This window comes from Lepisosteus oculatus, chromosome 14 (assembly GCF_040954835.1).
Source record: "Lepisosteus oculatus isolate fLepOcu1 chromosome 14, fLepOcu1.hap2, whole genome shotgun sequence".
Lineage (NCBI taxonomy): Eukaryota > Metazoa > Chordata > Actinopteri > Semionotiformes > Lepisosteidae > Lepisosteus > Lepisosteus oculatus.
In genome coordinates, this window is record NC_090709.1 from 48808041 (window position 1) to 48873431 (window position 65391).

At 49.1% G+C, this 65391-nt stretch overlaps 4 protein-coding genes across 9 annotated transcripts; 2 read left to right on the forward strand and 2 right to left on the reverse strand.

The window, feature by feature from the left end:
* Positions 1–9437: 9437 nt before the first annotated feature.
* Positions 9438–15246, reverse strand: LOC138243165 (uncharacterized). Of its 4 annotated transcripts, none has more exons than XM_069198683.1 (7): positions 15003–15246; positions 13764–13800; positions 12848–13041; positions 12250–12404; positions 11319–11707; positions 10721–10929; positions 9438–9982 (listed from the first exon to the last, which is right to left on the reverse strand). In XM_069198683.1, the coding sequence occupies exons 2-7, from the start codon at positions 13777–13779 to the stop codon at positions 9770–9772; spliced, it is 1176 nt and encodes a 391-aa protein (XP_069054784.1). In that variant the 5' UTR covers positions 13780–13800; positions 15003–15246; the 3' UTR covers positions 9438–9769. The 4 variants fall into 4 exon arrangements, with proteins under 4 accessions (XP_069054784.1, XP_069054782.1, XP_069054783.1 ...); XM_069198681.1 differs by having other exon boundaries at positions 13764–13803; XM_069198682.1 differs by having other exon boundaries at positions 13764–13803; positions 14886–15246.
* A 6030-nt stretch (positions 15247–21276) lies between these two features.
* On the forward strand, positions 21277–28291 carry LOC138243197 (uncharacterized). 2 transcript variants are annotated; one of them, XM_069198716.1, is made up of 6 exons: positions 21277–21873; positions 22186–22385; positions 23325–23478; positions 25017–25480; positions 26271–26479; positions 27934–28291. In XM_069198716.1, the coding sequence occupies exons 4-6, from the start codon at positions 25300–25302 to the stop codon at positions 28156–28158; spliced, it is 615 nt and encodes a 204-aa protein (XP_069054817.1). In that variant the 5' UTR covers positions 21277–21873; positions 22186–22385; positions 23325–23478; positions 25017–25299; the 3' UTR covers positions 28159–28291. The 2 variants fall into 2 exon arrangements, with proteins under 2 accessions (XP_069054817.1, XP_069054818.1); XM_069198717.1 differs by lacking the exons at positions 21277–21873; positions 22186–22385; positions 23325–23478 and having other exon boundaries at positions 24593–25480.
* Positions 28292–39687: 11396 nt separating this feature from the next.
* Positions 39688–47621, forward strand: LOC138242649 (E3 ubiquitin-protein ligase TRIM39-like). Its single transcript, XM_069198202.1, has 6 exons — positions 39688–39760; positions 42400–42440; positions 43093–43141; positions 43962–43988; positions 44781–44807; positions 46825–47621. Exons 1-6 carry the CDS (start codon positions 39688–39690, stop codon positions 47367–47369), a joined length of 762 nt encoding a protein of 253 aa, XP_069054303.1. The 3' UTR covers positions 47370–47621.
* A 1052-nt stretch (positions 47622–48673) lies between these two features.
* On the reverse strand, positions 48674–55289 carry LOC138242711 (carbonic anhydrase 4-like). Of its 2 annotated transcripts, XM_069198269.1 has the most exons (9): positions 54971–55287; positions 54239–54293; positions 53216–53257; positions 52873–53043; positions 50810–50958; positions 50527–50616; positions 49958–50030; positions 49703–49866; positions 48674–49235 (listed from the first exon to the last, which is right to left on the reverse strand). In XM_069198269.1, the coding sequence occupies exons 2-9, from the start codon at positions 54291–54293 to the stop codon at positions 49056–49058; spliced, it is 924 nt and encodes a 307-aa protein (XP_069054370.1). In that variant the 5' UTR covers positions 54971–55287; the 3' UTR covers positions 48674–49055. The 2 variants fall into 2 exon arrangements, with proteins under 2 accessions (XP_069054370.1, XP_069054371.1); XM_069198270.1 differs by lacking the exon at positions 53216–53257 and having other exon boundaries at positions 54971–55289.
* Positions 55290–65391: the final 10102 nt, after the last annotated feature.

Here is a 65391-nt window from a genome sequence, read left to right on the forward strand (position 1 = left end):
TTAGATGTTAGTGAAACGATTTTGTCATTTAATCTGTATCTCTACTGTGCATATGGAATATTAATGTGGAATTTACAATTTAAGGGAAATTTTGGTGGATGAAAATAAAAAGTATAACATAATATATACCTAATGTAATGCAAATTTCAGCAACAAGTAATCAGGAAACAATTTAACTTTACATTTTTATTATAAAAATCAATTTCACACATACTGTACTGTAGTGGCTCTAAAGCCATACAGTCTCATATGTAATATATAGACAGCATGGTGGACTGTGACGACATAGACAACATGGTGGACTGTGTCACTGACTACGACACAGACAGCATGGTGGACTGTGTCACTGACTACATTAACTTCTGCGTAGACAACACCATCCCCACCAAAGACGTACACTGCTTTTCCAATACCAAACCCTGGATCACCAGCAACCTGAAGGCTCTTCTGAATGACAAGAAGAGAGCCTTTAGGAGGTGGCGTCAAGGAAAAGGTCAAGCGTGTACAGAGGGAACTAAAGCAGAAGTTAAGAGAGAGCAAGGATGCCTACAGGAAGAAGGTGGAGGACAAGCTGCAAAGGAACAGGGTGAGAGATGTATGGAGCAGCATGAGAGAGATCACTGGCTTCAAACAGGCTGGCGGTGCAATGGAGGGGAACCTGGAGATGGCCAACAAGCCCTCTGTGGCTCAACACCCATCCCCCCACAGCCACACGCTCCCTAACCCTTCACAGCTGCGACTGCCCAACACCTCCTCCATCCCCCCACAATCATGGCCGCTTACAGCTACGACCCCCAACAGCTACTCACCCCCCAATCCCCCACAGCTGCCATTCCCCAACACCTCCACCATTAACACCTGCAGCACTGACAGTGCTATGAGCACCATCCCCCAGGCCAGGCTGACCATCACAGCTGACCAGGTAAAGAAGGAGCTGAAGAGGCTGCACCAGGGTAAGGCCACAGGACCAGACGACATCTGTCCCAGAGTTCTGAGGGCCTGTGCTGATTAGCTCAGCGGAGTGCTCCAGCGACTGTTCAACCTGAGCCTGCACTTGGAGAGAGTCCCTGTGCTCTGGAAGACATCATGCCTGGTCCCGGTACCAAAGAAAGGGCGCCCCTCTGTCCTCCACGACTACAGACCAGTTGCACTGACTTCTCACGTCATGAAGACACTGGAGAGGCTGGTCTTATCCCACCTGAGACCCCTGGTCAGCTCATCACTGGACACCCTACAGTTTGCCTACCAGCCCAGTGTTGGTGTGGAGGATGCGATCATCTACATGCTGCAAAGGGCCTACTCACACCTGGACAGGGCTGGCAACACTGGTGGTAGATTTCAGGAGGAAAAAGGTCAAACCTACTCCTGTCTACATCCATGGGAGTGGCGTGGAGATGGTGAACTCATACAAGTACCTGGGAGTGCACATCGACGATAGACTGGAATGGTCTAAGAACATCAAGGCCATCTATAAGAAGGGACAGAGCCTACTTTACTTCTTGAGGAGGCTCAGGTCCTTCAATGTGTGTAGTAAGATGCTACACATGTTCTATCAGTCAGTGGTAGCGAGTGCCATTTTCTACGCAGTGGTGTGCTGGGGCTCTGGGATTAGAGCAGTGGATTCTAAAAGGCTGAACAAGCTCAACAGGAGAGCAAGCTCTGTCATTGGGTCTGACCTGGACCACTTGGAGGTAGTGGCTGAGAGGAGAATGATGTCCAAACTAGAGGCCATCATGGACAACTTCTCCCATCCCCTCTATGACAGGCTTGCAGGAATGAAGAGCACGCTCAGCAATAGACTGATTCATCCACGGTGCGACAGGAAGCGCTACAGGAGGTCATTCTTGCCTTCTGCCATAAGACTGTACAACGCATCCACCTTGCGTCTTGGCAGAGGCAACATCGACAGTGACCTGTTTCTGGACTAAACGCATCTACACATCTACTGCTACATCTGTTCTCTTTCTTTTTCTTTTTCTTTTTCCCGTTTACAACCATTTTTTGTGCAATATATGCCAGGGACCTGTGCAATACATTTATATGTATATCTATATTTACATCTATATTTATATTCATATGTGTGATACGATTTTTCTGTGTACTGTTCTGTTCTAGTTTGTTTTTCTGTGTCCGGACTGTGAGTAACTCTTGTATTGTATTGTATGTATTGTACTATTATTATATAATTCGTTACACTGTGGCTGTGTTGTGTGTGTTAAGCTGCTGTTGCACTGCAATTTCCCTCACGGGATCAATAAAGTATCTATCTTTGTCTCATTACTTGCCCGGAGGAAGCCGGGTGGGTTTTGCTGTTGTCGCCCGACTTAGTGGCGTTATGACTGTGGAACCGACTGCACCTGCTTTTTCTGAGATGCTTCCCCTCTCATAGCGAGATCTCGACTTCTTTAACACCTCTGGATAAAGATCTTCTGTGGAGCAGGTTTCAGACCTCTGCGTACAGCACCCTTGATGTCATTTTATTTTTACAGCAGCCACATCCGGAAAATTGTGTCTTTTACGTTTTATTTGAACAACAAAACTACATACAATACAAACAAGCACATAAACCTTATCAAGAAAATCGTCAGGGGTTCATGCTATAATATTGTACTGTTTTCAGGTTCCCTCAGGAAAAGGACAAGTGGCGACGTGATAGTAAACCAAGCGACAGCTTTATTCTTTTATCGAAACCACACAAAACCAAACACAGGACATACAGACACATGAGGAGACTGATGGAACACGTTCACTTCGTTAGGGTGGTAATTACTTAACAACAGGCTATACACTTATAAGGCTACACAGGACATTAAATCTACTATAACACTATTAACATATGCAGGGTTAGCTGCTGGTCATCGAGCTGACCCTCAAACTCTCCCCGGCTACAACTCCCAGCCTGCTCCGTGGTACCATGAGTGCCTGGGTGCGCTTCCTCCTCACCACCGGGCCAGGGGGGTTACACTGTCCCCACCTGAAGCGTCTGGCGTCCCACTGACATCGAACGCCCCCCTCAGGCTATACTCATACTAGGCTAAAGGCTGTGGAACTCTGCGTGAGCAGCTGTTATGAAGCGGTGGTGGCCGGCGGCCCGCGGTCACCCCATTGTCGGCCGGCTCTGGCCCTGGCTGCTCCTCCGGAGCCTCCCCGCGGGGCTCCTCCCCCCGGTCCCGGTAGGGGGCCAGGCGGTCTCGGTGCAGAACCATCACTCTCCCCCGGTAGCAGACCTTGCCTACCACCCCGAGGACCTCAGTGGCCCCCTCCCACAAAGGCACCAGCTTAGGGCTGAGGCCTTTGCGGCGGCGCGGGCTGTACACCCAAACCAACTCCCAGGGCTGGAAGGCAGGCCCCCTGCAGCGCAGGTCGTAGTTCTGCCGGACTCCCGCCTGAGTCAGATGGGTCTGGGTAAAGCTGTGCACCCGCCGCATCCACTGCTGCAGGTCCTACTCGTAGTCCGGTCCAGCTGGTGGTGCCGACTCGTCTCTGGGCGGCGGGCCGAAGACCAGGTCCACCAGGGTTCGCATTTCCCGGCCCAGCATGAGTGAGGCCAGGGTACACCCGGTAGATTCCTGGACTGTGGTCAGAGCTCGAGGGGGAGGTGGTGGTCCCAATCCCGTTGGTGCCAGGACACCAGGGTTGGCCAGCTGGGTGGCGAGCATCCAATTAAACCGCTTCACAGACCCGTCGCTCTGGGGATGCAGCGGGGTGGTCTGAATCTTAGAGATCCCCAGGCGCTGGCACACTCTGGCGAAGACCTGGGACTCGAAGTTACACCCCTGGTCACTGTGTAACTCCTTCGGCACCCCCAGCCTGGCAAACATCCCCTCCAGTAGTGCATCGGCCACCGTGGGGGCACTCTGGTCCGGGAGGGCATAGGCCTCTGGCCACTTCATGAAATAGTCCATTGCTACCAGGACATAGCGGTTTCTGGCCTCGGCCCAAAACGTCCACCCACACCCGCCCCATAGGAGCCCCTACCTGGTGTTGTTGGAGAGGGGACCTTTCTGCGCCATGCACACCGCATGATGCTCAGCCTTATTCAAAGCCCGACTGTAGTAGGCAACTACCCGCTCCCCATCTGGCCCCTCCTGTGCCAACACCGCGCCCACCTCTGAGACACTCACGTTGGTATCTAGGATATACTGTAACCACGGATCGGGGTAGTCTAGCACGGGGGCCCCCACCAGAGCTTCACGTAACCGACCGAAAGCCGTCTCGCAGTCCGAGTCAAAACGGCGGCCCTTGTCGGTGAGGCAGTGCAGCGGGGGAGAGATGCTGGCAAAATCCCGGACGAACCTCCGATAATACAACGCCAACCCCAGAATGCAGCTCTGCGACGGTGCGGGGAGTCGGCCATCCCCTCACTGCAGCAACCTTACCTGGGTCTGTAGCCACCCCTCGCGGTCCAACAACATGTCCCAGGAAGGTCCCCTCCCGCAGCAGGAGCTCTCACTTGTGGGCGTTGAGCCTCAGGACAGCACAGCAGATGCAGGCCAGCACCGCCTGGAGGTTCGTCGAGGCCTGGAACCAGCAGGTCGTCCAGATACAGCACACACTGGTTCCGCGGGACCAATGCCAGCACCCTCTCCATCAGCCTCTCGAAAGTCGCCAGGGCATTGCACAGGCCAAAGGGCATGACAGTAAACTGCCAGAGGCCCTGGCCGATGGAAAAGGCCGTCTTCGGTCGAGCATCGGGAGCGAGCGGTACCTGCCAGTAGCTGCAGCGGAGGTCAAAGGAGCTGAAGCAGGTCGACCCTGTGATGTAGTCCAAGGCGTCGTCTATCCTCGGCAGGGAGTAGGAATCTTTCCAGGTGACCTCATTCAGCTTGCGGTAGTTCACGCAGAACCTCCATGAGCCGTCTTTTTTTCGGAGCAGTATAGCTGGCGCCGACCACAGGCTCGCGGAGGGCTCAATCACTCCCACTGCGGGCATCTCTCTGATTTTTTCCTCAGCGGGAGTATGCTTGGCATGAGCCATGAGTCCCGGTTGGATGCAGATGGGCCTAGCGTCGCCAGTGTTGATGTCGTGTTGGACCAGGGCGGCGCGGGTGCAGTCCTCATCCCTTGCCGCAAAGAGGTCCTCTTTTTGGGCGAGTAGTTCCTGGAGCCGCTGCCGGTGGTCCCAATCGAGGCCCTCGCAGCTTCACTGGTAGAGGTCCTCAATGGCGCGCCTCGCTTCCACGCAATGCTCGGCCCCCGCCACCGCCACGGCCGCCTTGTCAGACCCCCCGGGTGATTCAGGGGCAGGATCCGGCACACTCGCTCCCCGGCTCGCAGGCCCGGTCCGCCCCGGCGACTGCCACCGCCACTGCCTCTTTTTCCCCCGGCTCCGGCAAGCCAGCGTCCCTCGGCCTTCGCCGGGCCTGCCCTCCACCAGGTGAAGTCGCTCTCCCTGCCACACCAACTCCTGCCGGCCCAAGTCCAATCCGGTCCCCACTCCCTGCAGCAGGTCCAGCCCCAGGATGCAGTCCTCCTGGATGGGTGCAAGGTAGCAGGCGCACCGTCGCTGTACCCAGACGGAAGGCAAGCACCTGTTTCCCTGTTTCGGCACGGCTCCTCGGGTAAGAGGGCCTTGAGAAAGGCCTGAAGAGCCATCTCCCGCTGCGCCTCCCGGGGGAAAACCGGGTATCCTCAGCGGGCGAGGAACATGACATCAGTGGCGACCAGGCCCAGCCGGAGAGCTGCTGCCAGCGCCGCGTATTCACCTTAGTCCTCCTCTGGGACATCCAGGAGAACCTGGCAGGCCACTCCTTCCAGCGCCGCTGCCAGGTGGCCGGCCACCTCTGCCCGGTTCCAGCCATTTGTCCGGGCCGCGAGCTGGAACTGCGCCTCGTAGGTTTCCCATGCGCTTCCCCGTCGTAGCGACTGGGTAGCACCCGCGCTGGCGGGTGTGGGAATAGCTGGCCGACTCCGGCAGGGAGGGCATCTTCTCTCTTGGGCATCCACTGGGCAGGAGTAGTGGGCAGTCGCCCCAATTCTACTAGCGGGACCACTACTGGGTAGCCCTGGTAAGGGCTGTGGCCACCTGTCGCACCCAGGAGTTGCTCAGGCTCTGTATGTGCGCTGCCGGTGGGTTCAGTCTCTTTTAGGGTTAGCCGGCGCTTGACAAAATCAGTGAATGTCTGCCATGGTCTGTCCATCCTGCCCGCTTCTGACACCAATGTAACATTTTTCAGGTTCCCTCAGGACAAAGGACAAGTGGAGACATGATCGTAAACCAAGCGACGGCTTTATTCTCCAAACAAAACCACACAAAAACCAAACACAGGCTATACACACATGAGGAGACCGACAGAACACTTACACATGTTTAGGGTGGTAACTCGTTAACTTCGGGCTATACACTTATAGAGCTATACAGGACACTAAAACTACTATCACAATATTTACGTATGCAGAGACATATCATCGTGCTGACCCTCAGACTCCCCCCGGGTACAACTCCCAGCCTGCTTTGCGGTACTATGAGCGCCTAGGTGCGCTTCCTCCTCACCACTGGGCGAGGGCGTTAAGGTATTATGCTATTGGCTTGTTTGTTTATTACCAAATAGATTCACCGCTGTAAAAGTAAACTTTATAGTTGTGTTCAGAGGCTATTGGGAATCTTTTGCGTTTGCAACGTTTTTTAGGAACACGTATTTTGTTTGTGGCAATGTACACTTTGTAGTGTTAAACGGGGATTGCTGCCCCAGTGTCTCCAACCAGTTATTAAATCTCCGTCTCAGAAGAAATTATTGAGGGTACTGCAAAATGTGAGAAATTCCGAGACCTTCACGAATTCGTGAACGTTGTGCAAGTCCTGTATGGTCGCCATGTTTGTGGAGATCAGCGCAAGGCTGCTCTCATCACGGGTGAGAGCTCGCGAGAATTGTGATGTAGGGGCTGCCCTTCCTGCTGGGGTCAGTTGTAATGAACTGAAAGCAGCACCCCAAACTGGAATTCAGCCTTAAGACCAGAAGCAACAAATGTGGCCGCTGAAATTAGCCCCCTGTTTAACTTGAATTGCCTTTAGTGTTGACAGCATGAAGTCTGCAGAATAATTTCTTGCTTAGAATGTTTTTTCTTTCCATTTACAATGATTTTTTTTTCCTTTTGTCTGTTTGCATATCATACATCAGCTCCACTGTTATACTCCTGTTTTTTAAATTATTTCATATATTTTCTCCTGTGATTCCTCATATGGTTAGCTTATATTTCTTCATTAATTATGGGTTTTCTTATCTATTCAGCCCTGTTTGCTGGGTTGTTAGATGGTCTAATTTCCAGTTTCGTCTCCTATGTGTTCCGATCATTTGATCGCAGCTCGTCTGAAAAAGGTCTTTACACCCTGTATCATTCACACCACACTGTGTTGCAGACAGTAGCTGCGGTCACCCACTTTATCTGTCTCTGGAGCTGTAATCAAGAGCATTATCAGATATGGTATTTCAGTGTGGTTCGGTCATCTATCAGTTCATTTTAAATGGCAAATGACCCGCCTCATCCAGACAGCTTTCAAGGTCAAGGGAGTGAAACAGCAGCCCTCCCCGCAGGCTGATTAGATCTTTGAAAAATCCCTAATCAGACAGACAGGAACAATGATATCAGATCCTTCCCACATCCTCAACCCTGAATACCAACTTCTTCCTTCGGGCAAACGTTTCAGGGTTCCCAAAGGTAAGTGAAACGGATACAAAGATTCCTTTGTTCCACTATACATTACAGCTGTCAACACAAAAATGTCAAGGATAAACAATTTTGACTCTTACAACCCACCTGAGTGCAATATGTTTTTGCGATGTGTTATAAACGTTCCATGTTATGTGTTCTACTGTACATGTGCAATAGAATGATGTGCAGTGTTTTTCTTATTTTTTGTAATAGTGTAATGTGCAATGATTTTATTTTCTTCTCTCTTTTTGTGCATGCTATTTAAATGTACAGGAGTGCTGGGTGTCCATACAAAATTCCCTCAGGGGACAATAAAAGTCTTATCTCTTTGCTGGAATTTTTTTTTGCCCATCTGTTGAGAGAATTGAAGTGTGAAAGAGCATGAGGTGTTAAAGTAGCTCCTGTCAGCTTTATTATATTGCTGTTGCTTTGTTTGAATATACTGTTATCTGTTGTGGGAATTAAAAAAAATCATCTGTGTTAGTGTGGGTGTTGCTCTGTAAATGGCTGACTTAGCTTTTAACTCATCATTCTGTAAGGTACAAAACAGTGCAGAAGATATATAGGACTTTATTGATCCTGAAGGGAAATTGATGTGTTACAGCAGTCCAAGACAAGCCAAAAAAAACAGAAAACCAGACACCAGAATAGACGAAAAATTAAGATGCGTACAGCAATACAAAATAAATATTAAAAAAATCACTAAAATAGAAATATAAAAGACTCTTTTCACAGGTCCCAGGCTCTTACACAGTCGGGTCTCCCTGGGGGGCGGTGTTTATTTGAACATCTCTCCAGGCTCCGTTTTTGTGCCTGTGTCTTCTATAAGTCTCTCTTTCAGCGAACTCAGAGCAAGAGCTGCTGCCCTCTACTGGTTACTGAAGTAGGGGGACGAACTGACATCACCTCTTCATGTGGTTTAAGCAGCTGGAGTCACATTAGAACATCCCCAGATAGGGTGGACATAATACGGTCACTACTGTCATGAGTCTGTTATGCAGCTGTCGCTGGGAACATTTTAATATTTAACTGAAACTGCTTTCCAGTGAACATTAATACATGCATGAACTAATACGAATGTCATTTAGTAACAGCGAACTTTAATGTCTGTCTTTGTTCGTAGCCGTATTACAGCTGGTGAATGTAGAGCCATGTGCGATGTGAGGGCGTGGTGTGTGAGAGTGGGTTTTCAGAGATCATGGGGAGCAGAGCGATCTGAAATGAAGGAAAGGCACGTTTAACTGTGGTGTAAACCTGAAATGTGTTCGGTCACCTCTGAGTGTCAGTTGAATAGATGTGTTGTCTTTTGTTATTTGGATGGGACTCCACCCTCTTGGCTCTCAGGGTAAAGCAGGGATATGGAGAAAAGGTTGTTTAGTCAAATGGAAGGGTACGTTTGTACCCCACCCCCACCACCCTTTATGTACAGAGGAGCCTCCTGTCCTGACTGGAGGAGCTCACCCAGGTGTGTCTGGAGAGAAGCCAGGGTCTCGGCTTCCACCAGAGGGATGGGCGGCTTGTTCCACACCCCTGCCCCACTCTGTGTACAGAAGACCCTCCTGTCCTGGAGAAGCTCACCCAGCTGTGTCTGGAGAGAAGCGAAGGAATAAGCTTCAACAACACGGCCGGGCAGCTTGTTTCCCACCCCCACCACCCTCTGTGTACAGAAGAGCTTCCTGTCCTGAGTGGAGGAGCTCACCCAGCTGTGTCTGGAGAGAAGCCAGGGTATCGGCTTAAACTACAGGGCTGGGCAGCTTGTATCACAGACGGCAAAGGAATCAGACTGCTCCCATCGAGACCATTTTATTGTGCAGTTCCATTATTTCATGCCATACAGATGGGGATCAGGCACATGAATTACACCGTGTGTGGGGGATCCCAAGTATGATATTGTGGAGCTATGTGACAGTCACCCCCCTCACTTAAGCTGTCAAAATTCCATTAATGAACATAGTCAAAAAGGTGCATTTGAAATTTTCTGCAGTCACACTAGAAACATGGACATAACCAAACCCCCCTGCTGTAGATTAGCAACACCCTAGCCTTGATCCTAGTCTGCATGATAACCCCTCACCAGAACCCCAGGAGCAGGGAAAAGCGATTCCCATCCTCCATGACATCATAAATCACCACATGACATCATCAAGAAACTAGACAGATGGCCAAGCAGGGACCCTATTATAATGCAGGAAGCGCAGAGGAAGTGAGAGAGCTCTTCCCGGTCCTCGTCCTCCTGCCTCAGACTCCGATGGCCATGTCCTGGGAGAGGCTCAGCTGCTCCAGCTCTTGCAGGGCCCGGTCGTACTCCCTCTGCAGCTGCTCCGCAGACAGACTGGAGGGGCGCAGGGCCAGGAAGCTGTAGGCGTCTTCGCAGTGAGAGAACTTCTCCCCCACACTGGAGCAGCAGGCACACAGCACCTGGAAGGACTGCAGTGTGCGTGTGCGTGTGTGTGTGCGCAGATCAATTGTGTGTATGTGTTGCATTGATGTACACAGTACAAATGTGTAGTGTGTATACAGTATAGTTGGGTGTAGAGTGTGGTTGTGTGTATTGTGTATACAGATCAGTGGTGTGTAAAGTGTGTATGCATTGATGTATGTAGTACGAATGTGCATGCATGTGTAGTGTGTCGTTGTGTGTATTGTGAATACAGATCAGTTGTGTGTACAGTGTGTGTATGCATTGCGATGATGTGTACAGTATGAATGTGTGTGCGTGTGTAGTGTGTATGCGTTGTGTTGATGGATATAGTACGAATGTTTGTGCGTGTGTAGTATGTATACAGTATAGTAGGGTGTAGAGTGCGATTGTGTCAGATCAGTTGAGTGTATGCATTGTGTTGGTGTGCACGGTGCCATTGTAGTCAGAATGTGTGTAGTGTGCATTTGTGCACAGTGTGTAGATGTGTGGAGAAAAATGGCAGTTATTAACTCTAAAATGAATGACTGTCCTAAAATATCGTAGTTTCCTTATTTCCAGCTACTGTAGAGAGCTACCCGTCTGACTGACGGAGGCTCCCACTGAAATTCGGGAGAGAAAATCACACCACCGATCTGCCCCTCCACCCACCTGCTCCGCCTCATCCAGGCTCTTCAGGTACTCCTCCTTGAAGTCCTGGATGTAATCCAGGAAGCTCTCTCCCGCCTCGGTCTTCTGCCCCAGGCTGGCGATGGCCACCCGAGCCGTGTCGCAGAAGTTGTGCAGCCTCAGCAGGATCTGCTGGACGCGGGACAGGCAGCGCTGCACCTCCTGCAGCTGCTTGGGCTTCCCGAGCTTCCCTGAGGGAGAGGGAGAGAGGGAGAAGGGTGGACAGCAAGCAACAGGCACAAGGCAGGGTTCACCCTGGACAGGACAGTAGTCCATCACAGGACACACACACACACACACCCTGGACAGGACAGCAGTCCATCACAGGACACACACACACACCCTGGACAGGACAGCAGTACATCACAGGACACACACACACACACACACACACACACACACACACACACACACACACACCCTGGACAGGACGGCAGTCTATCACAGGACACACACACACTCACGCACCCTGGACAGGACACCAGTCCATCACAGGACACACACACAGACACACACACACCCTGGACAGGACACCAGTCCAGGACCAGGCATGGACACCCCCCTCAATCGGCACGCTTACCTATTTCCACCAGCACCTGGGAGTAGACGGCCTGCATGCGGTTGAGCTCGGCGGCATTGTCCCAGATCTCCCGGGTGAGGCAGTTGTCCTGCCCGTAGAGGTGGCGCAGCTCGCCCTCCAGGGCGCTCAGGCGGGCGTTGTTGCTCTTGTCGCTGTAGGCCCAGCAGCCGCCCTGGCGCTGCCTCTTCTCCGCCAGCTTGTCCTGGATCTGCCGGCCCACCTGGGCCTTTTCCTCGTTCAGGCGGGCCAGCCGGTCCTTCAGGGCGTGGGCCTGCGCCCGCAGCGCCTCCGCCTCCTGAGTCTTCTTCTCCCTCTCCTGCTGCTCGCTCTCGCGGACCGCCTTCACATCGCTGCAGGTGCCGGCCACGCTGCCGTTCAGGCTCTCGTACCTGCGGTCGAGAGAGAGAGAACAGGCAGGAGGAACTGAGTCTCTTTAGTCTGAAGGGTGTGTCCCACACCGTCAGACTGGAGGAACTGAGTCTCTTTAGTCTGAAGGGAGTGTAAAACTATCTGAAAGCGTTTGAAAGCGGAGAACAGAAAACACCTCTTTGCACAAAGTGTGGTGGGGGTGTGGAACAACCTGCCCAGCTCTGTGGTTGAAAACTGGCTACTTTCACACCATTGCAGCCTCGGATCCATTAACCATTAAAACAGGCTAGACCGGTTCGAAATGAAAAAGAGGACTTGGCCCTTCTTATGTTCTCACGACAGAGAAAAACGAGCGCCTTGGGGGGGGAACAACGTGAGACTTGACGTATCGTTCAATAGCCTTTATCCATTTGCTCAGCTGTTCAGTTCAACCCTTCCATCTTTAGCCTGACTGAACTCCGATTAAAATGATGAGAATGATATTTAACCCCCTTCCCCAAGAGAGCATCAACAGACCCAGCAGACGCAGCTGGAATTCCCCAGAGAAAATAAAGATGTGTACTTTTCCACGACGTTCTGCACGTCGGAGCACATCTTCTGGATCAGGGTCTTGGAGAGCTCCAGGCTGACCCGGGCCGACTGCATTTGCTGGTCCCTCACCGCCTGCCGAATTGCTGGGAACACCCGTTTCATGATGTCGGTCCCCACATTGGCGCACTTCGGGGGGGGGGAAGAACCGGAAATGAGAGAGAAAGGTAAAGTTACTTGTTCCCCACCCCCACCACCCTCTATGTACAGAAGAGCCTCCTGTCCTGACTGGAGGAGCTCACCCAGCTGTGTCTGGAGAGAAGCCAGGGTATCGGCTTCAACCACAGGGCTGGGCAGCTTGTTCCCCACCCCCGCACCCCTCTGTGTACAGAAGAGCCTCCTGTCCTGACTGGAGGAGCTCACCCAGCTGTGTCTGGAGAGGAGCCAGGGCATCGGCTTCAACCACATGGACTGGGCAGCTTGTTCCACACCCCCATCTTTTGTGTACAGACGTGCTGCCTCCCCCCCCCCATCAGTTTGAAATACACTTCCAGGCAGTGGTCCACTACACGAGCATCACTATTAGTGCTGATGGGCCAGCAATAATGATATTTAAAGGGCGCGTTGCCTACCTGTAAAAACGTAGCCGCCGTAGAGATGCACAGCTTGCGCGACTCCGTCCCCCGCTGGTGGACTTTGGTCTCCAGATCCGGGTACTGGCAGAGGCTGAAGTAAGACACCTTGAACAGCACGGCCGCCTTCTGCACCACGGAGACCAGCTCCTGGAGCTGGATCACCGACTGCACCGCGTGGAAACCGGCCTGGACTGCGGCCGCACGCAGGCGGAGAGAGAGAGAGAGAAACCGGACAGGAGGCCACGTTAAAATCCGCTGCGGGCCGCCGAAAACAGCCAGACGGCAGACGGATAAGACGGGAGGGGAGGAGAGCATTAAAATGCAGCTGCCTCGGCCGCTGCAGGAAAAGCTCGTCCCAGCAACAGGGAGGAAAGAGCTGGGAGTTTGCGCCATTCCCGAAGGGGGAACCACAGCGCTGTTTCCACTTAAATCCAAAAATAAAAATTAATTTTCTAGAACATCGATGAGGAAATGGTGGTAACCGAGATCTAATAAGCGGGTCTTTTAGTAGTAACGAGTAACTTTTTTTACTAGTTGTTTGAGGACGCCTCATTGTTGAAGGCTGATAATTCGGCCCTTTTCCGCCAGAGGGCGCCCCAAGTCCTATCAGACTTCCATCAGGTCTACGCGTTCCCACAGTTGAAGCCATTTGGACATAAGGAAGAGATTCCCGAGGATAATATAACCACCCGTGGCTGTTTTGGGGGGCATTCATTTTCGATTTTGTAAATTAGATCTCACTTGACGCTGCTCAAGAACGTCATCTTTGATTTTCTCAGTCTTCCGTCCTTATAAGATAACGGGATGAGAAGTTCCTTTGTTTAACAGCGTCTGATCTTTAAGCCGACTTGTCACGCACATGGCATGCAGTCGGTGATCCTTTTTTCGACCTCGGAGGTACCAACACACCTACCTTTGTTCTCCGCCATTTTTGTTGCTGATCTTCTTTACTTCTGGAAAAGAGAGAGACGGAGATCAAAATGTTTTTTTTTTTAAATAGCTTGGTTTCTCCCTCCCTCGTCTTTTTAAAAAATCTGTGGTCAGTATCTGCTCTTCCTTTCCCTGCATCTCTGTCACCCTAAGCGTCACCCAGGCGGGGCTCCACGCTGGTGGGGGGTGGAGGGGATCCCCGTGACCCGGAGAGAGCTGGAGAGTCCGGAAAGGCGCTATATAGGTGTGAGGGGGTTGAATAATATGACCTGTACCCCCCTTTTGGGTACTTTTTCCAGGGTCCTTCATTATAGGGGCAGCTCCAGCGTGCGTGTTTGCTACTTCGCTGGCGAGTAGAGGGTGTGTTTCTGCCGGTGCCTCGCTGTATCTAATGAATTAATTCCTTATATACAAAGGGGCGGAGCGCGGAGCGGTGACTCTGTGCCTCAGGGTCTGCCGGTTCCAATCCCGCGGCCGGCAGTGGTAGCCCTTCACCCCAACTGTTCCAGAGTTGCTGTATAAATGGCCGACCCTGCGCTCTGACCCCCAGCTCCCTGTCTGTGTATCTCACGGAGAGCAAGCTGGGGTCTGTGAAAAGACACTGTATAGGGCTAGTTAAAGTAATCTCATCTTATTTTATAGCTGCTGCCTTTACCGCGTTTGCTGGGGATCGGAGTGAAGTTGCAAATTCTTACTGAATGACAGTTCTAGTGCTCTTCACGCGAGACAGGGGACCCCGAAAGAAAGCCACGCGCGTGTCCCTTTTTAATCCTTATTGCGTTACGCATCGGTCATTAAAACCCCCAACAGACGCAGATCTGAACCTTTCTGATTGGAACAGGAACCCGAGACACACACAGCCCTGCACCGTGAAAGACTGCGGCGGGTATTCATTCCACGCAGAAAAGCAGAAACGGACACACACGCTGGGTTTTTTTTTCTGTCCACGTTTTGGCGTGGAATTAACTTTTAAGCCTGCTTAAAACACACACACACACAGGACAGGACACCAGTCCATCACAGGACACACACACACACTCCGTGCTCGCGTAGTATCGGCACGTCCGTGTGACACTGGATCGTGGATTAATATTGGCGTACCCACCCCGACACACAATGCAGAGCAAAACCCGCAGGCCAGCCCGATCAAGCGCGGCAGGACCGGCAAGCTGATCGCGCGATGCAGCGGCCACGCAGAAGAGGACCGAGCTCAAATACGCACCGAGGAGCTGCTGGAAACGCGCGTGAAAGGAATAAAAGCGTGCGAGAGGAGGAGGAGGTGGGGCAGGTTGGTGATACAGACCTGTGTGCGCGCGGCCCCGCCTACCCCCTCCCCTCGAACCTCTCACCCCGCGCGACACGCAGCCTTTCCTGCTGAAACGGGTGATTTTTGAAGAGGTGGCAGTTTTCCAGGCCAGTCAAGATAAGAACAGGCGCCGGCTTTCCTCAACCGTCCGCTGTCCAACCCGGCTGTGTCTCTCGGGGCACGTCCCGCCTTTCGCTTGCGTGTGAACACACCTGCATCCACCAGGGGCCCGTTCAGCCCGTGGGACCCCTCCGCCCCCTGTTTGATGGTGAGGAATTAATTGTTCCGAGGAGCTCGTCCAGCTGTGTCCCGAGAGAGGCTTCAACAACAGGTTGGGCAGCCTGTTAATAATAATTAATAACTCCTTACAGTTCTATAGCGCTTTCCTGGACTCTCCACTCTCCAGCTCTTCCCAGGTCACGGGGATCCCCTGCAGCCCCACCTGGATGATGCTCCAGTCCGCTCAGCACACAGCAGCTCTCAGTGGGGAGGAGAGCAGAGTGGTGAAGCCAGTTCAGAGAGGGGGGGTTATTAAGAGGCCATGATGGGTAAAGACCAGGGGGGGAATTGGGCCAGGACACTGGGGTAACACCCCTACTCTTTCCCAGAAACACCGTGGGATTGTTAATGACCACAGAGAGTCAGGACCTCGGTTTTACGTCTCATCAGAAGGACAGTCCAGTGTCCCCGTCACTATACTGGGGCTTCAGGACCCACACAGACCGCAGGGTGAGCGCCCCCTACTGTCCCCCCTCACACCTCTCCCAGCAGCAGCCTCAGCTTTCCCAGGAGTCTCCCCTCCAGGTACTGGCCAGGCTCACACCTCCTGAGCTCCAGTGGGGGGGGGGACTGCCAGCTGGGCACTGCAGGGTGAGATGGCTGCTGGCCACACCCCCCACCACCCTTTGTGTAAAGAAGCGCCTGCTGTCCAGTTTTAAACCCACTTTCGTGCAGTTTATACCCCAGCCCCGGGTTGTGCTTCACCATGAGCAGTATGATACAGGGGAAAAACTGAAACTGGACGCCAGCCAGACAAACTGAATCCTTATTTTTTAGATTGACTTCTGCACTCGCAAATGCTGACTGTTAACATACCCAAATGTGATTTTAAGAAGTTCCCCGATGGCCTGAGGCTATTTGGATGACATTTTGTTGAGATAAAGACAAATTTAATGGAGCAGGAAACAATGATCCGCAGACCTCAATTGAACCGAGCCTATAATATAAATTCAATCAGACTTTCACTCTTTTCCAGGATTCAGCACCATACGTGCTGATGGAGTCTGTGAGCAGAATCAGTGTGTAACCCTGTACCCAGATAGTGGCAGGAGCTGTGAACTCCTGCTGCATTCACATGCTAAGCTCTAACCTTCACGCTGGCTTGAGCACAGATGCTTCTCACTTCCTGTCCCAAATTCCCAAATGGGGAATGTTTACACTAAACTCCTGACAAGAAAGGAATGTTTTAAGTGCTTTCCGAGTCCTGGGAGTGTCCTGAGAAAGCTACCTCGAAGACAGGAGGGGGAGGGTGTAGAGAAACGTGTATTTATAAGCTGTGTAGAGGCATGTCCCCTCTGAGCTACTACAACTACTATAGTCCTTATTGTGGTTCCTTGTATGCCTACTATAAAGCTTGGCTGGACGAACGGACACTTCAGGCTCGAATCTCTTGGTTTCTACAATGCCAGCTGATCTGCTGGAATATCGTCAAGTATAACAGTGGCTAGGACTTCGATGATCGTTTATGGTGTGTATTTTCATATCTGCACTTTGTTAAACACAACAATATGATCCTAATAAAGCTTAGAAGATCTGGCCTTTTCAGTATTTAGGAGTTAATTGATCTGAGGAGCTCATCAAGCTGTGTCCTGAGAGAAGCCGGGGTTACCGGCTCCCAGCAGCATAGCTGTTCCCCACCCCCACCCCCCTCAGAGTAAAGCAGTGTCTCTGTTTCTCAGTTCCATTTGCCCTTTCACAGAGCTCCTGTTTCTCTTTTTCAGACATCCGCTGGGTTGACGTCGTCCCCGGGGCCTCAAAGGAAGGCATGCTAAGAGCATCCTGCTAACAGGCCACTGCTGGAGGGGGTGGGAGTGTTGGAGGCCAAAGGCGTGTTCTGGCATGCCCCTTCAATAGCTTCAGATCACTCCAGATCATCTTACTGTGGCTACTGAGGTGGATACACCCCTCCTGCTCATGTCCTCTGGCGTTCTGTGAGTGTGTGAGCCCAGCCGTCTCCGTATTGAGAACAGGTTTTTGTTTTTTTACTGTCTTCCGGTTTGGTATTTTGCCACGTTAGTATTAATTTAAAATGAGGCCAAAAAAAACTAACTTGATTTTTATTGTGTTCCAGATTCTTGTAAAGCAGAGTTTTTATGATTTATTTATTTATTTTTATTATTGAGCCCACTCCTGAAAGGTAAAAGGACTTATCTTCTGTAGGACTTCTGTAGGACTTGTAATCCAAACCTCCAGACATCATGAATGTAGTAGATGATATCAGTCTGAAGTTGACTCCAGCTGTGGAAATCCTGATATTCAAACATACTGTACACTCATCCCTCAGGAAATGGGTACCTTGCTTACGAGTACTGAGTACTCTGTCACTGACAAAACATGAAACAAAACATTTTACTGTCAGTGTGGGACACCCCCTTCAGACTAAAGAGACTCAGTTCCTCCAGCCTGTCAGTGTGGGACAACCCCTTCAGACTAAAGAGGCTCAGTTCCTCCAGCCTGTCAGAGTGGGACACCCCCTTCAGACTAAAGAGACTCAGTTCCTTCAGTTTGTCAGTGTAGGACACCCCCTCTGCACACACACACACACACACACACACACACACACACACACACACACACACACACAGAGCAGTCCTTCCAGGTGCTGTGTGCCTGCTGCTCCAGTGTGGGGGAGAAGTTCTCTCACTGCGAAGACGCCTACAGCTTCCTGGCCCTGCGCCCCTCCAATCAGTCTGCGGAGCAGCTGCAGAGGGAGTACGACCGGGCCCTGCAAGAGCTGGAGCAGCTGAGCCTCTCCCAGGACATGGCCATCGGAGTGTGAGGCAGCCGGCTCCTTCCCCACTCTCCCGGCAGAAGGAAGACGGATAGGTACTTTATTCATCCGGTAAAATTCAGGTGCTACAGCAGCCAGGCACAGTCAACACAGCACAGTACAGATGTAGTAATACAATAATACAGTAATACAATACAATAACTAAATTAAATGGAATAAAGAATTACAAACAAAACAGAAAAGGCACACAAAGCAAAAAATTGAATGTACAGAACACAAGGAAGGTGTAATAGACAGTATAGATATTACAAACTCCCAAGCACATTGCAAAGAGTAGGTAACTATTGAACAGTTGTGAATAATAAATGAATTGCCCATTCCACTTCCACCTATTGCACTATAAACCAGATGTAGACAGAGCGCCAGTAACACAGAGCATCAGTTGTTACAGAGGAATCAGGTTTCAGGAGTACAGGTATGGTGTTGCAACAGGTCAGTGCCCCTGCCCCCGCCCAGACATACTGTAGTTGGGTTGTAAAGTCTTATGGCAGAAGGCACAAATGATCTTCTGTAATGGTCCCTGTCGCACCCTGAGTACCGGGAAAAGCTCTTTCACAGCTACAGCGCCTCTGCTGTTTCTGCAGGATAGTTAGTCACTTGGTCCTGCTAGGCAGTCTGTTTACTTTATTGATGTTAAACAATCAAGCAGTGTTAAACAACTGGAGGACCTCACCCGGTCTTTTCTCAGGACACAGCTGGACATCGGCTTCAATGATAGGGTTGAGCAGCTTGTTCCCCACCCCCACCACCCTCTGTGTAATGAAGAGCCTCCTGTCCTGGCTGGAGGAGCTCACCTAGCTGTGTCTGGAGAGTAGCCGGGGTATCGGCTTCAACAACAGGGCTGAGCAGCTTGTTCCCCACCCCCACTACCCTCTGTGTAAAGTGGCGTCTCAGTCTCTGAGTTCCAAATGCCCTTTCAGGGAGCTCCTGTCTCTCTGCTCTTTTTCAGACGTCCGCTGGGTTGACTTCATCCCAGGGCCGGAAGTAAAGACATTTTGAAAGTATAACAGAGGACAGTGCTGGAGGGGATGGGAGTGTAAGAGACTGGGAACATGCTCTGTCAGACCTCTTCGACAACTGTAAATCATTTCCTGCCACAATCGAAGCTGAAGTTTGCACAAGTCTCTGGCACTCTGTAAGTGAGTGAACCTAGTCGCTTCTGTCATTAATTTCAACTGGTCAGGACCTGTATTCAAATATTGGGTCTTTTTTTTAACATGATTTTAGAACAGGTTTTGTATTTAATTGTCCTCCATTTTGGCATGTTTCTATGAATTTGAAATATGTTTTCATGTTGTACAAAAAAGTAACTGGATTATTTATTGGTCCCAATTCTCATGAGCGAGTTTTGTGTTTTATTTTTTTACTATTGCACCCACTCCTGAGCAAAGCGTTTATTTTCTGTAGCTTAGTCGAAAGCTTCAGACATCATGAATCAAATAGGTGATATCATTCCGATGTTGACACTATGGCTGGAAATCCTGACATTAAAAGTCGGACTAAAGAGACTCAGTTCCTCCAGCCTGTCAGTGGGGGACCCTCCCTTTAGACTAAAGAGACTCAGTCCCTCTGGCCTGGCAGTGTGGGACCCCCCCTTCAGACTAAAGAGACTCAGTTTCCAGCCTGTCAGTGTGGGACACTCCCTTCAGACTAAAGAGACTCAGTTCCTCCAGCCTGGCAGTGTGGGACACTCCCTTCAAACAAAAGAGACTCAGTCCCTCCAGCTGGCAGTGTGGGACACTCCCTCAGACCCTGACATGTACTCTGTCTGGTTGCTGAAATCGCCGTACATTGCTGTTAACACACATGACTCTGGTGATTTCACTGACACTTCACAGAAAAGGCAATTGTGAGCCCCTGTCCACACAGCTGCGTACATTAGTGAGAGAAACACTGGGGGCTGCTTGTGTCAGAACACTGTAATAGGGTCTGCAGGAATGCCTCCTGGTAGAGGTGTCTGCCGAAGGGTGTGGGGGCAGAGCAGTCAAGACCCGGTGCATCGCCCCCTCGACTCAACTGTCCTGCCCCCTCAGTTTCGGACAAAAGGACTTTCACCTACTTAACTCGGGCCCTAAAAAAACAGATGTGCTTTGTCAATGGTCAGATAATGAACACGAACCCCCGAATTCGCAGGTCCTGCATCGGGCTGTCTGATGTGCCAGAAGGGCTATCCGTCCATGAACAGCACCTATTCCATGGTGTCTGCATTCCTGGGTGTCAACATTATTATAAAGCAGCTCGAGAAGGTTTCCTCTAGGTAAAAGGTAAGGACAGGTAACGAAAAGAGCAGCAAGGCAGCGCAACGTTTCAGCCTGAAGAAGGCTCCACGGCCCGAAACGTTGCCTTTCTTTCCTTTGTGGCAGGGAATAAACCCATTACCCGTCCCTTTGCAGCATTATTACGATCTCGAGGGCTCGGGTTGACCGATGCCTTGCAAGAGTTTATCCTAATACTTTAGAGTTATTCTATAACGAGGACCGTAGTTATCGGAGTCTGTGCCTGCTGTTTTCTTAATCTGGAGGGGGGACTCCTGGGAAAGCTGAGGCTGCTGCTGGGAGAGGTGTTAGTGGGGCTGCACACTGGTGGGGCTGGAGGGGATCCCCATGACCTGGGAAGAGCTCTGAGTGGAGGGTCCAGCAAGGCGCTATATAAGTGTAAGCAATTATTAATTATTATTATTATACTTCAGGACATACAGCTCCACTTGCTATTATTATTATTATTATTATTATTATTATTATTATTATTATTATTATTATTAACGATTCAGAACGTCGGTGTATTTTGCTACTCCGGGCAATAATAAAAATAATCGCGCGGGCGCTGGTGAACGTGAAACCGGGCTTCGTCGCTCAATGCCAGATGGCTCATCGGTATCTTGATCACTACCGTCAGGGGCCTGGTTGCGAAATTCTGCTGGGGCAGTCACAGCGGCTCTGTTTCACTCCCCCCCTCCGAATTTCAGACGGCCCCCCTACAGATTTTCCCCCTGGAGCAGTCTGAGTAGGGGCGGGGTTCTGCAGCCCTGCGAGCCTTATATGGTGTTTCTTACCTGTTCGGAGCACTATAAAACAGGCTCAGAGAAGGGCACACTTTCAAAGTCCTCCGGGAAGAGCTGAGAGAGCTTCGTACAGCCATGAGTCTAAAGGCTTTTTTTATTAATATGCTCTAGGATGCCTTTCTATATCCATTTAGGCTCCGTTGTCCCATCTGCTGCCTTTGCCATGTGCTTTCGATTTGAACCAGTCAGGCTTGCAGTCCTCCTGTCTCTCCTGGTCTTAATGTGGGGGGAGGGGTGTGTGTGTTTTGTCTGCTGGTCAAAGAAAATGATTAGTTGTTAAGAGGAGACCAGATGCTCGTTTTATGAAAATTTGCACACCATTCCAGTGAGCTGTGAGGCCGCTAGAAAATGCGGCTGAAACTTGTGTAGACTTGAAATCGGTGTGTGCTTTCTCCACTTGATACCTCCCCAGTAGGGTATCTCAAGCAATTTGTTGGTCTCTCAGCTTGTATTGTAGTTCATCTCAAACCCAGCTGCTCTCCATCGGCGGTGTTCAGCTGGTGTTCTGGCATAGGAGCGGCAGGGGGTGAGAGGGAAATAACTTTATTATTTTCTTGATATTTGCCTTAAAAAAACACCCTCTTTCTCTTTGCAGGACAGACGTTTCAGTGCCTAAGGTCACCCACAAACCTGCTTCAAGATGTCTCAGTGTTGCGGTAAGCATGTTCTGATCCGTTAACCCGATTCGGATATTGTGATTCTCCGACTTCAGCTGTGGTTTTTGACCCCTTGGTGTCTTATGGAGGTATAATGAGGCTTTAGGATTCACGAGCTGAACCACAGTGAACTGTCTTGATTTCAGTTACTGAAGGTGTTTGCACAAGGCAGATGTGCAGAAAGTTTTACACAGACTCAAGGGCTCAAGGTGTTCATGTTGGACACTCTGGGTTGGGAGGGTTTTGACATGGGGGACATGGGGGTGAAGAAAATATTTAAAAAGCCTTTTCTTTCCTGAATGTCTCTCTCAGACCTAGTGCCTGCGGATCAGCAGCTGATGAATGACATGGAGATGTTCAGGCATATGGTCCCGGCCGCCGAGAAGACAGCTTTGCTCTTCCACCTGTCCTACCTGTGTCTGGCCACCCACCCTGAGCTGGAGAGGAAACTGAGGCTCAAGGCCACCGAGAGCCAGCAGCTGTTCGCCTCCTCCGAGGTCCTGCTGCTCCAGGTGGGTCTGTGTCTCTCTGTGTGTGTGTGTGTGTGTGTGTGTCTCTCTCTGTGTGTGTGTGTGTCTCTCTCTGTGTGTGTGTGTGTGTGTGTGTGTGTGTGTGTGTGTGTGTGTGTGTGTGTGTGTGTGAGAGAGTACCTGCTGCTCCAGGTGAGTCCTCGTACTTACAGCTCCAGGTTTGCGTGCGTGTGTGTACCTGTTGCTACAGGTGTGTGTGTCTCAGTTGTGTGTGTGTGTGTGGGCACCTGCTGCTACCGGTGTGTGTCTCAGTTGTGTATGTGTGTGCACACATGCTTTGACAGGTGTGTGTGTCTCAGTTGTGTATGTGTCTCAGTTGTGTGTGCAGAAAATTTAATGAAATTTAAAATCTGGAAAAAATCTCATTTTCAAAGGGTTCTACAAATGGACTTGTATTCCATACATTTAGTTGGGTCTTGGGAGAACCCTGGGAGGCTTCCATAGACTCCTACAAACTCCTACATGGACTTTGCATATTCTCCCTGTGTTCACGCAGGTTTCCTCTGGGTGCTCCAGTTTCCTACCATAGTACAAAATCATACTGGCAGGTGCATTTTCCCTAGTGCGTGTCTGCGTGTGTGTGTGTGTGTGTCCTGTGATGGACTAGTGTCCTGTCCTGTCCTGTCCTGTCCATGTGTGTGTGTCTGTGTGTCCTGTGATGGACTGGTGTCCTGTCCAGGGTGAACCTGCCTTGTGCCTGTTGCTTGCTGGGATAGACCCCAGCTTCCCCCTGTGACCCTGTACTGGAGAGAGCTCTGAGAAAATGGATGGATAGTCTGCTGTAAAATACATCCCAATCCTAAAATCTAGATCCAGGGTGTCTTCCCTGTTGAAATAAAAGCGCTGGAGACTCTTGAGACAGCAGAGGGGTCAGGATTGCGAAACAGAGATAACGGTGCTGGCGCTTGGTCTCGCTCGCAGTGTGCCAGTACGGGGACCAACATCATGGCACCATGCTGCCGATGATCCGGACGGCCGTGAAGAAGAGGAACGTGGCGCTGGCCAAGAAGTTCCTGGACAAGTCGAAGGGCTGAATCGAGGACATCTGCCACCAAGTGGACCGATCGGTGGAGAAGTAAGACCCCCCAGAGCTCCAGCTCTGCCATGGGGGAACCCGTCATTGCAAGCAGCCAGAGATCCTGGGATATCAGGATTCATTCCAACCGAGCGGCTTACTCCACCCTCCCACCACCCTTTGTGAAAAGCACTTCCTGTTAGGCTTGAATTATCCGCTCCCATACTGTCTCGGGAGCTGCCGTTTGCTTCATATTAGATAGACTGTCAGCCCAGGGTGCCCGTTATCGTTGTTCTGACACCACTGAATACCTTATTTTACCAACTAGGAGAAAGTACTGCGGGATCCTCCTCTGCTGTTGGCATCAAATGCATGAGAATGCATCAACCCAGTCAAAACTCTTCATCGGTCACCCAGTAACCTCAAAGATCACAAACCAGAAGTAGCGCAGGGGATGAGAGGCAGAGTAATTTATAAGATCACTTTATTAACCCTATACAGTTTCTTGCATTGGGAATTTGTCTTTTCACAGACTCCAGCTTGCTCTCCATGAGACACACAGATAGGGAGAGAGAAGCTGGGGGTCAAAGCGCAGGGTCGGCCATTTATATGGTGCCACCTGGAGCAGCTGGGGTGCAGGGCCTCGCTTCTCGCAAACAGAGTAGGATTGCCCTACAGTATGCACACATACAGTCCATAGGAGTTCGTATTGGCCCCGTTCTCTCGGGAGGCGCACAGTACAAAAAAGACGGCACAGTGTGCATGGCACGCTACAAAACAGTAAATAACAACAGTCATGACAGCCCACCATCATGCACAACCCAACACCAACAACGGGCAGTGCTGGACAGTAAATGCGCAATAACTTCAGTAACACCAGCAAGAAGAGCAGCGCGCGGAGGCGAGTGGAGTTCAGCAGATGTAGCGGTGAATCATTCACACTGCTGCCCTCTGATGGCGAACAGGGGGAGGCTCCTTCCACTGGGTCCCAGGCTGCTTTCAAGCAGCAATAATAATAATAATTATAATAATAATTGCTTATGCTTATATAGTGCTTTTCTGGAAAGTCGACTCAAAGCGCTTTACAGGTAATGGGGACTCCCCTCCACCACCACCTGGATTATGCGACAGCAGCGATAGTGCACCAGAACGCTCACCACACATCAGCTTTCAGTGAGGAGGACAGCAGAGGGATGAAGCCAGTTCAGAGAGGGGGACTATTAGGAGGAAATTTGGCCAGGACACCGGGGTTACACTCCTACTCTTTTCGAGAAACACCCTGGGATTTTTAATGACCACAGAGAGTCAGGACCTCAGTTTTACGTCTCACACGAAGGACGGCGCCTGTTTACAGTATAGGGTCCCTGTCACTATACAGGAGCATCAGGACCCATACAGACCGCAGGGTGAGCGCCCCCTGCTGGCCCCACTAACACCTCTCCCAGCAGCAACCTTAGTTTTTCAGCAGGTGGACATCTCCCCCCCTGTCTCTTGGCTCGCTGGCTCGGATTCTCCTGTCCCATACGGTCTCGGTGGTGGGGGGCTGCGGGCTTCCACACAAGAGGGGTCACAGTTCCCCACCCCATCTCCTCCTCCAGGTATGAGAATCTGAGCAAAGGCGTGGGTGACACCTGCAGCGACGTGGTCAAGACCAAGGCGGACAAGGAGCAGCAGAAGAAGGAGAAGACGGCGGAGGCCAAGGCCCTGGAGGGACAGTGCAGCAAGCTAGACACCTCGGTCAAACAGCTACAGGGGGAGAGGAACCAGCTGGAGACGGACATCCAGGACAAGAACAAGAAGCTGCAGTGCCTCATCAACAGCATCGGGGAGCGGGACCGCAAGTTCGGCATCGTGGCGGCCGTGGTGCCCATCCTGGGCGCCATGATCAACACCATCCAGAAGGCCACCAACGACCCCAAGGACAAGGCGGCCGTGGAGTCCCTCAAGGTCCAGCTGGAGGAGCTGCGCAGCCGCAAGGACGCCAAGGTGTCGGAGCTGTGGCAGAAGGAGAAGGAGCTGATCCGGCTGCAGCTGGACTACGCCAAGGTCCAGATCGACATGGGTAGATGGGCGGGTTGCCGGATCGTGGGGGCCGCTGGAACGTGTTTTGTGCGGGGTGTTGGCCTCAACAACGTGGCTGGACGGCTTGCTCCACACCCCTACCACCCTTTGTGTGAAGGAGCCGCTCCTGTCCTGACTGAAGTCCCGCTCTCGGCTTCAAGCCCATAGCAAAGTCAGGATTTAGGGAAATGTGTTTTGTTTTTTTATGTGATTGTTTGCTTGTAACAGACCTGAGCTGTCGCCAGAGTTGAAACCAGTAGGCGGGTGGGTTGCCGAACCGTGGGGGGCCGCTGGGATGAGGCTTGTCTGCCGGGGTGAGGTCACGGCCTCGGCGACCCCGATTCCCACCGGCAGCTCAGGACAGGCCTGTCCCGGTCCGGCAGCTCGGTGCACGAAAACGTCCTGTTTGTAACCTCCAGTCACGGCTGGCAGATCGGTAACTGACTGAGAAGCAGATCTCAGCCAGCTGCGTCTTAACCAAATTCTGGGTGTTGGCTTCAGCAACATGGCTGGGCAGGGTGTTCCCCACTTCCCCCACCCTTTGTGTAAAAGAAGCGCCTCCTGTCCAGCTGCATCTTTACCCAATTCTGGGTGTCAGCTCCAGCAACATGGCTCGGCAGCTTGTTCCCCACTCCCCCACCCTTTGTGTAAAGGAGACCCTCCTGCCCTGACTGGAGGAGCTCATCCAGCTGTGTCTTGAGAGAAGCCAGGGTATGTTTCCATCTAAAAATGACATCTGCCTCTTGATCCAGCCCCTCCAGCAATTCCTGTTTTCCTCCTCTGCCTCCCAGGATCCATTGGAGATCCCAAGATGCTGGCGGAGGTCCAGAAGTGCCTGACCAAGATCCAGGAGATCCTGCTGCAGATGAAGAAGTTCTGGGAGACGACCGGCGTGGCGCTGGACAACCTCAAGCAGAGGACCTTCGCCGGAGAGGACATGCTGGACTTCCTGGAGGACTGTGAGATGGACTTCCTGTCCAGCCTGGATAAGGCTGAGCCGGTCAGTGTTGTTTTTTTTTCCCAGAGCGATTCTGGTAGATCAATCTCAGAGCAGGGGTGGACAGAGCTGTCCTGCCTGGCGGGTTGAGCTTCTCTGATCTGGTACCTGTTGGCCCAGATCTTTGCCTGCACACCCCAGACACTCTGATTGAGCTGCAGCACCAACAATCCTACAGGCAGCCCCTGAGCTGCCGATGCAGTGGTTACTGTGGCTTCTGATGGGTGCAGTGCTTGTCCTGTATAGGCGCGGGTGGTGTCGTGGGGAGGCTGTTCTGTCATCACCCTGTCAAGTGGAATAAGAAAAGCGAGAGTCAAAAGTGTAGCCTAAGGCGATGGAGACCAAAGGCTACGAGATTGAAGAGCAAGGTGGGAGGTTTCACAGGGGACGCAGGGGATCATGAGCTGTAGCTGTGGATCAGAGAGTAGTCATGTACTAAACATCCAGACGGCCCCCTTCTGGGCTAGAATTCGGTCAGATCCTTTCACTGGTCAGGGATATTCCTGCGGGTGGATTATCACTGCAAGGGTTTGCGAGACATGTGGACCGCACCCCAATGCCTTCTGGGATAGAGGTGTGCACCCCCCCCCCCGAGCGAGCAGATGATTCCTTGCGGGCTGATGGGTGTGTTTTGATTCCGATTGGTCCACGTTATCTCCAGGCCTCGGTGCGGCAGGGATAAATCCTGTTGCTCTCAACTGCGCTTCACTGAACGGACTCAAACCCCCTCTCGCACCCAAGATGGCAACTGGCAACCCACTGAAGCTACACATGTGTGAGCCTGGTCAGTACCTGGAGGGGAGACTTCTGGGAAAAACTAATTCTGCTGCTGGAAGAAGTGGTAGTGGGGCCACCATGGGGCACTCACCCTGCAGTTTGTGTGGGTCCCAATGCCCCAGTATAGTGACGGGGACACTGGACTGTAAACAGGTGCCGTCCTTCTGATGAGACATAAAACCGAGGTCCTCACTCTCTGTGCTCATTAACAGTTCCAGGATGTTTCTCGAAAAGAGTAGGGGTGTAACCCCGGCGTCCTGGCCAAATTTCCCATTGGCCCTTACCAATCATGGCCTCCTAATAATCCCCCCTCTCTGAACTGGCTTCATCACTCTGTTCTCCTCCCCAATGAGAGCTGATGTGTGGTGAGCGTTCTGGCGCACTATGGCTGCCATCGCGTCATCCAGGTGAGGGCTGCACATTAGTGGTGGTAGTGGGATTCCCCATTACCTGTAAAGCACTTTAAGTGGGGTGTCCAGGAAAGTGTTATATAAGACCGCGTGGGTCTGATTGGGGAAATGGAGTCACGTGGTTCAGACAACAGCGCCCCCTTTTCCCACAGCAGAAGGATTGCCAGCAGCAGGAGCGTTTCTTCTCTGCCCCGTGGCAGTGCGATCTCACATTTCCCCGCACCACTCAGGTCGGCCTCACGTCTGTGCTTCTCCTCCCCTTCCCCGCAGATCTGGAAGAACTTCTGCAACGTCTGCATGCACGTCCGCGGGATGTTCATCCTGCAGTCCAAGGAGGCCTACAGGTTCCTGGAGGTCAGCCCCTCGGCCCTGAGCAAGGAGCAGTGGCAGCATGAGTACGACAGCGTGGTGGCGCAGCTGGACAAGCTGAACCCCCCCACCCTCCGGGAGCTGCCGGACCAAGATGCTGGGAAGGCTGTTGAGGGGCCGAAGTAGGGCGGTGCTTCAAGTCGGGGGGGCTGCTGGGATATCGACCGCTCTGAAGGGGTCGACTCCTCCCTTCGCCCCCATCGTGGGGTTCTTGGGGCTCCGGCGATGCTCTTCACACGCAATAAAAAGTCGATCAGCACCTCTTGCGTAGTGGCTTTTTTTGCAGTGATTATCTGTACCAGAGGCTTGACCCCTTATTTCTGGGGGGGCGAGGAATGATGTGCCTTTCGTCGAACCTCTGTATGGTGAAGGCAGATGGGCCTCGAGGGGCCCCTGCTTTCAATCCCCTGCCCATCAGCGGGTCCTCTGCTGTCTCGATCGTGTGGCGAAAGAGGGGACGAAGGTCTGACAAAGATGGCAGCTCTTGTCTGAAACTACATTTCCCAGAATGCATTGGGTGTGTGTGTGGGGGGGGGGGTTTGACCTGTGCCATCCTCCATCACCTGACTGATTTGGAAGCAGACCATTGGTCAGGTGACTGCTTCAAGACAGGAAGCTGAGGACTCTAGGTCTGCTTTCTTCCCACTGGCTGTACTTCAGTTATATAGCACAGCACAGTGCCTTACAGCGCTGCGGCCCCAGTTCTGACTCCTGGAGTGTTCTATCTGTGTAGAATATGTATGTTCTCTCTGTGTCCATGTGGGTTTCCTCCCACAGTCCAGAGACATGCTAGTGGGTTCATTGGCATCTAGGAAAATTGGCCCAGATGTGTCACCTTAGTCTTTTTCTACATTTCTAAATCTCACAGTGTTTTCCTGCCTGCACAGTAGTGGTAGAAACCATGAAGTTAATTCTTACGATCGGCTTTAATTCAGACCTCTGTCTGCTAATTAGACACCCCACCATCCCGATGCTCAGGGCATGACCATGACTCCCCCCCCCCAGCTGCGTGTTAAACACAGGAGGAGGAAAAAGGCTGGTTCTTCGTCTGAAGTGATTCATGGGGGGTTTGACTGGATTTGGAGATTGGGATCGGGGTCCAGTCTGTTTACGGAAATAAGCAGCCATCACATTAATAATTCAGTAGATCACACATATTAAAAGAACATGGCATGCTGTAACCTTTCACAGAGAAACATTTCAGCTCCCATGAGAAGGTCAGATGGTACCGGCTGCTCTGATGAAATCCGCTGACATTGTGAATACATCACGAGTATCCATACATACCGTACTAGTATTGAGAAGTAATTGTGATGACATCCCCTGAGTTGGCTGTTCGTCGCATGAAATACTAGTATCAGGTGCCCTAGTAGTTTTCCCTATTTTGGGCAACAGCCATATAACTCCTAGCTGGCAGCCCCACTGAAGCTCAGCAGGTGTGAGCCTGGTCAGTACCTGGATGCGAGACCTCCTGGGAAAAACTAAGGCTGCTGCTGGAAGAGGTGTTAGTGGGGCCAGCAGGGGGTGCTCACCCTGCAGTCTATGTGGGTCCTAATGCCCCAGTATAGTGATGGGGGACACTATGGCCCTTACCAATCATGGCCTCCTAATAGTCCCCATCTATGAATTGGCTTTATCACTCTGCTCTCCTCCCCACTGAGAGCTGGTGTGTGGTGAGCGTTCTGGAGCACTATGGCTGCAATCGCATCATCCAGGTGGATGCTGCACATTGGTGGTGGTGGAGGGGATTCCTATTATCTGTGAAGTGCTTTGAGTTGAGTGTCCAGAAAAGTACTATATAAGTGTAAGCAATTATTATTATTATATTTATTATCCCTACTGAACCGCACAGCCCTGCCAAGACCCTTACAGCCCAGAGTCTAAGCCCCTACTCAACAGAGCCACAAAGTCCAGCCCCAATTTCTTTACTTATCAATGTGCGACTGTCACTAAGGTGAAAACCAGCTTGCACTCAGGAGCAGGATGTGATCCCCCCAGCCTGTGACACTGAGCCCACAGTCTTAACCTCCACACTACAGAAGCACACACTCCCAGACTCCCTCTCTTCACACTTATCAGTGTGTTGACATTTCAGGAAGAATTACACTGAAAAACCACAGGTCTCATGGAGGATTTGAGCCCACCACCAGTCAGCCACAAGCCCAGACTCTTAACCTCTGGACCATAAAGCTCAACCCCTAACTGTTGACTTAGCAATGTGTTACTGTTGCTATGAATTATACTGAAAAACAACATGCAATCACGGCCAGGACTTGAGCCCACAACCAGGTGACTGTGAGCCTACAGTTGTAACCGGTGAGGTACAGAAGCACACACTCACAGGACCAGTCTCTTTACTGATCAGTGTGTTGACATTTCAGGAGGAATTAAACTGAAAACAAATCATAAATCTCATGGACTGAGACTGAGCCATGACTCCATACTTCACCTCTACATTAGAGCTCCTGACAAGCCAATCTCTGTACTAATCACCGTCTTACTGTCACTAGGAACAAAATTGAAAGTTAACATGAGGACACAGCCAGGACTTGAACTCCTTACCCTCAGGCTGAGAGTCCTGCTCGACAGAGACACAAGCCTTGTGACTGAGTCTCTTTACTCATCAACGTGTTACTCTCAGGAAGAATGTGATTGGGAAGAAAAAGAACAGTTCTCTGGCAGGACTTGGTCATAGTCAGCAGTTCAGAATCTGTCCCTTCAGATCCGGACTACGATTCAGCTCCTAGTTTCGGTTTGTTCGCCTAATTACCTCCCTACGACTCTGGCATCTGCATTGGATCCGTTTCACCTCTTCAGAGCAGCATTATAGAAACCGAGCCTTATTATGGATCACGCGGATGCACAGACTCTTCGTTCCCTTCTCCCGCAGCATTCCCAAACTATCACCCAGCTGCAATCTTCACTCCAACAGCTCACTAACCAGGTCCCCTGGCTTTTTTCTTCCCCTGTTTCGCCAGCTCCTGCACCGATTCCTGTAACGCATTTTGCACAAGCACCTGCTCCGACCCCCGCGGCCCCGTCCACCACTCCCTCAACCTTACCATTTGTCCTCCCGGAGAAGTATGATGGCAGCCTTGCAGGCTGCATGGGCTTTATTGCTCAGTGCTCCCTGGCTTTTCAGCTGCAGCATGAGCGTTTTTCTACTCTTCGGGAGCAGATTGGATTCGCCCTTTCCTTGCTCACAGGCAAAGCATTGGATTGGGCAGCAGTATTGCTTGCTAGGGGAGATCAGCTGTTCTCTGACTTTCAGCTTTTTGCTGACCGTCTCCAGGCACGTTTTTCTGAAAGCAACCCGGATTTGACTTGCCTTCGGCTTTCCTTTCTTCTCCAGGGCGACAGACCACTGCAAGATTATGTGGCTGAATTCCAAGCCCTCGCCACAGAGTCTGCCTGGAACCCTGAAGCTTTGGTTTGCCTCTTCTCTAAGGGTCTCTCGGAGGATTTAAAGGACCACCTGATGCTCAGGCCTCTACCCACCTATCGCTCAGGTGGTTGAATTGGACACCCGCATTCGGCTTCAGAGAGCAGAGAGACACCCAGGAAGCAGACCTGTGCACCCCATGGATCCTCCCCTTTTGGCACCCACCCTGCTACATGCACCCCTGTCCTTGGAGGAAAAGGAAAGGCACCGTCAGGAGGGGCTGTGTCTGTACTGCTCTGCGTTGGGTCACCTGCTCGCCTACATCCATCTCGAGCTCTCCCACTGCCTACTCTTAGAGTCAGTAGTGCTGTTTTTTCACAATCCTCTTCGGGGCCTTTATTCCCAGCTGAGATTTCATGGATGGACACGCCCCTTCCCCTTTCGGTTTTGGTGGATTCAGGGGCAGCGGGGAACTTTGTGGATACCTCTTTTGCTAAGAAGTGGGATATTCCTCTTGCTCCGGTTTCACCCCCTGTCTGCATTCAAACTTTGGATGAGTCACCGATTTCTCCTGGACACATTACCTGGCAGGCTATTTTTTCTATCCCTTACTGTTGGTGCCACTCACGTGGAGAACATTTCACTCCTTCTCCTGGATTCCCCTGCTTACCCTGTGATCCAGGGCTTTCCCTGGCTCAAGAAGCAAGATCCCCACATCTCCTGGGCCAAGAATGAGATCATCGCCTGGAGCCATGCCTGTCGTGACAACTGTTGTAACCCTACGCTCAATGTTGCTGCTGCAGTAATCCCCTTGGAAGAGCAGTCTATTACCCCCCCACCCCCCCCCCCAATGTGCACATCTGAAACAAGCCTTTGACAAACAGAAAGCTCTATCGCTCCCCCCTCACTGCACCTGCGACTGTGCAATAGATTTGCTTCCGGGAACCCTCCCACCCAAAGGACGGATCTACCCCCTCACAGGCAGAGAATGAAGTCCTGCAAGACTATATCATGGAGACCCTGGATTCCGGTTTCATCCCTCCTCGTCCCCAGCCTGTGCAGGGTTTTTCTTCATAGGGAAGAAGGACGGCTTCTTGAGGCCCTGTATTGACTACAGAGGGCTGAACTCCATTACAGTCAAAGATCACTACCCCTTGCCTTTAATCCCGGCCGCTCTGGAGTCCGTACGTGGAGCGTCCATCTTCTCAAAACTAGATCTACAAGGGGCTTATAATTTAATCAGGATCTGTGAAGGGGATGAGTGGAAGACGGCCTTTATGACCACTATGAATATCCGGTTATGCCTTTTGGACTCACTAATGCCCCGGCAGTCTTCCAGTCCTTCATGAATGACCTTTAGGGACATTATTGGAAAGTTTGTTTTGGTATACTTGGACGACATCCTAATTTTTTCCGCCAACCCTCAGGAACATGTCCATCACATCCAGGAGTTCTTGTCCAGACTCATCGACAACCAGCTATACACCAAGCTCGAGAAATGCGTTTTTCATGCTTCTAAGATTCACTTTCTGGGCCATCCTGGATGCAGTTGTAGTGTGCTCTCTGAAGGCACCAGTTCTGTAGGGTTTGGGCATTTACTGGGACAATTATTAATTGTAGCGGTAAATCACAAAATGATTCTTTTGATGGCTTTAGAATCCAACCATGCGATATAACTCAAACAACGCACACACACAGGTACTAATACACGAGGATACATTTATTAATACATAGAATATGCATGTAAAACTAACAGATCTTATCGAGAGGGTTATCAGAATACAAAAGGTATATATTCAGTCAGTTACAAAGTGTTACACATATATCAAGAGGACATATGTTCAGTATATCATTCATTTAGACCGTTTCGTAATTGAACTTGGTTCCAACTTCTACATTAGATACTCAAAACAAGAACATAACTCTTAGGAATTAAATTGATATCAGCTGGTTGGGATAACAATTGAATTCTCAAGCTGTAATGCATTGAAGTTGAATACTCATCCAATCTCTGGGGTTTCAGATCAGCACTGTCTACGAGAGTACCCCTCCCACCTCCTGCAGGTTTCCGAGCTGCAGCAATGATCAGTTCGTCTCACATGCGAGAAGTCTTCAGGTGGAAACAAGAGCCCCCTCTTCTCGCAAGTTTTGCACATGTTTGAGTGGTTTTAATGCGTCTCTTTCGTACATGGTGCTGATCTTTTGGAAAGCAGGAGCAGGTGACTCCTGTCACACGAGAGAGCACAGCCTTTTCCTCCCCCAGCGTGTGTTTTGGTAACTTGCCATGATTGTATAGTGGTCAGTACTTTGCATTGTGGTCGCAACAACCTCGGTTCGAATCTGGGTCACGGCAGAATAGGGGCGTCTGCCTGTACTACTTGCATGAATGAAGGCAAAAAAAAGCCAATCGATGTGAACAAACAGCACTTTACAGAGGAGTTCTGCCTGAGTGGATTGTTGATGAGGCCACTCTGACATCTTCTGTTTTCTTCAATGACTTACTCAAAGTGAAAATATTCAAGGCGATCGTATCACTGTACTCCACGTAGATGATCTAAATGAAATCACAGTAGAGTACAGGACACATAGTGAGGAGCTCACGCAGTCAGTACTCTTGAATACGACAAGAGGAAAGGCACATTGTACATCTGTGGAACAGATTTAGCTTAATTGGCTTAGCTGGCTAGTAAACAGGAGATCCTGCGTCCGATTCCCAGCGGTGCCTTTCTTCGTGTCTTACTGTACAGAGTTTATCGTTATAGTCAAATCCCATGCCTTTTAATTTACGTGAATGCAAGTGTTGGTTTCCTTTCTGCAACAACTTGTTTTTAAAGAAATCTATACAGCTTGCGAAAGATGAAAGACAAATGTTGAACCCATGCCCCCAAAGAACCTGGAGCCTTAAGCCAGCACCTTAGACTGCTCAGCCACACTACCCGCTGTGCCTTGTCTCTTTGTCTCATTACTTGCCTGGAGGAAGCCGGGTGGCTCTTGCTCTTGTCATCCAACTTAGTGGCGTTATGACTGTGGAACCGACTGCACTTCTTTTTCTGAGATGCTTCCCCTCTCATGGCGAGATCTTGACTTCTTTAACATAAAGTTTCTGGATAAAGTTTTCCTGTGGAGCAGGCTTCAGACCTCTGCGTACAGCACCCTTGATCTCATTTTTTTTACAGCAGCTGCATCCGGAAAATTATGCTTCTTACTTTTCATTTGAACAACAAAAATACATACAATACAAACAAGAGCACATATAACGTATCAAGAAAATCGCCAGGGGTTCATGCTATAATACAATTACATTTTATGAAAAACGATTGCACAAGGTAAATAAGAAAAGGTCCGCACACCCAGTGGGCAGTGATTCATTGAATATACGTATATATCACGGCGAAAATACGGCTATACGTATACAGATGCAGCCACTCAAAGTACGCGGCACAGACACATACCGCGGGTAATTGGCTACGGCCTCGCGCATCATGACGCAAAATACTGCGGTACGTGATTGGTTGACCGACAGGGGCACTCGTGGTGCGTTGGTTGTTCGTAGAAAGATTTAAATGTCTTTACTGTGCCCGTTTTAGTATTGAATATTTAGATGGAATTTTACCACTGAAGGGAAATCTTGCAAGAAATAGTAGCTGAGCATAAAAAGAATAGGAGCATACTGTAACGTGTGTGAAAGCCATAAACGATCTTAATTTTGGAACAAAAACATACAGTATATGGTTGGTCTCGGTACTTGTAAAACATACACACCAGTATTCCATTTCTCCCTAAACATTTTAAGCATCGAAGTCTTTAGCTAACGTGATACCGGAGTCAACAAGCATACTTTTAGAATTTGATTAAAACGGAATATTATATGGAATCGTGTATCTAAAGAAATTAATAACGATATAATTATATTCATGTACCGTAACACATGAATAGTACACGCTGTACGATGTCTGTTGATAATGTTTGTAGGGCTTTTTCAACACTCCTCATGCAACCTTGATGGTGGTGCTGTGGGTTAGGTTCTTGACTCCTATATCACATGGCATGTTCGAAGCCATGACTTTTTTTTTAACAAACTTTTCTTTGAAAAAATAAAACATTTCCCTGGGTCAGAGATTAAATAAAACTTCACTCGCACCAAACAAATTTATATTTCTAAATATCACAACATGATCGAATTTAAGTCATTTTAATAACAATGAATAGTCACCTATGCGTTGCAATATAAACATTTATATTGATTTAAATCACGTTTAAATCGCCTTTATTTAAAACACATAAATAAAGCTGATACTGTTTAGACTTTTAATTATTTAAAACTGTATTATAGCAGCACAATGCACAATGCAACGTAAATCGCTATCTTTGTCTTCTGTGTAATAATGTTCACCTCTCTGTCCATCAAATTTACAATAGTAATAATAATGAACTTTATTGTATATGGCACCTTTAAAGGTGGCTCCTCAAAGCGCTTTACAGGATAAAAACAATAACAACAATACTGAGATATAATGATGTGTTCCGGCTTAGACATTAACGAAGAGTATAACGAAGGTCATAAAGGTCATAAACTATATTAATTTTGGAACATCAACATATTATGTAAACTGTTATTGTTGCTGTTATTGGTATTTTAAAGAAAAAATACTGTATAATCCTGGGTTCGGTACAATGATTCAGGCATTCATGTGAAGGACAACAGAGCTTTCACTGGCTCAAAAAGACAAAAAGAATAACTGACACAGTGCGAGCCTGCATTCTTTCCTCAGCCATCCACACCTCCCTTTTTCCTGGGTCAGATTTTAAATAAAACTTCACTCGCACCAAACAAATTACCACACACTGAACACTGAACATGTAAACCCAAATATGTCTCACAATACTTTTATGGTACATTACTTTGCTAAAATGTATTTAAAAATAAAAACGATTACAAACGCCAGCAGAGAGAGAGACACACACACAGTTTTTCATTGTCAAAAAGTAATTGTTTTTTACTTTGTCAGCACCCAGACAAACGCAAACGCATTATTAATGAAATACTTTTATTCATTCTTAATCAAACTCACAAGTTGTCATCTGCTTTTGAAGCTCTGTGAGACTAGACTCACACATGGCTAGACTTGACTCGGCTCTGGCTTTCCCATCTATACCGATGCACTGCAAGTACAACCCCCCTCTCTGCGGGAGTGCTGGCTGTGATGAATTAAACCGGTTTTACAGGTATTTTCAAAGTAGAAGGGGACGAGATTTCCAGCGAAAGACACCCCCCCCCCTTCAAAACCCAGTAAGTACAGTACTTACTAGTTAAGAAAGCTAGGCTCCTCAATGAAATCGCTTTAACATGCTAATGCGTTGGTGTATTGGAGTAAGTGAAAAGACCAGGGGCATTCTTCCTCCCCCTACATTCTCAGAGTAGAATAGAATTTTCCTTTGACAAAACTAGGCTCGCCAGATAATGTGAATCGAAACCTGTTTTCTAGATTTTAAAGTCGTGCAATGTGTAATCAGGAACACATCAGTATATCTTACATATGAAAAATACATAATATAGCTCCCAAACAAACACAAACGTGTTTTTAATAAAATGCTTTTATTCACTCATAATCTGACAATTTCAGGAAGACTAAGGAAGGACTAAGGAAATTGTCATCTGTTGTTGAAGCTCTGTGAGCTCGGTGACTTTGGGACCACTTGTTATCCCAGGTTGTTTGAATCGCCACAATTCAAATAGAGAAAAAAGAGCTGACTGACAAGATTTAAGATGTGCCTGTCAATGTTGGATTAAAAAAAACACGTTGCCCGACATTAGTTGCATTGCTTGAAAAATATATTTTTTTCGAGAGACTGGATAAGTAATTCAACTGTTTTTTTAACTTCCTGAAAAACAAGTAATAATTTAACAATATGTACAAATGTTTTGTGATATGTCACTGTTGTGAATGTCTGTGGAGTGTATCTTATTTGCCTGTCTGTCCTGACTATGCTCTCTCGCTCGCCCTCCCCCCCCCCCTCTCAATTCAATTCAATTCAATTTAAGGTGCTTTATTAGCATGACAGATGGGTACAATCAGTGTTGGGTATTTACTTTGTAATCTGTATTGCTTTGAGATGCCACTTTTAAAGGTGATATATAAAATCAAGGCTTTAACTTCGCAATTCTGAGTTCTTGTGTCCGTCCTGTCTGAGCCCGAAAGTATTACAATATGTATCTTTATAGCAGGTGGTGTACAGCTTTTTAGTATAAATTACACTTTTATAAAATGTATTTAAAAAATAAAAACGATTACAATCTAATCTTTCCACGTTTGATCCCAAGATCCCAAGAAAAATAAATCTAAACGGGGAAATCTAAGCGTTTGCGATTTAATTCAAAACGAGATTTAAATCAATATAAATGTTGATATTGTAACGCATAGGTGACTATTCATTGTTATTAAAATAACTTATTTCAATCATGTTGTGATATTTAGAAATATAAATTTGTTTGCAAGTGAAGTTTTTTTTATTTATCTGACCCAGGGAAACGTTTTATTTTTTCAAAGAAATGTTTGTTAAAAAATAAAGTTATGGCTACGGCTGGATTCCGGCTTGTGTTGCGATACATGAATATAATTATATCGTTATTAATTTCTTTAGATACGTGATTCTATATTATATTCCCTTTTTATCAAATTCTAAAAGTATGCTTGTTGACTCCGGTATCACGTTAGTTAAAGACTTCGATGCTTAAAATGTTTAGGGAGAAATGGAATACTGGTGTGTATTTTTTCATTAAAGTAATGAGACCAGCCATATAAATATTCAATACTAAAACGGGCACAGTAAAGACATTTAAATCTTTCTACAACCTACCAACGCACCACGAGTGCCCTGTCCGTCAACCAATCACGTACCGCGGTATTTTGCGTCATCGCGCGTCACAATGCGCGAGGCCGTAGCCAATAACCTCCGGTACGTGTCTGTGCCGCGCACTTTGAATGGCTGCATCTGTATGTATTGTACTATTTTTATTGTATCATTCGTTACACTGTGGCTGTGTTGTCTGTGTTAAGCTGCGGTTGCACTGCAATTTCCCTCATGGGATCCATAAAGTATCTATCCAAAAAAATGTATATGCATTAGTTCATCAGATTGTGATATTGTTTGATGCTGTTTGTAGGCTTTAAATTCTTTTACAAGACATAATGACACAGGCTTCCTGATTGACATGTCTACAGAGGCTTGAGACCTGATACACATGGACCCTAACAGAATAATACTTCACAGTGCAGAGTGATACCACATCCATACATAAAGAGAATCACACCAGCATGACAGTATGAATAGAGGAGCAATGGATTATCACTCATACCCATACAAAATGTACAATTCTACTCTGGGCAGTAGAAACACAAAAAAGTGAGTGATTCTAAAACAATATTTCCCAGAAGAGTATGGTATTGCATGGAGTCTATTTAGGGTTAAATCAGTGCACAGCTAAACATGAATTCTACAGTATGTGTACATTATATTAGTAATAGAACATAAATCTTACTTCACACTGTCAGTAACAGGCCCTACGAGTTGTGTGTCAGTGCCTGTGGGATAATACTCCTGTCCTGTTTTCCAGGAGACAATTTCCCTGCTCCTCTGGATGGATGGTGGCTCTCTTCCTAACAGCAGCTGTTACTGTAGCAGCATCAGTACTTCTGGTGATCCAGTGGAGAATAATGGACAGTATGTGCTCATTTATATAGACACGTGTGTGTGTTTGAATGTCTGTGTCAGGAAGGATTTAAAATTCCTCTGTGTATGAGCAGATCAGGACATTCCTCTTGATAACAACTGACTGCCAGTGGGAACTGAAAAACTAAAACATTTAGCTCAAGAGCCAGAGCATGTTCTAGTCTTTATAGAGAACTACACCCCAGCAGAGCTACTGATGCAGCTATCTATAATACAAACATCTATAATACACATCAAACCCTGAGATAAACTCACTGCATTATACCAGTGAGCCACAATCAGCCCTTTGTTGCTCAAAACAGATCAACAGGTGACACTTGTGAAAGAAGATTCATTTAATCTGTTCTTTCTCCTTAGCCTAATGATCACATGTCTTGAAAAAAAAAATGTTGTAGCGATTCTCTGTAGTTTCCCTCTGCACAGGAGGACGAGAGAGGCAAGAGACTGGGAGTGCAGTGAACTGGCCTCTTGTCCTTGTTTGGGACACAGGCGTGCTGGTCACTCAGAGAGGACAGGAAGGAAGAAGGTAGAGGGAGAGAGTGATGGCCAGAGAGACAGAGAAAGGAAACTGGACTCTGTTTATAGAGAGAGGAGAGGGCAAGCTGGATGATGAAGGTCAGGTGTTCAGGCTTCAGGATTGTTACAATTGATATAAATTACAGTACAATATGTTCTTAAAGCCTCTGAGTATAGTATATTTTTAATAAGCAAAAGTAAAATAAAATTAACTTTTCTCTAATTATTATTTATACACAATTTCTAATATTTCTGTGTACTATATGAAATAAAAATATTTCTGTTTGTGTTACACAATATTGTACAATACAATATTTGTGCAGAGTTGTGTGTAATCATTGTATTTCATTAGATTGTTTATCGCTACTGTACAGTATGATTAATGCAGAAAGGCACAAACAGGTATATACATTTTTACATTTCAATATTAGAATAAGATTTGACAACCACACACAGCTGCAGTAGTTTAAGGATTCACTTCAGAGTAGTGCAGTCCTCTGATTCCGGAGTATCTATCTTTGTCACCATAGTCAAGCCCATTCAAAGACCCCCTAACCCTTCCTGTCTATTTCAGCCCCTGATGGCAGTGAATTTCCCTCAGTCTGGAACAGTGTATTCATGAGCTCTGTGTTCATTGGTCAAACATGATCACGTGACAGGAGGGGGTGGGGACCTTTAAAGGGGAAACCACAGATGAATGGTAGAGTGTCAGACCTGCTAATCTATCACAGAAATCACAGATGACCTGGAGAGAGACAGACCTTCTCATCTATCAGAGAGAACAGGGATAAGAGGGGTCAGTTCTTTGGAAGTTCACAGCAGAAAGGGTTGAATAAGATCTGTGGATCAATTACTGTCAATTACTGTCAAACGTATGGCTAGAGGAGCAGAACGACCTGCAAGGCAGGAGAAACTCAATGGTGAGTAAATCAGTCAGACTCTCTGTGCTGTGTCCTGTAGTGATTTCAGCAGGAGCTCCTCTGTAAATGATCCTGCACCAGTTTTCTAACTGAATTGTCTGTTATTATGATAAAAGGTCCACGTAGAACAACTTGTTTATTAACACTTTTCTTATAATTGACAGTTTATTTATGGAAGGAGCTATTAACTGCCAATTTGAAGTCTACCAAGTTGAGTGTCATCAGACACCGGAGCTCTGATGGTCTAAATCATGTCTTATTATTTCCAGCCATCCCTGTCATCCTCACAGAACTGGCTAAGTGATCTTCTGTGTCTCTGAGATCACAGATCCACCAATACAAACACTAATGAATTATATTTGAGTGCACTGTTGTTCTGCAGTTTACTGTACTCTACTGTAATGAACTATATTGCACTGAAGTGTATCCTTCTTGTGTATTATCCGTCAGTAATACTGTTACGTCCCAGTGTGTGTGTTTTTTCTGTTATGTCCACACTGCTGACCCTTGATTGTTCTCCCTTCCCCATTGGCCCACCATCACACCACATTTTCAGTATGATGTCATCATTAATTAACTCTCAGCCAATCAGAACACATTTTATTCACTATATAACATGGAGGCTTTCAGGAAAAAGAGGCCTTTTGTTTGACTTCGGTCCCGTTTGGTTTTGGTTATCGCTTCGCTTCGCTTCTGGTTATTGCTTTGGCTTCGTTTGTTGGTTTGTTTTGCTTTGTATGTGTGTGTATTTTCATATAGCTTTGGCTTTGTTGTTTTGTTGGTTTGTTGTTAGTTTCTTTGTACTTTCGTTTGTTTGTGTGTTCATCCTTGTTTTGTCATTACCTTGCCCCAGTGGTACATGTTCAACTTGTGTTCTTTTGTACCCTGCTCCTGTTGATTACTCTTGTTTTCCCTTATTTGTATTCCTGGTTCACTTGTGTTTTTGTGTGAACTTTTGTATATAAGGTTAGTTTAGGTTGTTGGGTACACTTACACACTTAGTTGATTTTGTATTAGTACACTAGTTTAGTACGGGTGAGTGCCGTTTGTCTTGTATGGTTTTGGGTAGTCAGTGCAGGTTAGTTAGGGTGTTGAAGACGCCGAAGACCGTGTGTTTCGGGTTTTCTTTTGTAGTCAGATTAGCTTTCCCTCACTGTCCTAGCCAGCTCTATTTTGTTTTTTTGTTTTTTTCTTTGGCACCACTCTAGTTCCTTAACCTTATCACGCTTCCTAGTCCCTCACCAAAACACCCCCTGCTTTCAAAAGAATTATCCTAAATGTTACACCCCTTTTCCCCTAGACACTTGGGGTCGTTACAAATACACACAGGTGTTTGATCAGTTGTGAAGATTTAAAAAAGCAATAGAAGCTACAGAGAAATAGAGACATTCCTGTACCACAATGTAAATAAGGAGATCTTACTCAGTTTTGACTCTGTTTGGTCCCAATGCACATTTTCAAAGTTAATATTTTAATGAAAACTTTAGTTTTAGACCATTTGCATGGGTGAAGAAACTAACTGGCAGCACAAACTATAAAGTAAGAAATGCTGCTTGTATGAATATCAGTACTCTTTGCTCTCTTCTAATGTGTCAAAGACACATTTTCTTCACTCTTGTCTGAAAAGACAAAGACTGACAACAGCCCATCAGCCCCCTGTCCTGAGTGAACAGTCTGTATCTTGACACTGTGGGGGTCCTGCCTGTGTCTTGCTGTCACACACAGTGTCTGTAGTGCTGGAACAACACAGCTGCTCTGACTGCTTGTGTTCAGCCAGCTGGGCCCCTGTCTGTGTCAGACTGATACTGTCTCTGTCAGTCTTCCTGGATCAGGCCTGGTGTGGAGATGTGCTCACCATGGTGTGTGACTGGTCATCTCTCACTGTCCAGCTGATGTCCAGAGATCAGGCAGTGTGACCAGTGAGAAGGACATCTCTGTATCTCAGTCAGTGATACTGGTCACTCTTGGTACCGGACCCTTAGTCTGTGTGAGAGCAGCCCACACTTTCACTCATCTGACTGAACAGTGAACAGAATTCAGTATTAATGGATGGTTATTTAAATATGAAATATCCCTCAGTGCTGGAGACTGCAGACTGTATTTATTTCTTATCTCTCTCAGTGGTTCAAGCACCAGACTCCAGGGTGTCCTGTGATGTGTCTGTGTGTCTTATTGCATTATGCTGCTCAGTCTTATTGAGTGAGACTCCAGTCTTACAGCCACTGCTGCTCACACTCACTGACACTCTGATCCACACTGCAGTGGAGACTGGGGATCCTGAAATGAACTGACTGCAGACTGTAGTATAAACTCTGGTATAATAACAGGTAAGAAGCAATAAAGGTCTTTAATACAATAAAGACTTATTCTCTTTCTGCAGATGCTGTATGTACAATGTGTGAAACTCTGCTGACTGACAGCACTGACTGTACTGACATTTTCTTACCAGTGTGTGACTGTGATTCACAGTGTCTGTATCTCTGTGGTCCAGTGGGTGACTGGGATTAACAGTGTCCGCATCTCTGTGTTTCAAAATGGCAGTGGCTGTGCAGTGCTGCAGGTAGGTCTGTTTCCTGTTGAAGATTCAGACACAGTACTGCTATTGAGCACCAATATTAAAGAGTATTGATTCCTGGTGAGAAATGCACTGATAAAAGGTTAAGGAGAATGAGAATCAGTGTAAAGTGAGATTCCCTGCAGGTTCACATCATATTCCTTTGGAAAACCTCATCTCCTTTCACAGTGATCATGTTGTCATTCAGCCAGTAGAGTCATGTCTGTGCTGGACTGACTGAGCTATAAAATCACACAACCTAAATCAAAACCTTTTTACTATGAAAAGTTCAGCCTGTAGCAGACTACATGTCATGGGTACAAATCATGAATCCTACACAGTGGAGCATTTTAATAAACATAGTGGAGATGACAAAATCGATTATTACAATATTTACACAACTGACGGTAAGAACACTATTTCACTGCTGACCTCGTGATCCTACATAATAAGGATATGTGTCCCCGTCACTGTACTGGAGCATTCAGGGTGAGCGCCCCCTACTGGCCCCACTAATACCTCTTCCTGCAGCAGCCTCAGCTCTCCCAAGAGTCTCCCCTCCAGGTACTGGCCAGGCCCACACTGCTGGGTCTCAGTGGGCAGCTGGTTGTGAGCAGTTTTCACGCTGGTGCTTGATCTCCTTCAGAGATATTAGACATAAAGCCAGCGAGCAGCACAGCCTGATAACCCACACACTGTCACACTATAAAATATATCTTTACATTACCTTTGCCCCGTTCACCTGTCTGGGGTATAACCTCAGTATTGTCTGTGCTGGACACAGACACTACAGCTCAGTACTGACCATCTCCTTTCTTCTGTACAGGTGAAGGCAGCCCCATCCCTGACCTGCGTAAGTCCACTGTGTGTAAAATCACAGCTCCTGCTGAGCTCAAGTTCTCTCCCTGTCAGTGTGCTGCGGAAGAGTGTGTGTGGAGGACAGAGCGGTATTTAAACTGGGGGGCAGAGAGCTCCCAAAAGGGCAATTCTGTTGGATTTTTCAATTCTTAGAACATGAGCAATAAAGAGGAGGTTTCACACCGGTTTCAGTGTGAATGAAGCTGAGCTCCAGATTTTTTTTTAATACTGATACTGTATGTCTGAAGTTGTCTTGTAATTTTAACGTTTAGTCTCTTGAAAGAAACCAGTTCAAGAAAGCATTACTGGTCTCCAGTGAATTTCATTACCCCTGACCCCTTACTTTTTGTACTATGAGATTTATAATGAAAACTGTTGTGACATCTTTGTTTCAATATGGAGCCCAGTGTGTGTCTGTGATTAACAGTGTCTGTGTCTCTGTGATCCAGTGTGTGACTGTGATTAACAGTGTCTGTATCTCTGTGTTCCAGTGTGTGACTGTGATTAACAGTGTCTGTATCTCTGTGTTCCAGTGTGTGTCTGTGATTAACAGTGTCTGTGTCTCTGTGATCCAGTGTGTGACTGTGATTAACAGTGTCTGTATCTCTGTGTTCCAGTGTGTGACTGTGATTAACAGTGTCCGTATCTCTGTGTTCCAGTGTGTGACTGTGATTAACAGTGTCCGTATCTCTGTGTTCCAGTGTGTGTCTGTGATTAACAGTATCTGTATCTCTGTGTTCCAGTGTGTGTCTGTGATTAACAGTGTCTCTTTATCGCTGTGTTTCTGAATGGCAGTGGCTGTGCAGTGCTGCAGGTAGGTCTGTCTCTTCTTGATGGTAGAGATTCTGTTTTAAGCCCTAGTGTCTGGGGTTATTGTGTTCTTGAGTCCAGAAGGTCTCTTTAGTGTGAGATGGTCAGTATGTAAACTGTGAGAGGCAGCTTCCTCTGGAGCCTGTAGGCCTCTCTCTTGTCTGGGAAATGGCTGCTTCTCTTCACATGTCAACCAGGCTGATGGGTCAGCAGGAAGAAACATTATAAAATCACCTTTTCTTCTTCTGTTTCCCTCTTTCCTCTGTCTGTGTTAATATTCCAGTTTTCAGAGCTGAACCTCTCTCTCAGCCCCTCAAAGGTCATTTCCACCTGGAGTGTTTGTGTCCTGAACATCTTGCAATATCTTGGACGGGATAGAGAGTACAGGCCTAGTTCGTGGTCTGAATACAAGGAACCACCTGGACATCAAGTCTAAAACATCAGATTTATATATATATATTACTCAGTACACACACTAGGAAGAAATATCCACCCCCCCGAAAAAAAAAAAATCTTCGAAAGTGATTTTTCAAAATGTAGCACATGTAGATACCTATTTTTCCAGGCTATGTCCAATATATTTCTACTATTTGTACTGGATAGGCTTTTTTTACAGCCTTTATATTCTCCAGGAATAAAACAATAAGAACTGAAAAGAATCTCTTTGATCTTCACTAGATTGTGTCACGATATTAGTTCCCCCTCCTTAAGGGTGCTCCAGCCCTTTCACTCAAGACTTTATTCTGTTCACCTGTTTCCCATTCCCAGCCCACCTTAAAAGCTCTGCATCTGATTTCCATATCGTGCCAGTCCGGGACCTGGAAGCGCCTGGTCCCGTTAAGGCTTTAACCTCCGTTCCCGTTCCCGTTCCCCGTCCGCCGGTTCCGACCCGGCCTTCGTGGTTTTAATTCCGAGTTCTGATGGATCTTCTGGTTTTGGACTAACTCGTGTGTTTTGGATATTCCCTAAGGACTACTCTCTCGGATTGTTCGCCTCGGCCACACCTCCCCCGTGCACCAGCGCACCGTGGACACGCCCCCCTGTCTTCTGCCCCGTATTCCTGCATGACGTTTCCCCACTCCGTCGGACTATGTCGTCCGCATAGGGTCCGGAAAGAACTGTTTGTTACAGATTGACCTGCAGACGAAAGAAGGGTAGTATTTATTAAGTATTGAGAGTTCATACTTAAGTATTTAGTATCAGGAGAGTATTAAGTCAGTATTCACTGGTCATGCGAATAAAGCTTCTTGAATTTAATTGATTAAAACCTCCATTCACTCTGATCATGTATGAGCCCCGCCCCTGTCTCTCAATGGATAGAGATCACTGATTGACAGCTGGTGTCTCCTGTCAGAGATGCGGACAGCTAAGCGCGAGCAGTCTGAAGTCAGTATGAGCACCTCTGTTTCTCTCAGGGTTTTATGGATGTGTTATTTCTGGTTTAAATTGAATACTTTGGATATTTCCTCACATTTTCAAAGTGTGAAAGCTTTCTTATATTTTTTTCTGTAACAAACGGGCATTATGCAGTCTTTGAATTCTGCACTTTTTTATTTTGCATCATCAGGAAAATGGTCTTAGAGAAGATGAACGACCTGCTGAACTGAGATTTGAAATAAACTGGTTTAACAGACAGGCTGTCCAGTTTCTTACAGTATACAGGTCGTTGTGGTGAGTTTTGAAGTGTATGAAAGCGAGTGGTCGAGCTGTAGTTTCTCTTGCAGTCTGGTTGGTCCTGTGTTCATTAATAATGTCGTTTAAAAAAATAAAGTTTAATCGCTGTGAAAACTAATGTTTAATGTTTGTATTTAGAGGACATTGGGGATCACTTCCATGTGTAATACTCAGTGAAACAATGACAGAAGATGTTGTTTCTCTGGAAGGGAAGAGAAGTCATTAGTAATTGACTTGTGTTTCTCTCTCAGTGTGTTTGGGGACAAAGACATTTCACAGTCTAATGGAGTTGAATTGGACTGTAATCGGCAGAAGCCTGTTGTGATGTTTGCTGTTTTATTCCCCAGCTGCTGTGACTCTGGACCCTGATACAGCTCACTGTGGGCTCAGCCTGTCTGAGGATGGGAAGAGAGTGAAACTGGGACAGAGGAAGAGTCTCTCTGACAATCCTCACAGATTTGATTACATTAAATGTGTCGTGAGCAGGGAGGCCTTCACCTCAGGGAGACACTACTGGGAGGTGGAGGTGAATGAGTGGTGGAGAACAGGAGTGACCAGAGAGTCTGCAGAGAGGAAAGGAGATTTCAGCTTCTCTCCCCAGCAGGGTTACTGGTGTCTGGAGTCTTACCCTGGTTTCTGTGCTCTCACTGACCCTGAGACTGATCTCCCCAGCCGTCTGTGGCCCAGGAAGCTGGGGGTGTGTGTGGATATTGAGGAGAGGAAGGTCTCCTTTTACACAGTGGAGTCCAGAGCTCATCTCTACACTTTCACTGACATGGTCTTAACTCAGGGGGAGAAGATCTATCCTGACTTCTGGACTGTTGATTCAGTTAAGGACCTTGAGCTGCTGCCTGCTGTCAGTGTGGAGATTAACCCCATCACTGACTTATGAACACAGGCTGACTCTCTTCCAGCTCTCTGTCCTCTGAGATGATGTCATAAATATAATAGTAATTTTAGAAATGATGATGTTGTGTCGTGTTTATACTAAATAAAAAAAATTAAACAGGGAAAAATAACATGTACCAGAGAGGGCGAGATAACTCGCTACCAGCCTGCTGTACTCCTGACTTGTAAATATCTCTGGAAACCCTCCCATGTTTTTTTTTTCTAATTTTAAGAAAATAAACTTTTAAAAATGAAATCCTGTATGAGTCTCTCCTGCGCACACCGGAGGTTGTGAAGCTGCCAGAACGGGAAGGGACCCACTGATGTCACCACAGCCAGGAGGAATAGGGACTGTGATGCAGACAGGAAGTGGCTCAGGGTGTTTATGGGAGTTGTAGTTTGTAGCCAGCACTGTGTCTGTGAGCAGCTACAGCCAGTCTAATCCTTAGACAGGGTCACATCAGCATATTCTGTATTGTGTATTTTATTTCTTATTGGGTTTATTTTTCCTATGGTGGTTTTGTTAGTGTGAGAGCAGTTTTTTTTATCTCTGTCTCAGGGGGAAGTACGGTGTGGACGTGCTGTGTCTGCTACTCTTTTCTTTTTTCTTTATTTCAGTTCCCAATCAAGTGTGATAATCGGCCAGTGAAAGCTCTGTTTTTCTTCATATGAAAGCCCAAAACCCTAAACCCAGCCCAGGGTTTTACATCTGTTTGGTGGCTGCGGCTTGCTAGGTCTTCATTGACAGAAACGTGGACTTGTAAAAAGCAATGAAGAAGTATGAAGAAATGTCGACCCACATCCAGTTCTTTCTGAAAAGAAGTCTGTATATCAGCTTCAAGAACATGGCCGGGCTGCTTGGTACACACTCCCACCACCCTCTGTGTAAGGATGTGCTCCTGTTCTCAGTTTTAGATGCACTTCCAGCTAGTTTCCGCTCTTGTGCTCCAGATGAAAGCCCTGAATCTAAAGGCTGTGGATGAAGTCACGAGGAAGACTCCCTGTCAGAGGCACTAGGATGAACCCAGTAATGGCTGGACAGTGACACCGAGGAGGTGGAAATTTCATCTGCGTGACAGGTGAGGTTGTCATCAGTAGGTGAGAATGAGACAGGGCCAGTCCTGGGGAGAGATCTGGGGGTCCTGGCAGCCTCTAAACGGGGATTGTCGGGTCTCTGCACAAGCAGGTAGCTGAACTGTAACTTCAGCTTGAGGCAGTGACTCGCGTGCTAATGTGTTGAAGTCCTGTCGCAGGACAGGGGAGGGTGAGTGTGAGCTTGGGTTCGATGCAGAGAGAAGGTGCTGGCGTCTCTTCTCAGGCAGGACTGCCCAGCATTTATTAAATATTTCAAACAGATTCTCAAGCAGTAATAATTATTAAAACACAGAATAAGCAGGATGTGATACAGACAGAGCAGTGCCACCATGACATCACAAAGTCCTGATATGATTTCATGTGCTTCCAATATTACATCACATTTTCCAGAATTGACATCATACAATCCCCAAATGTCTTCACAGCCCTTGTAACTTACTGCGGGGATGTTATGTTTATGAGTAGGAGCCATGCAGCTGCACCCAAAGGAGAGAGCGATGAGTGGTCCTGACTCAGGAAGAGAGAGAGGAAAGATGTCTCAAATGCAGATGTAGAGTGAAAACAATGACTTTCTCAAAAAGGGCCCCCTGTTCCCTTAGCCAGACAGAACGTTCAGCTCCTCTTCAGCTCCAGTGAGGAGCTGGTCAGGGCTGCTTCCATCCCTGGCACCCAGGGCCAGCCTGACAGCAGGGGAGGAGAAGATACTGCGGCCATTCAGAGGCAAGACAGGGCGATAAACATCAGCCAAGTGCAGGACTGTAGTGAACTGGTCAATCTGGAGAGAGAGAGGGGTTAATACAGACACACTGACTGGACATTCCAGGACATTAACACTGCACTGAGAGAGAGGGGTTCATACAGACACACTGACTGGACACTCCAGTACATGAACACTGCACTGAGAGAGAGAGGGGTTCATACAGACACACTGACTGGACACTCCAGTACATGAACACTGCACTGAGAGAGAGAGGGGTTCATACAGACACACTGACTGGACACTCCAGTACATGAACACTGCACTGAGAGAGAGAGGGGGGTTCAGACAGACACACTGACTGGACACTCCAATACATTAACACTGCACTGAAAGAGAGGGGTTCATACAGACACACTGACTGGACACTCCAGTACATTAACACTGCACTGAGAGAGAGAGGTTAATACAGACACACTGACTGGACACTAACAGCTCAATACAAACATGTTTAAGACACACACACACGTCCGCCTGTCTCTCACCAGATCTCTGCTGACCCTCACAGGCTCCTGGAACACGGTCCATACCACAGCCTCATTACAGTCAGGGGTGGTCAAGGACCCCCTGTAGCGAAAGAACTTGGAGTGGTCCACCCCCCTCAGCAGCTCGTCCAGGGAGAGGGATAGAGCCAGAGTCTTAGTGGAGCCTATGGGGGAACGAGAGAGAGATGCATCCTTAACCGAGAGCGCTCGCTGATGGACCCTCACTGGCTGGACACTCCTCTCCTGTCACCTCACCTGTCCCAGCGACCTCCTTCAGGAGTGACGTCAGTGTCTTCCAGCCCTCAGGAGTGCCACCTGCCTCTGTCGCCTAGCAACCCAAAGAGAGGCTGTCTGTGTCCCAGTCTGTGGTCTTCATCTCCACATGTCTGAGATCAGCTGGTCTCTGGACTGGACAGCGCCACTGGACACACACAGTGACCCCAGGGGACCGCAGGAGCTGAGAGCCTGCACACTCATCTTCCTGCAGGAACACTGCCCTCTGCTGGACACTGGGGCTCAACCAGACAGCTTTGCTGGCGCGACAGATGAACCCCATGTCATTTCAGACGTTCACTATCACATATCACTTCTCTGTTATCATGCCTGTCCTCTCTCTGTCCTCTCTCACTTTGTTCTGTCTTTCTGTGTCTCTCAGTGTTCTCCTTCTTTCTGTGTCCTGTCTCTCTCTCTGTGTGTCATTTCTCTCTCTGTGTATTCTCTCTCTCTGTGTGTCCTGTCTCTCTGTGTGTATGTCCTGTCTCTCTCTCTCTGTGTCCTGTCTCTCTCTCAGTGTCCTGTCTCTCTCTCTCTCTCTCAGTACTGACCTCTATGAAGAAGCCCAGGACAGCAATGCCCTCAGGATCAGCCAGAGCTGCAGGCAAACTCTTCCCCTTCTTCACATGGACGATGTGCAGCTGATAACACAACAGTAACACAACACAGCAGTTACACAACACTGTGACACAGCATTGAAAACACTGTCACACAGCCCTGGAAACAGTGACACAAGCCTGGAAACAGTAACACAGCCCTGGACACAGTCGCACAACCCTGGACACAGTCACACAGCCCTGGACACAGTCACACAGCCCCGCACTGTCCCCTCACCTCCATGGGGAAGTGCTGTCCGTCCAGCAGGTGCTCGGAGCCGGGGAAGTCTGCGGAGTTTCCCCAGTGGAAGTGGAACTGGACAGAGGAGTACCAGCCAGAGAGCCCCCCGCCACTGACCCCCGCCCCTGGCCTTTGGGTCACCTGCACTGAGACACACAGCCAGAGAGAGCCAGGGTGTCTCCCATCACTGCTCCCGTCACTGTGCCAGTCACACACTGCTCCCATTACTGTCCCAGTCACTGTCCCAGTCACACACTGCTCCCGTCACCCAGTCACACCCTGCTCCTGCCACTGTCCCAGTCACTTACTGCTCCTGCCACTGTCCCAATCACTCACTGATCCCGTCACTGTCCCAGTAACACACTGCTCCTCTAACTGTCCCAGTCACACACTGCTCCCATCACTGAAACAGTCACTCACTACTTCTGTCACTGTCCCAATCACTCACTGATCCCGTCACTATCCCAGTCACACACTGCTCCTGTCACTGTCCCAGTAACACACTGCTCCCATCACTGTCCCAGTCACACACTGCTCCTGTCACTGTCCCAGTCACACCCTGCTCCTGTCATTGTCCTAATCACACACTGATCCTCTAACTGTCCCAGTCACTCACTGCTCCCGTCACTGTCCCAGTCACTCACTACTCCTGTCAATGTCCCAGTCACACACTGCTCCCATCACTGTCCCAGTCACACTGCTCTCGTCACTGTCCCAGTCACACACTGCTCCCGTCACTGTCCCAGTCACTCACTGCTCCCGTCACTGTCCCAGTCTCTCACTGCTCCCGTCACTGTCCCAGTCACTGTCCCAGTGACTCAGTGCTCCCGTCACTGTCCCAGTCACACACTGCTCCTGTCACTGTCCCAGTCACACATTGCTCCCATCACTCTCCCAGTCACTCACTGCTTATGTCACTGTCCTAGTCACACACTGTCTCGGTCAGTCAGTGTCTCAGTCAGTCTCTGTCTCAGTCAGTCTCTGTCTCAGTCAGTCACTGTCTCAGTCAGTCTCTTACTGTCTCAGCCAGTCTCTGTCTCAGTCAGTCTTTGTCCCAGTCACACATTGTTTCGGTCAGTCTCTAACTGTCTCGGTCAGTCACTGTCTCAGTCAGTCTCTGTTTCAGGCAGTCACTGTCGTAGTCAGTCTCTGTCTAAGTCAGTCTCTGTCTCAGCCAGTCTCTGTCTCAGTCACACACTGTCTCAGTCAGTCTCTGTCTCGGTCAGTATCTTACTGTCTCGGTCAGTCTCTGTCTCAGTCAGTCTCTGTCTCAGTCACACACTGTCTCAGTCACACACTGTCTCAGTCAGTCTCTGTCTCAGCCAGTCTCTGTCTCAGTCACACACTGTCTCAGTCAGTCTCTGTCTCGGTCAGTCTCTCGCTGTCTCAGCCAGTCTCTGTCTCAGTCAGTCTCTGTCTCAGTCAGTCTCTGTCTCGGTCAGTCTCTTACTTTCTCGGTCAGTCTCTGTCTCAGTCAGTCTCTGTCCCAGTCACACACTGTCTCGGTCAGTCACTGTCTCAGTCAGTCAGTCTCTGTCTCAGTCAGTCTCTGTCCCAGTCACACACTGTCTCGGTCAGTCTCTCGGTCAGTGTCTCGGTCAGTCAAGGTCTCGCTTAGTCACTGTCTCAGTCAGTCTCTGTCTCGGTCAGTCTCTGTCTCGGTCAGTCTCTGTCTTGGTCAGTCTCTCACTGTCTCGGTCAGTCACTGTCTCAGTCAGTCAGTCTCTGTCTCGGTCAGTTACTGTTTCAGTCAGTTACTGTTTCGGTCAGTCTCTGTCTCGGTCAGTCTCTCACTGTCTCAGTCAGTCACTGTTTCGGTCAGTCTCTGTCTCGGTCAGTCTCTCACTGTCTCAGTCGGTCTCTGTCTTGGTCAGTCTCTCACTGTCTCTGTCAGTCACTGTCTCAGTCAGTCAGTCCCTGTCTCAGTCAGTCAGTGTCTCGGTCAGTCACTGTCTCAGTCAGTCCACATCTGTCTCAGTCAGTCAGTGTCTCGGTCAGTCTCTCACTGTCTCGATCAGTCTCTCGCTGTCTCAGTCAGTCAATGTGTGTGTCAGTGTTACCTGTGTGTCCGTTGTTGGTCAGCTCTCTCATGATGTTCTTCTCTCTGTACCCAGTGAAGGTCAGCTCAGTCAGATTGGGGTCAGTGGTCACTCCGGAGGTCCTGATGTCCACAGGAGACTGACGTTGCCCATTGCAGTGACCAAAAGGCCTGGATACCCAGGCAGAAGGGCCTGTAACAGAGACACAGTGCCTGTGTACACTGATCGGTTGTGTAGACAAGAGACTGGACCTCAGTCAGGCCATTCCTTAACCAATCATCATTCAGGGTCATTAATCAGAGCATTCCTTAATCAATCACTGATCAGGATTTTATTGATTAGATGATTCACTCCGGTGTCTTACCACACTGCCCGCGATGGTAGCACCAGTCACACTGATGAGACTCTGAAAGACAGAGTGTTACAAGAGGCAAATTCTCAGGACAACTGGTTTCCTGCTTTCTTACGACACTCAGAATTACACCTCCCATCCTGTTACTGAGGTTTGCAGTGATCGCCTCTCTCACTGTGTCTCCTGTCCTGTTGTGTGTGTTTATCACTGAGGGATTCTCTGTGATCTCCTCTCTCTCACTGTGTCTCCTGTTCTGTTGTACTATATGTGTTTATTACTGAGGAATTCTCTGTGATCTCCTCTCTCTCACTGTGTCTCCTGTCCTGTTGTGTGTGTTTATCACTGAGAGATTCTCTGTGATCTCCTCTCTTATTGTGTCTCCTGTCCTGTTGTGTGTGTTTATCACTGAGGGATTCTCAGTGATCTCCTCTCTCTCACCGTGTCTCCTGTCCTGTTGTGTATTACTGAGAGATTCTCTGTGATCTCTCTGTCTTCAGGTATTCTTACTCCAGTCTGCAGGTGCTCTGTTGAGAGTGTGGTATCACCTGTGGGATCACAGTGTGGTTTGGCAGCAGCTCGATGTCTGACTGGAATGTGTCACAAGGTTGATCAGTTTGGCCCAGTCCATTACCCTCTGGTAAGCATTATAGGAGCACAAAAACACAGATCTCCAGACTCAGAGACAGCTTCTTCCCTCATGATGTCAGCTTGTCTAATTCTACAGTGACTCTACAACTGCACACTGCTTCTGCTGCCTTTTATCTGTGTGTTATTCAGCTTCGTTGTTGCTGCTGCTGTTGTTGTGTGTTGAAGGTGATGTTTCCTCAATGTCTTTGTATTGGAGCCTACATGCAAATAAGCATCTCATTGCGCTTGCCCCTGTGGCAAATAAATTAAACTGAAACTGCTCTGAGATTGTGTCTAATTAGATTGCTGATTGAATACTCAATAGAAATGTATATCACTCTGAACCACAGCAGAGCTTCATTTCCAGCTCAAGATCTAAGGAGCTGGAGGAGTGAGAATAATACTCACTGGCTCTCACTGAGGACAGCAGCCCCAGACACAGCAGGAGGAGAAACACATCCATCTGTTAGAGAAAACCAGACAGAGATGAGTCTGTATCCCTGAGCACACCTGCGTCTTTAACACACAGCTGGTCACTGAACACAGACGAACCCCAGTCCAATCAGGGCAATACAGCAACCTACACAGCCACACACAGCACTGAGACTTTCTGTCAAGTACTGTAGTAAGATATACTTTGTTATTGTGTGGTGAAAGCACAGTACAGTGCAGTAAAACCCAGTGAGATTGTAAAAGAGTTGATTACAGGTAAAGTCCAGTGAGATTGTGGTAAAACAGTCCATTACAGGTAAAGTTCAGTGAGATTGTGGTAAAAGCATAGTACAGTGCAATACACCCCAGTATGTTTGTGGTAAAACACAGAACAGTGGAGTACATCCCAGTGAGATCGAGGTAAAAACACAGTACAGTGTAGTAAAGCCAAGTGAGATCAAGGTAAAAATACACTACAGTGCAGTAAAGCCCTGTGAGATTGTGGTAAAAATACAGTACAGTGCAGAAAAGCCCAGTGAGATTGTTGTAAAAACACAGTACAGTGCAGTAAAGCCCAGTGAAATCAGGGTAGAAACACAGTACAGTGCAGTACAGCCCAGTGAGATTGTGGTAAAAGCACAGTAGAGTGCAGTAAAGCCCAGTGAGAGTGTGGTAGATGAGACAGCAGATCAAAGGAGACACACTTACTCTGGGAGTCACTGTGGTGTCGATGTGCCCACTCACTCAGCTCTCGGTGTGAGCCCATCTGTGGGCTGTGCTGCTCTTAAACCCTGCAGACAGCCAATCACACACAGAGCTGTTCAGCCCCTCTCGCCCGCTTGATTTTACATAACTGATCTGAAAGTGCCGCCCAGCTTCAGTAGCATGGCTGGGCAGCTTGTTCCACACTCCCACCAGAAGATCCTCCTGTCCCAAGGTTTGTCAGGGATCGGTCTCCTGTCTTTTCTGATTCCATCTCTGCAGCTGTGTGTTGTTCTCATCTTGATGAGCTGCTGCACTGGCGCTTGTGTGATTCGACCCTGATAAGCGCTCCCAGACTTTCCAGATAACTCAGGCGCACCTGATAGCTCTGCAGATTCCCCGAATCTGATTTCCAATCACCCTGGGGGGGAGACAGCAGGACAAAGCTGGAATTGAACAGACGAAAGAGCAGCTAGACCTCAGGCACTGAGCAGGGGTGAGCATGTGCGCCTTGTAGCACTGAGGTCCTGGGGTTTAGCTCCTGGGGTGCTGTGTGTGTGGAGTTTGCATGGTCTCCCCATGTTCATATGGGTTTCCTCCCACAGTTCAAAGACACACTGGTAGGATCTGGGAATATTGGCCCTGGTGTCAGCGTGTGTGTGTGCCTTGTGATGGACTGGCGTCCTGTCAAGGGCGTACCTTGCCCTGGGCCCATTGCTTGCTGGAATAGACTCCTGCTCCCTCACGACCCTGAGCTGGAAGAAGTGGTGCGACAACGGAAGGATGAATAAAATTGTGAGCCTTGAGTTGACAATCCTCCCCAGCTGTAGAACAAGGACAAAGTCCTGTTTTAGAGTATAGTGTACTGTTGTGGTCAGCATGTTACAAAACAAAAGATGCTGCTGCACTGGAATAATTCCAGAGATGTATACCATACTGACAAGCTGAAGGAACTGAGTCTCTTAAGTCTGAAGGGAGTGTCCCACACTGACAGGCTGTAGGAACTGAGTCTCTTTAGTCTGAAGGGAGTGTCCCACACGGACAGGCTGAAGGAACTGAGCATCTTTAGTCTGAAGGGAGTGTCCCACATTGACAGGCTGAAGGAACTGAGTCTCCTTAGTCTGAAGGAAGTGTCCCACACTGAGAGGCTGGAGGAACTGAGTCTCTTCAGTCTGAAGGGAGTGTCCCACACTGACAGGCTGAAGGAACAGAGTCTCTTTAGTCTAAAGGGAGTGTCCCACACTAACAGGCTGAAGGAACTGAGCATCTTTAGTGTGAAGGGATGGTCCCACACTGACAGGCTGGAGGAACTGAGTCTCTTTAGTCTGAAGGGAGTGTCCCACACTGATCAACACAGCTGAATTCTTCATAATAAACAGTAAGACACAATCCAGAGGACAGCAGAGGAAACGTTGGGGAAGAGCAGTTCAAACTGTGCCCAGAGGGCTCCCCCTGTGGTATTATGATGAAAGGGCATGAGTGACCATGGCATGTGCTTCAGAACTATAGAACGCTTCCACACGTGGCACAGTGGCTATTTCTGATTAGGTGAACCTCCTCTTTCAGGAATTCTGAGAAGACAATTAATCAGCCCAGATCAGAAGTTAACCTAGGTCAAGTCATGTCAGGTTTGAAATTCTCTCACCCCTAAGAACGGTGTCTGTGCTGACACATGAGACAGACTGAGACAGCTTTACTGGGAGTATGAAAGCCCCTGGAGAAGGTGTGAATGCAGAGATTAACAGGGAAGATGCTCCTCTGTGTTCCTGTTGTTTCATGAATGACCATCTGAGACTCAAACTGTCTTTAATCCTTTCTGGTTTAAAGACACTGCAGCTCCCAGAAGTTTTCTGAAACTTTAGTCATTTCTGGTTCACTGCTGGAACTCCCAAAAGTCCTCAAAGTGGAAGAGTATCCAAGCAATGCAGACGTTCAAGAGAGTTTCTGGTTTTAATGACCTCTTGTCACTACAGTAAAGTTCTTACACACTAGATGTAAAGTAAGTAACTGCGGTTTTATTCCATGTTCAAACAATTAACTTGAACCTCATTACTTTCTTAAAGAACATATTATTCTCTGACCCTTGAACTACAAAACCTCACCTACAGAATTCTTTTTAAGCCCCCAAAAGTCCCTTCCCTTTCAACTTACTTCCTTCAATGTATCCCAAATTCCAATCTCCAAACAAAGGCACTAGAACTGTCTTTGCTAAGCCCTGTGTACTGTACTGTAGAAACCAGCTCTAGGGCCAATGGAACCCCGTGAAACTGTCAGTTGGCCCTCTGGTGTCACACTTCCTGGTATTTGTAGTCCTGGCTTGTAGTCTTCAGCTCTAGCTGCCCGTCCAGGAATTCAGTCTCTGTGAATCAACAGCTGTAGGAAACACAGCGAGAAGCAGGTGGAGAGGAATCCTGCTGAATCAGGGCTGAGGTCCTCTTTCTCAACCGCGGGCCGTTAGCAGGCTCGCACCCTTGCGAAACACCACATGATTCGGGGTTAATAACGGCTTGGTTTCTTCAGCACAGCTTGTGCAAACCTCTTGCAACTTCCAAGAATAACAAAATCTTAAATTTGTGAAATCATGAGTCAGGATGCACTTCTTTTAAATATCGCTACTGCTGTTGATACTAACAATCCCAATGATAATACTGAAACACCAATAAATAATATTGATGCTCATTAAGGGTAAAGGTGTTGGTATAGGATTTCACTATAGATGCAAGAATCTACAGCTGGTAACACTATAGAAACATAGATGGATGACAATACTAATGCTAATCTTGACACAAATACTGATATTAATAATGATACTGAAATTAGTACTAATGATGATACTAATACTGATATTAACACTAATAGAGAAAATAATACTGAAACTGATACTACTGATACTAACACTGATGATACCTTTCATACTGACAATACTAATGATCTCCCTTCTTGTATGAATTGGCTGCCCAAAAGATAATGGAAATCAATCTCCCTACTCTACAAGTAAATCAAGTGTCAGGATTCCAGAAATAATGGGAATTATCCATCCATCTACTCTCTAACCTCTGCATCTGCTTCAGGGTTGCGGGAGGGCAGAGCCTATCCCATCAGGCAGTGGGCTCAGGGCAGGGTCCAGCCTCGAGGAGAGTCCAGTCCATCACGGGGCAGCACACAGACACAGACACGAGAACAGGGGGCTAGTTTGCTCAGCTTTGCTAAGTCACTTAGTCTCCCGGGATATCTCTGGGCTGCTGGAGGAAAGTGGAACTCCAGGAGATAACTCAAGCAAACACAAGAAGACCTCCACACACACAGCACCCCAGAACCTGAGTCCACAACCCCAGCTCTGTGAGGAAGACATTCAGCACCACCACCACCCCCAGTCTTCCCATTTCTGATTTATGAAGAGAAGGGGCTGCTGCAGAGCGGCTTGTGCAAGATGACCAGACGTGTGGTTTCAGGTTTAAGGACGGAAACGAGCCCAGTCACTAACGAACTCACTCCCCCAGCGGGCAGTGAGGCCACACCAGAGGGCTGGAGAGGGGAATTCTTCTTGATCACGCCTGAGTTGTACGAGTTGTTCACAAACCCCGCACTCCACCTTCAACTAGATGTTCGGTTAGAGGATTGATTTGATCATCATTGAATCAGTGATGAACTTGTAAATGTTAACAATAGCAATAAGCAGCAGAAACTGTACAAAGGTCTGTGCTTCTCCAGCGCACGTCGACCATGTCTGATCGCTGCTCCAAAGATATTTACTGTGCTTTCGCTTCCAGCCTCTGTTGGGATTTTTCTAATTAAAGAGAAATTTATCAATTTTAAATTCGATACCTTCACAGTGTGAAGTGACCCAGGCTGTGATCATGGGGAGGCCGAGAAGAAAGCTGTTGAGTATACTCCTATACTCTGGAAATGCCATACTCTGATACTCTCAGACTCCAATACTCTCATATTCCTACAATATGAAAGGAATATGAGAGTATAGGCACATGGGAGTGTGCCTATACTCTCATACTCCTGAATTCCCATACTATCAGACTCCCATACTGCTTTAATCCCAAACTCTCATACTCTCATTCTCCAGTACTCCTATATTCCCAAACTCCTATAATTGTGTACTTCCACACTCCCCTACACCTATACTCCCATATTCCTGTCCTCCAATTACTCCATTACTTCTATACTCCTATAATTCTTTAGAATTAATAATAATTAATAATTGCTTGCATTTATATAGGGTTTTTCTGGACACTCAAAGTGCTTTACAGGTAATGGGGACTCTCCTCCACCACCAGTGTGCAGCCCCACCTGGATGATACGACAGCAACCATAGTGCGCCAGTACACTCTCAACACATCAGCTATCAGTGGGGAGGAGAGCAGAGTAATGAAGCCCATTCATAGAGGGGGATTGTTAGGAGGCCATGACTGGTAAGAGCCAATGGAAAATTTGGCCAGGATGGCGGGGTAACACCCCTACTCTTTTCAAGAAACAGCCTGGGATTTTTAATGACCACAGAGAGTCAGGACCTCTCATCCTTTTATGTCTCATCCGAAGGACGGCGCCTGTTTACAGTATAGTGTCCCCGTCACTGTACTGGGGCATTAGGACCCACATAGACCGCAGGGTGAGCGCCCCCTGCTCGTCCCACTAACACCTCTTCCAGCAGCAACCTAAGTTTTTCCCAGGAGGTCTCCCATCCAGGTACTGACCAGGCTCACACCTGCTGAGCTCCTGTGGGTTTATTTTTTACTCTAATTAACCTCATCATTGTCCCAGACATCTTTGCTCCTGTACTCTAACATTCCTATTCTCTTTGAATCCTAGACTCCAGTATTCCCATACTCCTATAATCCCATGTTCATATAATCTCATGCTTCTGTTCTCCCACACTCTATACTTCAATACTCCCATACTCCTGCTCTCCAATACTGCAATACTCCTGTACTTCCACTCTGCTACAGCCCCACAGTAAACACTTTATAACTGAATAAGAAAGTGGGCCAGCTGGTCAGTGAGGGAGACACCAGACTGGCCTCAATCACGAGAGTAAGACAATCAGACAGCTTGCAGACACCAGGGAGCCATTTAGCCCATCTGGCCCCACTGGGCATCAGGCAGAGCGCTGGCTCTGTGGCTCAGGATCTGCGCCTATGTCTGGAAGGTTCCCGGTTGGAATCGCACAGCCGGCAGAGGAATCCTACTCCGTTGGGCCCCTGAGCAAGGCCCTTAACCCCAACTGCTCCAGGGGCGCCGTGTAAATGGCTGACCCTGCGCTCTGACCCCCAGCTTCTCTCCCTGTATGTGTGTCTCATGGCCAATAAATGATCTTATATATCTTATCTAGTACCTAATGGATTGAAAAATCAGAGACGTTGGGCTCAATGAAGTGAAAAGGCTCTTCGCTGGGATCACCCCCAGGGCTCCAGCTGTAAAGCTACGGGGCTCTGTGTCCAGTAGTAGCTGGAGAAGGTCAGTGCTCTGTGTCCAGCAGCAGTTAGGAGGGCCAGTGCTCTGTGTCCAGTAGTAGCTGGAGAAGGTCAGTGCTCTGTGTCCAGCAGTAGTTGGGGAGGGTCAGTGCTCTGTGTCCAGTAGTAGCTGGAGAGGGTCCGTCTTCTGTGTCCAGCAGTAGTTGGGGAGGGTCAGTGCTCTGTGTTCAGCAGTAGTTGGGGAGGGACAGTGCTCTGTGTTCAGCAGTAGCTGGGGGTGGGTCAGTGCTCTGTGTCCAGCAGTAGTTGGGGAGGGTCAGTGCTCTGTGTTCAGCAGTAGTTGGGGAGGGTCAGTGCTCTGTGCCAAGCAGTAGCTGGGGAGGGTCAGTGCTCTGTGTCCAGTAGTAGTTGGGGAGGGTCAGTGCTCTGTGTCCAGCTGTAGTTGGGGAGGGTCAGTGCTCTGTGTCCAGCAGTAGTTGGGGAGGGTCAGTGCTCTGTGTCCAGCAGTAGTTGGGGAGGGTCAGTGCTCTGTGTCCAGCTGTAGTTGGGGAGGGTCAGTGCTCTGTGTCCAGCAGTAGTTGGGGAGGGTCAGTGCTCTGTGTCCAGCAGTAGTTAGGAGGGTCAGTGCTCTGTGTCCAGTAGTAGCTGGAGAGTGTCCATCTTCTGTGTCCAGCAGTAGTTGGGGAGGGTAAGTGCTCTGTGTCCAGCAGTAGTTGGGGAGGGTCAGTGCTCTGTGCCAAGCAGTTTATCATGTGCTCGTCTCGGATGGATTACCTTGTTATGGATTACGGACTGTTCCCTGAGTACCAACCTGGATCTGCCTGGGCTCGGTTGCCTTTGGCTGTTCCCCTGTGAACTGGATCACAAACTGTCCTCACAAATAAACCTAGTGTGTCTTTCCCTGAAATCTGTCTAGTGTCTTCTCCAGAAAAACCGTCAGGTTTAACTGACCTCTACATGGGAGACCAATCTGGCTCCCATAACACACCTGCTGTGGTTTGTGTTAATAGAGCTCAGATACAGAAATCAGGACTCCAGGTGGACTGATAATACAAGCTCAAACTGCTGCTAGAAGAGTTTGAACTGACTCTGGACTCAAAAGAACATGCGGACGCTGTGGCTGTGGGGCTGGATGTGCAGGGCACACCCTGCTACTGCCGCTGGCTGGAGCGGAAGGAGGTAGTGGTTTCCTTCCTCCACCTCCCGGCATATATCTCAGACGAGACTATCAAGGAGAAGCTGAGTAGCTGGGGGTTGAGAGTGATTTCGGACATCAGGATGCGCCACTACCCCGGGACCACCATTGCTGATGGCACGAGGTTTGTTCAGATTCGCTTTCCCGAGCATGTAGCCTCGTTGCCATACAGCACCCGCTTCGCCACGGCAGAGGGGGGGCAGTACTTCAGGGTCCTCCACGACCAGCAACAAAGGGTGTGTCATGTCTGCCTGGACTCGGGGCACATCGCCAAGGACTGCCCTGAGTTCCTCTGCTATGAGTGCAGACAGCCCGGCCACCGCGCCAGGAACTGCACCGCTGCCGAGTGCCCGGACTGCCTCCATGCGCTCATGAGCTGCAACTGCGAGCCGGAGCCGGAAGATCCAGCCGCCGCAGGAGCAGCTACCCGCAACGCTGAGGGGGTTGAAGATGGACTACGAGTGGCCGCTGCAGCTGAGCATGGAGAGTTGCCAGCAGCGGTGCCCCAGCGGCTCCCCCATGGGGGAGAGGCAGAGGGAGGCCCCTCCAATCTTGGGTACAGCGCAGCAGAAAGGAGCCGGGGACCAGCCAGCATCTCCACCAGCAGGGGCGCCCCGTTGCCCTAACAATCCTGCTGCATCCCACTCTGTGCCGCAAGAGAAGCAGAGGGAGGTTGCTCCACAACATGCGGCGGTGCAGCGTGGTGCAGCTGAGATCCTACGGGCACCACCACCACCAGAGGCGGCCCCTCAGCGTACCAGTGGGCTTTTGACACCCCAGCCTGTGCAGGGAGAGAGGCAGAGGGAGGAGGCGACGGCACCAGCACCACCTCCACCATCACCGTCAGCGGTTCCCCAGCTTACCAGTGAGCCAGCAGGGCCCTCTTCTGGGTCCAGGGGATGAGAAGCCTGCTGGGGTCAGCAAAGGCGCTGCTGCGAGGCGTGTGACCAAGCGGCAGCGGCAACGGCGAAAAGACCCTGGCAAGGTGGACATAGGCCCAGACGAAAAGACGCCCGAGGACCCAGAGGAGCCTGAGGGGAAGCGCCCGGTTGCCCTGCAGCGGCCACAAGACACCGGCCTGCCAGGTGAGGGAGCCTCTTCAATACTCGGTCAGGCACCGTTGGCAGAGACTGAGGAAGGGGAGTTGGATATGGTCGTGGGAGGAGAGGTAGGGGAAGTGGTGGAAGTAGGAATGGAGGATGGGTGTCTGGAGATGGATGGGGCAGGGACGGAGGAGGGGGAATTACAGGGCATGAAGATGGAGGGGGAAGGAGAGGTGGTGGAGATGGATGGGGTGGAGAGGGAGGACAGGGAGGAGGGGGAGAGGAGTGGGCGAGTCGGGGTACAACAGCCTGGGCCCTCGAAGGCCGGGATCCAGTGGCACCACGTCAGGCCTCAGCCCAACCTCAATCCCAATTCAAGAGTTGTCCGCAGACCCATCCCTGATGTCTCTGCGGTGGCGGAGACAGGAGGTGGGGAGGAAGCAGCAAGTGTTGGCAATGAGAATGTGGCAGAAAGGGCGGGGAAACTGTTGTGCAGGCCGGAGAATTAACTTCACTCTTTCCCGGCCATATACGTGATGGCATCTTTCGCCTCTTTAAATGCCAACGGGCTGAGGGACAGAGCGAAGCTCGGGGCAGTGTTAGCTCTGCTGGGGCGGACGGATGTTGTCTGCCTCCAGGAGACCTTCTGGGACGAGGAGTGTGTCCGGAAGGTGCGAGCACAGTGGGACTGGGAGCTGTTTTACAGCAACGCCTCCGGCCTGTGCAGGAGGGGGGTGGCTGTGCTGGTGAGGAGGGGAGTGTACGTGAGCGTAAGGCTCCTGCACCGGGACACGGAGGGCCGGCTCCTGCAGGTCTGTCTCGGGTTTCCTGGACAGTCCGTGCTGCTGAGCAACATCTACGCCCCCAATGGGGAAGCTGAGCGGCTCGCCTTCTTCAAGCAGCTGGAGGCGAGCTGCTTTCAGCAGCCAGGGCTGGTCGTCGGAGATTTTAACTGTGCACTGAGTGCGCTCGATGTCGCGGTTGGGATGACCTTTAAGAGCAGTGCTGCTCGCAGCTTCCTGGAGCGCAGTGCGGAAGCTCACTGGTTCGTGGATGCGTGGCGTCAGGCTTAGTGTGCGCGGAGGGACTTTTCTCGGCGGCAGGTCGTTGAAGGTGTCTTGAGACAGAGCCGGATCGACCTGTTGCAGGGGCACATGAGTCTCTTCCCGTGCCTGAGCCAGATGCGCTATGTGTTCATGACCCTGAGCGACCATGCTGTGCTTCACTTTTCTCTAGCAGGGGCACAGGAGGACCGGTGCCCCGGCCTCTGGTGCTTTAATAAGGCGCTCCTGGGGAGGCTTCATTCTGTCAGGGCATAGAAGACCTTATCCGGCAGCAGCTGCAGTGTCCCCTGTATAGGTCAGAAAAGCTGGTCTGGTGGGATAATCTCAAGTACGCCATCAAAGAGTTCAGTATCTAGTATGGCCTGTCCCGGGGGCGGGAGAAGGCCAGGCGGGAGAGACAGCTTCGGGCTCGGATCACCTCAGAGCTCGGGCTCCTGGCAGATCACGGCGGGGGCTGCGAGCTCTTGCTGGAGCTCAGGGGTGAGCTGCAAGCCCTGGAGGAGGAGACGTGGAGAGGAGCCAGGGTGCGCAGCAGAGCCCAGTATCTGGCCGAGGGCGAGAAGAGCACGAGGTTCTTTTTCGGCCTGGAGCAGGAGAGGCAGCGCAGCTCCTTCATCGAGGAGCTGGTGGGAGAGGACGGTGTGAGGCTCTCTGCCCCCGAGGCCGTTAGGAATGAGGTGTTTTCTTTTTATAGCGCCTTGTTCTGGCCGAAGTGGTGGATGAGCAGCAGACCCGGGCCATGCTGGCTTGGGTGAGTACCCGCCTGTCACAGAGCGATCGTGAGCTCTGTGACAGTGCGCTGAGCTTGGAGGAAGTGCTTGAAGCACTTCGGGGCTCGTCTCCTAACAAGAGCCCTGGGTGGGACGGGCTCTCCTCCAAGCTCTACAGACACTTTCAGCAGTCCCTGGGGCCCCTCCTTCTGGAGGTGTTCCAGGAGATTTCCAGGACCGGCGCTCTGACCCCATCTATGAGAAGGGGGGTGATCTCTCTTGTCTACAAAAAGCAGGGGGATCCCTTCCTTTTGAAAAACTTTCGCCCGATCAGTCTGTTGAACACAGACTATAAGATACTAACTCGTGTTCTCTCCCTCAGGCTCGGGAAGGTTCTGCCCAGGATCCTGTCGCCTTCGCAGACCTACTGCGTCAAGTGGGGAGACATCGCGGACACGGTGTGCTCCATCAGAGATGTTGTGGACCTTATGCGGGAGCAGCCGAGGGGTGGATACGTCCTGAAACTGGACCAGGAGAAGGCCTTCGACAGGGTGGAGCATTCCTTCCTGTTTGAGGTCTTGAAGAGCTTTGGCTTCGGCGAGGCCTTCATCTCCTGGGTGAGGCTCGTGTACAAGGGGATCGTGAGCTGTGTCAAGGTGAATGGTTCCCTCACGAGCTTCTTTCCAGTGACCTTGCCTGGGAGCACCGGCACCTCGTTGATATACCAATATGCTGACGACACCACACTGACGTTGGCAGAGGTGGCGGAGATCTCAGCCATTTTGGAGGTGGTGCAGGCCTACTGCGCTGCCTCGGGCGCCAAGGTAAACTTGGAGAAGTCTGAGGTCATGCCGGTGGGGAGGGCAGACCTTGCCCCGCTCTTCGGCTACCCTTTCAGGGTTGAGACTGGTCACCTGAAGGTCCTTGGCATCTACATTAACGCTGATGAGCAGGCCACTGGGCTTCTCCTGTGGAAGGAGAAGCTCATTAAG

Bases quoted from the DNA above. Each gene is read 5' to 3' on its own strand.
- LOC138243165 (XM_069198683.1), bottom strand. The intron at 10,930-11,318 runs GTAAGCGTGCCG...CCTCTCCCTCAG, and splicing joins CCAGGTGCTGGTGGAAATAG to GGAAGCTCGGGAAGCCCAAG. The intron at 9,983-10,720 runs GTGGGTGGAGGG...GCGCCCCTCCAG, and splicing joins GCCTGGATGAGGCGGAGCAG to TCTGTCTGCGGAGCAGCTGC.
- LOC138243197 (XM_069198716.1), top strand. From the start codon at position 25,300: ATGATCAACACCATCCAGAAGGCCACCAACGACCCCAAGGACAAGGCG. The intron at 25,481-26,270 runs GTAGATGGGCGG...TCTGCCTCCCAG, and splicing joins CAAGGTCCAGATCGACATGG to GATCCATTGGAGATCCCAAG. The intron at 26,480-27,933 runs GTCAGTGTTGTT...CCTTCCCCGCAG, and splicing joins GCCTGGATAAGGCTGAGCCG to ATCTGGAAGAACTTCTGCAA.
- LOC138242649 (XM_069198202.1), top strand. From the start codon at position 39,688: ATGGCCAGAGAGACAGAGAAAGGAAACTGGACTCTGTTTATAGAGAGA. The intron at 43,989-44,780 runs GTAAGTCCACTG...GCTGTGTTTCTG, and splicing joins CAGCCCCATCCCTGACCTGC to AATGGCAGTGGCTGTGCAGT. The intron at 44,808-46,824 runs GTAGGTCTGTCT...TTTATTCCCCAG, and splicing joins GTGGCTGTGCAGTGCTGCAG to CTGCTGTGACTCTGGACCCT.
- LOC138242711 (XM_069198269.1), bottom strand. From the start codon at position 54,293: ATGGATGTGTTTCTCCTCCTGCTGTGTCTGGGGCTGCTGTCCTCAGTG. The intron at 53,258-54,238 runs GTGAGTATTATT...TCTGTCTTTCAG, and splicing joins GCTGTCCTCAGTGAGAGCCA to AGTCTCATCAGTGTGACTGG. The intron at 50,031-50,526 runs GTCAGTACTGAG...TTGGGTTGCTAG, and splicing joins TCCTGGGCTTCTTCATAGAG to GCGACAGAGGCAGGTGGCAC.